Source organism: Anomaloglossus baeobatrachus, chromosome 3, assembly GCF_048569485.1.
Source record: "Anomaloglossus baeobatrachus isolate aAnoBae1 chromosome 3, aAnoBae1.hap1, whole genome shotgun sequence".
In the NCBI taxonomy this organism is placed as follows: domain Eukaryota; kingdom Metazoa; phylum Chordata; class Amphibia; order Anura; family Aromobatidae; genus Anomaloglossus; species Anomaloglossus baeobatrachus.
Window position 1 is genome coordinate 620,594,625 of NC_134355.1, and position 72,089 is coordinate 620,666,713.

Genomic DNA, 72,089 nt, shown 5'->3' on the forward strand with positions numbered 1-72,089 from the left:
CTGGTGATGTATGGTGTACACTGTATATCCGCACGGCTGTATGTATACTGGTGTATATACTGGTGATGCATGGTGTACACTGTATATCCGCACGGCTGTATGTATACTGGTGTATATACTGGTGATGCATGGTGTACACTGTATATCCGCACGGCTGTATGTATACTGGTGTATATACTGGTGATGCATGGTGTACACTGTATATCCGCACGGCTGTATGTATACTGGTGTATATACTGGTGATGCATGGTGTACACTGTATATCCGCACGGCTGTATGTATACTGGTGTATATACTGGTGATGTATGGTGTACACTGTATATCCGCACGGCTGTATGTATACTGGTGTATATACTGGTGATGCATGGTGTACACTGTATATCCGCACGGCTGTATGTATACTGGTGTATGTATACTGGTGATGCATGGTGTACACTGTATATCCGCACGGCTGTATGTATACTGGTGTATATACTGGTGATGCATGGTGTACACTGTATATCCGCACGGCTGTATGTATACTGGTGTATATACTGGTGATGCATGGTGTACACTGTATATCCGCACGGCTGTATGTATACTGGTGTATATACTGGTGATGCATGGTGTACACTGTATATCCGCACGGCTGTATGTATACTGGTGTATATACTGGTGATGCATGGTGTACACTGTATATCCGCACGGCTGTATGTATACTGGTGTATATACTGGTGATGCATGGTGTACACTGTATATCCGCACGGCTGTATGTATACTGGTGTATATACTGGTGATGCATGGTGTACACTGTATATCCGCACGGCTGTATGTATACTGGTGTATGTATACTGGTGATGTATGGTGTACACTGTATATCCGCACGGCTGTATGTATACTGGTGTATATACTGGTGATGCATGGTGTACACTGTATATCCGCACGGCTGTATGTATACTGGTGTATATACTGGTGATGTATGGTGTACACTGTATATCCGCACGGCTGTATGTATACTGGTGTATATACTGGTGATGCATGGTGTACACTGTATATCCGCACGGCTGTATGTATACTGGTGTATATACTGGTGATGCATGGTGTACACTGTATATCCGCACGGCTGTATGTATACTGGTGTATATACTGGTGATGCATGGTGTACACTGTATATCCGCACGGCTGTATGTATACTGGTGTATATACTGGTGATGCATGGTGTACACTGTATATCCGCACGGCTGTATGTATACTGGTGTATATACTGGTGATGTATGGTGTACACTGTATATCCGCACGGCTGTATGTATACTGGTGTATATACTGGTGATGCATGGTGTACACTGTATATCCGCACGGCTGTATGTATACTGGTGTATATACTGGTGATGCATGGTGTACACTGTATATCCGCACGGCTGTATGTATACTGGTGTATATACTGGTGATGTATGGTGTACACTGTATATCCGCACGGCTGTATGTATACTGGTGTATATACTGGTGATGCATGGTGTACACTGTATATCCGCACGGCTGTATGTATACTGGTGTATATACTGGTGATGCATGGTGTACACTGTATATCCGCACGGCTGTATGTATACTGGTGTATATACTGGTGATGCATGGTGTACACTGTATATCCGCACGGCTGTATGTATACTGGTGTATATACTGGTGATGTATGGTGTACACTGTATATCCGCACGGCTGTATGTATACTGGTGTATATACTGGTGATGCATGGTGTACACTGTATATCCGCACGGCTGTATGTATACTGGTGTATATACTGGTGATGCATGGTGTACACTGTATATCCGCACGGCTGTATGTATACTGGTGTATATACTGGTGATGCATGGTGTACACTGTATATCCGCACGGCTGTATGTATACTGGTGTATATACTGGTGATGTATGGTGTACACTGTATATCCGCACGGCTGTATGTATACTGGTGTATATACTGGTGATGCATGGTGTACACTGTATATCCGCACGGCTGTATGTATACTGGTGTATATACTGGTGATGCATGGTGTACACTGTATATCCGCACGGCTGTATGTATACTGGTGTATATACTGGTGATGCATGGTGTACACTGTATATCCGCACGGCTGTATGTATACTGGTGTATATACTGGTGATGCATGGTGTACACTGTATATCCGCACGGCTGTATGTATACTGGTGTATGTATACTGGTGATGTATGGTGTACACTGTATATCCGCACGGCTGTATGTATACTGGTGTATATACTGGTGATGCATGGTGTACACTGTATATCCGCACGGCTGTATGTATACTGGTGTATATACTGGTGATGTATGGTGTACACTGTATATCCGCACGGCTGTATGTATACTGGTGTATATACTGGTGATGCATGGTGTACACTGTATATCCGCACGGCTGTATGTATACTGGTGTATATACTGGTGATGCATGGTGTACACTGTATATCCGCACGGCTGTATGTATACTGGTGTATATACTGGTGATGTATCGTGTACACTGTATATCCGCACGGCTGTATGTATACTGGTGTATATACTGGTGATGCATGGTGTACACTGTATATCCACACGGCTGTATGTATACTGGTGTATATACTGGTGATGTCATGGTGTACACTGTATATCCGCACTGGCTGTATGTATACTGGTGTATATACTGGTGATGCATGGTGTACACTGTATATCCGCACGGCTGTATGTATACTGGTGTATATACTGGTGATGCATGGTGTACACTGTATATCCACACGGCTGTATGTATACTGGTGTATATACTGGTGATGCATGGTGTACACTGTATATCCGCACGGCTGTATGTATACTGGTGTATATACTGGTGATGCATGGTGTACACTGTATATCCACACGGCTGTATGTATACTGGTGTATATACTGGTGATGCATGGTGTACACTGTATATCCGCACGGCTGTATGTATACTGGTGTATATACTGGTGATGCATGGTGTACACTGTATATCCGCACGGCTGTATGTATACTGGTGTATATACTGGTGATGCATGGTGTACACTGTACATCCGCACGGCTGTATGTATACTGGTGTATATACTGGTGATGCATGGTGTACACTGTATATCCGCATGGCTGTATGTATACTGGTGTATATACTGGTGATGTATGGTGTACACTGTATATCCGCACGGCTGTATGTATACTGGTGTATATACTGGTGATGCATGGTGTACACTGTATATCCGCACGGCTGTATGTATACTGGTGTATATACTGGTGATGCATGGTGTACACTGTATATCCGCACGGCTGTATGTATACTGGTGTATATACTGGTGATGCATGGTGTACACTGTATATCCGCACGGCTGTATGTATACTGGTGTATATACTGGTGATGCATGGTGTACACTGTATATCCGCACGGCTGTATGTATACTGGTGTATATACTGGTGATGCATGGTGTACACTGTATATCCGCACGGCTGTATGTATAGCTGGTGTATATACTGGTGATGTATGGTGTACACTGTATATCCGCACGGCTGTATGTATACTGGTGTATATACTGGTGATGCATGGTGTACACTGTATATCCGCACGGCTGTATGTATACTGGTGTATATACTGGTGATGCATGGTGTACACTGTATATCCGCACGGCTGTATGTATACTGGTGTATATACTGGTGATGCATGGTGTACACTGTATATCCGCACGGCTGTATGTATACTGGTGTATATACTGGTGATGTATGGTGTACACTGTATATCCGCACGGCTGTATGTATACTGGTGTATATACTGGTGATGCATGGTGTACACTGTATATCCGCACGGCTGTATGTATACTGGTGTATATACTGGTGATGCATGGTGTACACTGTATATCCGCACGGCTGTATGTATACTGGTGTATGTATACTGGTGATGCATGGTGTACACTGTATATCCGCACGGCTGTATGTATACTGGTGTATATACTGGTGATGCATGGTGTACACTGTATATCCGCACGGCTGTATGTATACTGGTGTATATACTGGTGATGCATGGTGTACACTGTATATCCGCACGGCTGTATGTATACTGGTGTATATACTGGTGATGCATGGTGTACACTGTATATCCGCACGGCTGTATGTATACTGGTGTATATACTGGTGATGCATGGTGTACACTGTATATCCGCACGGCTGTATGTATACTGGTGTATATACTGGTGATGCATGGTGTACACTGTATATCCGCACGGCTGTATGTATACTGGTGTATATACTGGTGATGCATGGTGTACACTGTATATCCGCACGGCTGTATGTATACTGGTGTATGTATACTGGTGATGTATGGTGTACACTGTATATCCGCACGGCTGTATGTATACTGGTGTATATACTGGTGATGCATGGTGTACACTGTATATCCGCACGGCTGTATGTATACTGGTGTATATACTGGTGATGTATGGTGTACACTGTATATCCGCACGGCTGTATGTATACTGGTGTATATACTGGTGATGCATGGTGTACACTGTATATCCGCACGGCTGTATGTATACTGGTGTATATACTGGTGATGCATGGTGTACACTGTATATCCGCACGGCTGTATGTATACTGGTGTATATACTGGTGATGCATGGTGTACACTGTATATCCGCACGGCTGTATGTATACTGGTGTATATACTGGTGATGCATGGTGTACACTGTATATCCGCACGGCTGTATGTATACTGGTGTATATACTGGTGATGTATGGTGTACACTGTATATCCGCACGGCTGTATGTATACTGGTGTATATACTGGTGATGCATGGTGTACACTGTATATCCGCACGGCTGTATGTATACTGGTGTATATACTGGTGATGCATGGTGTACACTGTATATCCGCACGGCTGTATGTATACTGGTGTATATACTGGTGATGCATGGTGTACACTGTATATCCGCACGGCTGTATGTATACTGGTGTATATACTGGTGATGCATGGTGTACACTGTATATCCGCACGGCTGTATGTATACTGGTGTATATACTGGTGATGCATGGTGTACACTGTATATCCGCACGGCTGTATGTATACTGGTGTATATACTGGTGATGCATGGTGTACACTGTATATCCGCACGGCTGTATGTATACTGGTGTATATACTGGTGATGTATGGTGTACACTGTATATCCGCACGGCTGTATGTATACTGGTGTATATACTGGTGATGCATGGTGTACACTGTATATCCGCACGGCTGTATGTATACTGGTGTATATACTGGTGATGCATGGTGTACACTGTATATCCGCACGGCTGTATGTATACTGGTGTATATACTGGTGATGCATGGTGTACACTGTATATCCGCACGGCTGTATGTATACTGGTGTATATACTGGTGATGTATGGTGTACACTGTATATCCGCACGGCTGTATGTATACTGGTGTATATACTGGTGATGCATGGTGTACACTGTATATCCGCACGGCTGTATGTATACTGGTGTATATACTGGTGATGCATGGTGTACACTGTATATCCGCACGGCTGTATGTATACTGGTGTATATACTGGTGATGCATGGTGTACACTGTATATCCGCACGGCTGTATGTATACTGGTGTATATACTGGTGATGCATGGTGTACACTGTATATCCGCACGGCTGTATGTATACTGGTGTATGTATACTGGTGATGTATGGTGTACACTGTATATCCGCACGGCTGTATGTATACTGGTGTATATACTGGTGATGCATGGTGTACACTGTATATCCGCACGGCTGTATGTATACTGGTGTATATACTGGTGATGTATGGTGTACACTGTATATCCGCACGGCTGTATGTATACTGGTGTATATACTGGTGATGCATGGTGTACACTGTATATCCGCACGGCTGTATGTATACTGGTGTATATACTGGTGATGCATGGTGTACACTGTATATCCGCACGGCTGTATGTATACTGGTGTATATACTGGTGATGTATCGTGTACACTGTATATCCGCACGGCTGTATGTATACTGGTGTATATACTGGTGATGCATGGTGTACACTGTATATCCACACGGCTGTATGTATACTGGTGTATATACTGGTGATGTATGGTGTACACTGTATATCCGCATGGCTGTATGTATACTGGTGTATATACTGGTGATGCATGGTGTACACTGTATATCCGCACGGCTGTATGTATACTGGTGTATATACTGGTGATGCATGGTGTACACTGTATATCCACACGGCTGTATGTATACTGGTGTATATACTGGTGATGCATGGTGTACACTGTATATCCGCACGGCTGTATGTATACTGGTGTATATACTGGTGATGCATGGTGTACACTGTATATCCACACGGCTGTATGTATACTGGTGTATATACTGGTGATGCATGGTGTACACTGTATATCCGCACGGCTGTATGTATACTGGTGTATATACTGGTGATGCATGGTGTACACTGTATATCCGCACGGCTGTATGTATACTGGTGTATATACTGGTGATGCATGGTGTACACTGTACATCCGCACGGCTGTATGTATACTGGTGTATATACTGGTGATGCATGGTGTACACTGTATATCCGCATGGCTGTATGTATACTGGTGTATATACTGGTGATGTATGGTGTACACTGTATATCCGCACGGCTGTATGTATACTGGTGTATATACTGGTGATGCATGGTGTACACTGTATATCCGCACGGCTGTATGTATACTGGTGTATATACTGGTGATGCATGGTGTACACTGTATATCCGCACGGCTGTATGTATACTGGTGTATATACTGGTGATGCATGGTGTACACTGTATATCCGCACGGCTGTATGTATACTGGTGTATATACTGGTGATGCATGGTGTACACTGTATATCCGCACGGCTGTATGTATACTGGTGTATATACTGGTGATGCATGGTGTACACTGTATATCCGCACGGCTGTATGTATGCTGGTGTATATACTGGTGATGTATGGTGTACACTGTATATCCGCACGGCTGTATGTATACTGGTGTATATACTGGTGATGCATGGTGTACACTGTATATCCGCACGGCTGTATGTATACTGGTGTATATACTGGTGATGCATGGTGTACACTGTATATCCGCACGGCTGTATGTATACTGGTGTATATACTGGTGATGCATGGTGTACACTGTATATCCGCACGGCTGTATGTATACTGGTGTATATACTGGTGATGCATGGTGTACACTGTATATCCGCACGGCTGTATGTATACTGGTGTATATACTGGTGATGTATGGTGTACACTGTATATCCGCACGGCTGTATGTATACTGGTGTATATACTGGTGATGCATGGTGTACACTGTATATCCGCACGGCTGTATGTATACTGGTGTATATACTGGTGATGCATGGTGTACACTGTATATCCGCACGGCTGTATGTATACTGGTGTATATACTGGTGATGTATGGTGTACACTGTATATCCGCACGGCTGTATGTATACTGGTGTATATACTGGTGATGCATGGTGTACACTGTATATCCGCACGGCTGTATGTATACTGGTGTATATACTGGTGATGCATGGTGTACACTGTATATCCGCACGGCTGTATGTATACTGGTGTATATACTGGTGATGCATGGTGTACACTGTATATCCGCACGGCTGTATGTATACTGGTGTATATACTGGTGATGTATGGTGTACACTGTATATCCGCACGGCTGTATGTATACTGGTGTATATACTGGTGATGCATGGTGTACACTGTATATCCGCACGGCTGTATGTATACTGGTGTATATACTGGTGATGCATGGTGTACACTGTATATCCGCACGGCTGTATGTATACTGGTGTATATACTGGTGATGCATGGTGTACACTGTATATCCGCACGGCTGTATGTATACTGGTGTATATACTGGTGATGTATGGTGTACACTGTATATCCGCACGGCTGTATGTATACTGGTGTATATACTGGTGATGCATGGTGTACACTGTATATCCGCACGGCTGTATGTATACTGGTGTATATACTGGTGATGCATGGTGTACACTGTATATCCGCACGGCTGTATGTATACTGGTGTATATACTGGTGATGCATGGTGTACACTGTATATCCGCACGGCTGTATGTATACTGGTGTATATACTGGTGATGCATGGTGTACACTGTATATCCGCACGGCTGTATGTATACTGGTGTATGTATACTGGTGATGTATGGTGTACACTGTATATCCGCACGGCTGTATGTATACTGGTGTATATACTGGTGATGCATGGTGTACACTGTATATCCGCACGGCTGTATGTATACTGGTGTATATACTGGTGATGCATGGTGTACACTGTATATCCGCACGGCTGTATGTATACTGGTGTATATACTGGTGATGCATGGTGTACACTGTATATCCGCACGGCTGTATGTATACTGGTGTATATACTGGTGATGCATGGTGTACACTGTATATCCGCACGGCTGTATGTATACTGGTGTATATACTGGTGATGTATCGTGTACACTGTATATCCGCACGGCTGTATGTATACTGGTGTATATACTGGTGATGCATGGTGTACACTGTATATCCACACGGCTGTATGTATACTGGTGTATATACTGGTGATGTATGGTGTACACTGTATATCCGCATGGCTGTATGTATACTGGTGTATATACTGGTGATGCATGGTGTACACTGTATATCCGCACGGCTGTATGTATACTGGTGTATATACTGGTGATGCATGGTGTACACTGTATATCCACACGGCTGTATGTATACTGGTGTATATACTGGTGATGCATGGTGTACACTGTATATCCGCACGGCTGTATGTATACTGGTGTATATACTGGTGATGCATGGTGTACACTGTATATCCACACGGCTGTATGTATACTGGTGTATATACTGGTGATGCATGGTGTACACTGTATATCCGCACGGCTGTATGTATACTGGTGTATATACTGGTGATGCATGGTGTACACTGTATATCCGCACGGCTGTATGTATACTGGTGTATATACTGGTGATGCATGGTGTACACTGTACATCCGCACGGCTGTATGTATACTGGTGTATATACTGGTGATGCATGGTGTACACTGTATATCCGCATGGCTGTATGTATACTGGTGTATATACTGGTGATGTATGGTGTACACTGTATATCCGCACGGCTGTATGTATACTGGTGTATATACTGGTGATGCATGGTGTACACTGTATATCCGCACGGCTGTATGTATACTGGTGTATATACTGGTGATGCATGGTGTACACTGTATATCCGCACGGCTGTATGTATACTGGTGTATATACTGGTGATGCATGGTGTACACTGTATATCCGCACGGCTGTATGTATACTGGTGTATATACTGGTGATGCATGGTGTACACTGTATATCCGCACGGCTGTATGTATACTGGTGTATATACTGGTGATGCATGGTGTACACTGTATATCCGCACGGCTGTATGTATGCTGGTGTATATACTGGTGATGTATGGTGTACACTGTATATCCGCACGGCTGTATGTATACTGGTGTATATACTGGTGATGCATGGTGTACACTGTATATCCGCACGGCTGTATGTATACTGGTGTATATACTGGTGATGCATGGTGTACACTGTATATCCGCACGGCTGTATGTATACTGGTGTATATACTGGTGATGCATGGTGTACACTGTATATCCGCACGGCTGTATGTATACTGGTGTATATACTGGTGATGTATGGTGTACACTGTATATCCGCACGGCTGTATGTATACTGGTGTATATACTGGTGATGCATGGTGTACACTGTATATCCGCACGGCTGTATGTATACTGGTGTATATACTGGTGATGCATGGTGTACACTGTATATCCGCACGGCTGTATGTATACTGGTGTATGTATACTGGTGATGCATGGTGTACACTGTATATCCGCACGGCTGTATGTATACTGGTGTATGTATACTGGTGATGTATGGTGTACACTGTATATCCGCACGGCTGTATGTATACTGGTGTATGTATACTGGTGATGCATGGTGTACACTGTATATCCGCACGGCTGTATGTATACTGGTGTATATACTGGTGATGCATGGTGTACACTGTATATCCGCACGGCTGTATGTATACTGGTGTATATACTGGTGATGCATGGTGTACACTGTATATCCGCACGGCTGTATGTATACTGGTGTATATACTGGTGATGCATGGTGTACACTGTATATCCGCACGGCTGTATGTATACTGGTGTATGTATACTGGTGATGCATGGTGTACACTGTATATCCGCACGGCTGTATGTATACTGGTGTATGTATACTGGTGATGTATGGTGTACACTGTATATCCGCACGGCTGTATGTATACTGGTGTATGTATACTGGTGATGCATGGTGTACACTGTATATCCGCACGGCTGTATGTATACTGGTGTATATACTGGTGATGCATGGTGGACACTGTATATCCGCACGGCGGGATTATATCTCCACACAATTATGATTCATGTTTTCTCTTTTGTGTAAAAAGGGCGCACTTTTTTGTAAGACTCGCCGGTCTGTGACAGCTGACTCTGGCTCCACCCCCTCTGGTTAATTGGTTGTCGATTTTTCAGTCGCTCTCGTCCAATCAGCTTTCAGCGCCGGTAACTCCTGATTGGCTTCAGAATTCCTGGCGCCAAATGCAAACTGAGTATAAATGCGCAGCGCCCGGACTCCGGCGCTCATCTTCCCCTACATTGTACACGCATCCTCCGCCGCCTCCCGCCATCTGCCGCCTCCCGCCATCTGCCGCCTCCCGCCATCTGCCGCCTCCCGCCATCTGCCGCCTCCCGCCATCTGCCGCCTCCCGCCATCTGCCGCCTCCCGCCATCTGCCGCCTCCCGCCATCTGCCGCCTCCCGCCATCTGCCGCCTCCCGCCATCTGCCGCCTCCCGCCATCTGCCGCCTCCCGCCATCAGCATGCTGTCCTCCCGGAAACCATTCTCCGCTGTCAACGAGAACGTGTCCCCAATGAAGCACCTGTCACTGGGTGACAAGGAGAACACGGTGAGTCCGCGCTCCCGGCTCCGTGCGCGCTCCCTGGTGTGTCCGACGGATCTTAACTGTGTTCTTCTTATTGTAGCCTCCATCTCTAAGCAACACCCGGGTCCTGGCCAGTAAGACCGCCCGCAAGATCTTCCACGACGCCGAGACTGAGCAGGGGGTGAGTGCTGCGGGAGGACAACAGCGCCCAGCAGGGGGTGCTGCACACACTGCAGACTGGAGGTGGTGTGCACCGGGAGGGGGCGCTGTCCTGGCGCCAAAACTGTGGGGCGGCGGCTCCCTGGCCTCCGGACTCCTGTAATGGAGGGGATTATCTGCAGCCCCTACCCTGGTGAATAATCTATAGAATATAGCCAACAGCCCCATCCACCTACCCTTACCCCCCCCTCCCCTCAAAAGTCACATGTCTATTTCCTCTATAGTAAGGGCATGTGCACACCTTGGCAATCTTTCCACTTTTATGCACAATTTATGAAATATTTATTTTTTGCACATTTGAAGCTCTGATCTGCATAATTTCCTGCCAGCAATCTGTGTTCTGGTGGAGAGAAAAGGGGCAAGGGGGGGTGGGGATTTGCACCACCACAGGTGATCATTTGCACGTTAATTAATGCATCTCTTCCAGCACATGACACTTTCCTCCTATTTGAACAGGTCAAAAACACAGAATTGACATTTTGTATAGTGCAGTTTTGTGCACATTCATTTTAAGCTGCCCCCAATGTGGTCACCAGTTTTATATCCCATAATCTGCTGTCCCTTAGATTCTGGTGATGTGTAGTCCCATTGCACCTAATCACTGTGGTTTTGTTGTAAGTCTGAATGTCTTTTGTGGTCAGAGTTAGGTTAATTTCACACTTTTTTTTTTTTTTTTTTTTTTTTTTTTTTCCATCAGGCACAATCCGGGGAAAAAGGATCCGGCACCGGATCCGTTTTATCCCCATTGATTTGTATTAGCACCGGATTGTGCCTGATGGCCTTGCGTTGCATCCGGCTTTTGCCGGATCCGTCATAATTGCCTAAAGCGGCGGCTGGAGTATCTCTTGTAACGTGTGTGTTTTTTTTTTTTTTTTTTTTTTTTTTTTGTCCGGCAAAAAAAACTTCATCGCGTCGAATCCGGCGCGATACGGCATGTTTTACAATGGAAGCCTATAGACGCCGGATCCGGCGTAATGCGGTAAACTCATGCGGCCTCTGGATCCATTTTTGTAAACGGAGCATGCTCTAATGTATTGAGAAAAACGGATCCAGCAAAAAAAAAAAAAAACGGACGAAAAGGATGCAAAAACTGATATGCCGTATCCATTTTTTGACGGATCAGGTATATTGGAACCGTCAAAGGATCAGGCACATCAGTTTTTGCGTATTCTGCGCCAGATCCGTTGCATCAGGCACACACCTGATGCCAAAAACTTATGTGCGAAATTAGCCTTACAGGGGGCCAATCACCAGGATTTTCCTCTATAATCTAAAGCCAGTGCCAGTATAGCACTATCAGGCTGATTTTATACATACCTTTTTAGGCTCAGATGTTTTAGGTTTTGAAATCCAAGAAAGTAAAGTTTATAACATAATCAGCTTGAGTGACAGCAGCTGAGGATCTAAAAATCACGGGCTTGTAATCCACAGGTTGGGGACCCCTGATGTGGAGGCGAAGAGCCTCACTCCAGTGACTTCAATTATTCTTTTACAACTGCTGCACAAAGTGATCAGTGCTGCAGATGTAGCAGAGCTCAGAATGCTGAGCTGTGTATAACCCACCCACACCACTGATTGGTAGCTTCCTGTGCACATTGTTATATCAATGGTCTGTAACCTTTTTGACGATGAGAGCCACATCCAGCTCCTGCCCTCCTCACAGTAATACCCAGAGCCCCCGTTATTTGTATGACCGCCAAAGTGTTTCCACAGAAATCAGTCAGTATCTGAAGATCCAGGGGTTCCCACATTCAGTATTCTGGCATCAAGCACTCCTACCACATTGCTCTTCTGTGTGGGATTATCCATATAATTCCCCATATGGAGACCTGCACTTCACAGCTGGGTACTAGACCTGCTAATGCACCAGGCTGGCAGTCAACTGCGAAACACACATCATGGGCCCACCATCCACAGCTTGGGGACCCCTGTGTCATATTCTGACAAATAGGGTTGCATCAATAAAGTGCAATAGAGACCCAAATTATATGTTAAATACTTATTATAATGTAGGTACAGTGGCACCGCTCTCCTGATACATGGTCTATTAATCACTTGCATTGGCACTTGCTGGTGTGCATCTCATTTTTACTTATAGAGCAGGAAATATCTTGTTATAGTATCATAATTCTCATGTAACTGTATTGCACACTTGATTACTATGATATATATTTATTAGATACCTCCTATAGCACAGGAGTGTGGTGCCACCTAGTGGCTAATTGTTACTCCTGTATAGATTTTTATTTTTTTTTTATTTTTTTTTTAATAGGGTTAGGTAGGTAGGTCTCTTACACTTTATTGATGTAGGTCTATTTGGTCAGATGGTGCTTGACCATTAAAGGGAACCTGTCAGGTGCAATGTGCACCCAGAACCACGATCAGTTCTGGGTTTATATTGCTATTCCCTGCCTAATTGTCCCCTCTCTAGCATAGATAAAGGGATCTTTAGAAAAAGTATTTCTCAGGCCTTTTGTGCACGCTGTGAGCAGTGACAGATATGCAGTACGTGGTTTTGGTAGCGTCTCAATCTGTGGAGGTCACTCAAAAGCTGTTTAGTGTCGTTGACCACCAAACCCAACACCTTTTTAAAGGGAACCTGTCATCAGATTTTTTACCTATTAAACTAAAAATCACCTTCTGCAGCTCCTGGGCTGCATTTTATGAAGGTGCACCTTGGCCCAGACTCTCCTTCCAGACCCCAAAAATAACTTTATAAAACTTGGCCCTTAGGTATGCTAATTACCTTGGTTGGCCAGATGGGCGTGCTCATTTTCTGCCTCTGTCCCCCCTCCTGCCGCTGATCGCAGTCTTCCTTCCTTGATTGACGGGATGACGCCTCAGTCATCTTCTTCGTCGCATTTTTAAATCTCGTGCCTGTGCAGTTAGGTTGGCTCGCGCAGTTTGCTCTGCCATATCGTGGGCAGAGCAGAATACATAGCTGCCCTAGCTCGCGCCAGGGAGCTAAATGCGCAGGCGCGAGATTATGGGAGGGTATGAGCATGGTGCTGGTAAGGTCATTCACAGCGGCGACGTCACCAGCGCCATGCTCGTACCCGCCCATAATCTCGCGCCTGCACGTGTTTAGCTCCCTGGCGCGAGCTAGGGCAGCTGTGTTTTCTGCTCTGGCCGCGATATGGCAGAGCGAACTGCGCGAGCCAACCTAACTGCACAGGCACGAGATTTAAAGAAATCAATGTCTGAGGAGACCTGACTAGTATCTCGGGAGTTAACTCCACAGCCTGGCATACAAGAACTGGGCCAGGCTCTGGTGGTTGCACTCCTTTTGTCAACAAGCTGTACATTGTGTAAGATAAAAGCTCTTACAGCAGCAGATAAATGAAAGCAAATCATTGCATGCACCCGAGGTGTCATATTCCGAAACTGTTGAAGTCTGAGACTGGACTGCATTAGTGGGGGTTTTGGTTTTTTTTTTTTTTGTTTTTTTTAAACCAGAGTCACACAGATCATATTTTATAAGCTCCTTGTCTCGGTAAGTCTAAAGAATTTAACATCATTTTGTCATCTTATAGGTGAAAGCTAAACAGCAGCGCGTTGAAGATGAACCGCTCTTGAGGGAGAACCCCAATAGATTTGTCATCTTCCCAATCAAGTACCACGACATCTGGCAAATGTACAAGAAAGCGGAAGCTTCCTTCTGGACGGCTGAGGAGGTGAGCTTACATAAAACTGAATGGGTTCTCCACTACTGTGCGATAACCCCGTCCTTTCCTGTCCATACGTCTATGATCTATTTTACTGAAATCTGATCCTTTTTGTAGGTGGATCTGTCTAAAGATCTCCAGCACTGGGAGTCCTTGAAGGATGAAGAGAGGTTCTTCATTTCTCATGTGTTGGCCTTCTTTGCTGCCAGTGATGGCATTGTAAATGAGAACTTGGTAAGTGCATAACTAAGAAACCTTTTTAACCTCTTACGGTCATATGATGAGATGGTATGTCATTTGCTGGCTCCCTCATTTTGATCTGAGCTCAAATACTGAGCCTGCATCTTTCCTGGCAGGTGATGACTGTTATTGTATTTTTCAGACTATAAGACACAATTTTTTTTTTTTTTTTTTTCCCCCCTCCAAATGTTGGGGGGGGGGGGGGGTCCGTCTTATAGTCTGAATGTGGCTGCGGGGAATGAGGGTGCTGCAGTGGCTTGGGTCATCGGGGGCATGAGCAGGCTCTAACAGCCTGCCGTGACCGCGTGGGCCCGCTCATTTCATATGCACACCCATCATCCTGCCCATCACTCGGTGCTGAAGCCGGCGCTGACAGGTGGACGGGGAGTGTGCGCATAGAAAAGAGCCGGCCTGCGTGATCACCCCTGGCAACTACAGCCTGGAGTGATGTGTGGCTGTATTCACTGCTCCCCCGCGCATCATCAGCGTGGGGGACAGTGAAAAAGTTTACTCACCCGTCACTGTTGTCTGCAGCATCGCAATCTCCTCCTGTCTGCCAGCCAGCTGGTCAGTGTAGAGAACGGTGAGCACAGCGATGTCGTCATGGTGCGGACCGCTAGTCTCCACACAGGTCAGCAGACAGGAGGATGAGCGATGCTGCAGACAACTGTGACTGCTCCACACTCCAGCGGTGCTGCTGCTGGCTCAGACAGGAGGAGCGATTTTGTGTGTGTGTGTGTGTGTGTGTGTGTGTGTGTGTGTGTGTGTGTGTGTGTGTCTAGCAAGATGAGGGCATATACCAGGATGGGGATCATATAGATGGCAGGAGGGTCATTACCAGGATGGGGTACCTTAGTAGAGAATTTGGGGACATTACCCCCATAAGTGTCAGCAGCAGATCCTCGCCCCATAACAGTGTCATGACGACTTTTTTTTTTTTTTTTTTTTGCTTAAAATTTTATTTTCCTCCTCTAAAACTAGGGTGCATCTTAGTCCGAAAAATACGGTACCCGGCAGTCATATGCCTTAAACAGCCACGTGTGGTGTGGAGCTCTGCCCACGACGGTTAACCTGTTAAATGCTACTGTCCTCTCCTCTGAAGGCATAATTTACAGCAAGCCCGCGTGGGGCATGTCATTCGTGACATGATCACTGGGCTCCGATGGGTTGCCATGATGGCAAGGGGTCTGAAGACCCACATGCCTATCCTTACTGTATTCTTCAAATGGCAGCCACAGGCTGGCTCTTATTAGAACAGCCGTCCACTTCGCAGTACACTACATAACATGTACGCTTGAATGACAAAATTCAACTCTCACAAAAAACCCTTATACATCTATATGGACAAAAAAAAGAAAAGTTGTGCACTTGGAAGGGGGAAGAAATAGTAAATTGGCCATGGCAGGAATGGGGTTTATATAGGGTGTTACTCTAATATAAATCTTGCGTAAACTAATTAATAAAACCTTACAACAAGGCTCAAATACTCAGCTAGCTCAGTGGCAAATTGTCAGACAACTGGAGTCAAGAAGACTTTGCTGAACCGGGTAAGGTCTAATGTGTAACATGTCACTTTGCCTTTCAGGTTGAAAGGTTCAGTCAAGAAGTTCAAGTAACTGAGGCTCGGTGTTTCTACGGCTTCCAAATTGCAATGGAGAACATTCATTCAGAGATGTACAGTCTCCTCATTGACACCTACATCAAGGATTCAAAAGAAAGGTAAGCGTTGAAATAGGTGGATAATCACCCAACTTGTCCAATATGCGTATAAGAACGGGTCCCGTGTCTAGTCCATAGAGGTGGTGCAACCAGTGAACATATTCAGTCTTCATATACAGCTGCACTCTAAGGCATCTACAAATGTATATTGAACATGAACGCAAAGGATCAGGACAGATGAAGACCATAATCTTACACAATGTCACAGGCTATACCCCATAATCAATATTTACTGGACATAAAGGAGAAGGGAGGGCTAAAGTAGTCAGATCCAAAAAAGACTCAGTTAAGAGTAAAAAGACCTCATTTCAAAAGATTAGAAAGTTTGACAATATAGCAAGAGGTAACATACAATTAGGCAATTCATTAATTTTGATATACAAATCGGGTAAAGTCCCTAGTAACTTTACTGCACAGGAAACCTCATCATATGAGTGATCAACCCCAGGACTTAATGGTAATCCAAGATTACATACACTTGGTTAAAGTATCAATTTACAAATCATTGGAGACCTAAAACGACTAAGGATAAACAAATAGAAAAAGGACTAATGTTATATAATCGTGGATCACGGTGTAAGAGGCTCTAAATTTAATCAGTATAAGGACACAAATTACCCATAGATGGCTATAATGATCCCATCTAAACACAAACGTTCATAATGCATAATAATAAACCACCGTATAGTCATCCAAAATACAGGTAATTTCCCATTTTATATGCCAACCAGGTAACGCTCACCCATGCTAAGTAACCACGCAGTAAAACGTGCCCCGCCATGCACGTTTCGTGGTCTTCGGGGGGCTGTGATGTGTCAACAATGTATATTAAAGTGTCTGCACATTTCATTAACTGAATTGCAGAGAGTTTCTGTTCAACGCCATTGAAACTTTGCCCTGTGTGAAAAAGAAGGCTGACTGGGCCATGCGCTGGATTGGTGACAAGCAGTCCACTTATGGAGAACGTGTTGTGGCCTTCGCTGCGGTGGAAGGAATATTCTTCTCTGGATCATTTGCTGCAATCTTCTGGCTGAAGAAACGTGGCCTGATGCCCGGTCTGACCTTCTCCAATGAACTTATCAGCCGCGATGAGGTGGGTAATGTTCTAATTTCCCCCATGAGATCTGTTTTGTTACTCTGCTGAGCTGGCTAACATGTGCTGTATCTGCTCCTACAGGGTCTCCACACAGACTTTGCTTGTCTTATGTTCAAACATTTGGTCCACAAACCATCAGAAGATCGGGTCCGGGAGCTGATTGTTGATGCTGTCCAGATAGAACAGGTGTGTATGGCATTTGCAACAGGGCTGGTGTACAAGAACTAGATAATTTATAATGTAAAGTGGTATTTGCGTTAGCCAAATCCACACTGGTACTTTCTACCAGGCTACTAAGTAGGTGGCATGAGGCAACCTCAATATGTATGGAGGTCTCCTGATTCCCAGGGGAAGAGAGTAGGATGTGACCTTTTCAAGGGCTGATTATATTATAATATTTCAGTGCAAAAATGAGCTATAGCAGCTCCTGGAGAATGATCTCTGTCAAGCTTTCATGCGTCTGGAAGAGATGTCTGCCAAATTATCCTTTAGCTGATTGGTATATAATACATGGGGTCCTTACAAAAAGCGTGACACTATCATGCACGTGAACAAAGTCTCTATATTTTAGTTTGTCATTTTTGTTTTGAAACCTCATCAAAGCTCTTAAGTTGGCCAGCAAAAAGCCACAAAATCGCCTTGTGTGATCTGAAGGATCCTCATGAAGAATCTGTCCTGGCAAATTTATAATTCTGCATGGTTTTGTATATGTAGGTTTATAATTTTCCATTTGGACATATTAATCATGGTCACAAGTATTTTATTTATGCATGTTGTAAGACTATATTAAACTGATACAGGCAAAATATATCTTTGGGCCTGATGAAGAGACCTGAGTAGTCTCGAAAGCTTGCTATTACCATCTTTTCAGTTAGCCATTAAAAGGTATCAACCACTGAGGACTTCAGTTCTTTTAAACAATTTTTTTTATATTAAACTGTTCATTTCTGATATTCACTCTTCATATTCCCCTTACTACATCATGTTTCTTGACCCCCTTCACAACCTAGGATGTAATGACTCATGAAAGGGTGATCTCCCCCGGCTGCTCTGGTGAGCTAGTGGTGATCCCTGCACATGTCTGCTGATATGAACAGCAGACATGTGTGCCTCGCAGGTGAATATGCGATTCACCCGCGCCTGTTGACCCCTTAAAGTGCGCTGTCAAAATGTGATAGTGTGATTTAAATCACACTAATGGGGAACGCACCTTTCCCCACCGCCATCGGAGGTCCCATGACTCGATCACGGGGAGCCAATGGTAGCACAGGGTTATGTGGTGATTCCTGTTGCTATTATGTTAGTCGACAGAGCAGCAGCCGTAACAGCATTTTAGCTGGTCAGAGCGATGCTGCGCTAATCAGGAGAAATGAGTGATCAGACTGCTTGTCCTTAGAGCCCCATAGGGGGACTAGTAAAATAAGCGTGTTAAATTAAAAAAGAAAAAATCCTAAGTTCAACTCACACACCCCTCCCCATATCCCCCCCCCCCCCATTCGCTCCATTGATAATTTAAAGGGTTAAACAAAATACACATTTGGTATCGTTGTGACTAGAAATGCCCGATCTATGAAAAATATTAAATCAATTAATTTGATCTTATGTGAGTTTTTATTGTGGAACAGGTAAAATATCTTTGTACCGTGTTAGCCAGTAGAGATAAAAAATTATTTGAAAGAACTGAAGTCCTCAGTGGTTGATACCATCTTTTCAGTTAGCCGTTAAAAAGGTTAATAACAGCAAGCTTTCGAGACTACTCAGGTCTCTTCTTCAGGCTTTATTGTGTAAAGCCTTTAATGTGAGGGGGGGGGGGGGGAGAGTATAGCCGGTGTTTCAGTAAAACACTTGCGTTTATATTACACCTTTTTACCTGGTGCCACAGCATGGAGTCAAATTAACATTTGCACCTCCTTTTTCCTTTTCAGGAATTCTTGACTGATGCGCTGCCTGTGAAGCTCATTGGCATGAATGGGGATCTGATGAAGCAGTACATTGAGTTTGTGGCCGATCGCCTCATGCTGGAGCTCGGATTTGGCAAAGTAAGTGCAAGTCTGTCGACTGAACTGCTCCTGCAAACACCTGAATTTTGCAGAAGTGCTATTTGTAGCCGTCGTACCCATGATATTCTATGTGTCTGTTTTTCAGTTTTGTGCTAATCTACTTCACATTTCAGATCTTCAAGGCAGAAAATCCTTTTGACTTCATGGAGAATATCTCCCTGGAAGGGAAAACTAACTTCTTTGAGAAGAAAGTTGGAGAATACCAGAAGATGGGAGTGATGGCAAAAGCGGCAGACAATAAATTCACTCTAGATGCTGATTTCTAAATGGACTAAACTCTATCCGTGCAGTAAGATGAGGGCATTTAACTCGGGCTTGTCCTAATCTGCCACTAGCAGAGCTGGCGCCTGTTACAGTGACTATAAGCTCAGATTGTTTCATGTGGCGGAACATATATAAATCTGGATTTCTCACATGCTAGTTTACAGAAGTCGGCGTGTGTGATTAAGAAAACACTCATGGGTACAATAGGTTGTACAGCTTGGTGTATGTATTATAAAGGGTGCTGTGTACTCTGCAGGGGAAGAGCAGCTGCATAACAGTAACTTTTTAGTGTAAATGTGGGTTTTTATGTATTTTAGGTTGAACCTGGCACTTTAAATTAAAGATTTCTTTTACAAAAAATGTGTTTTCATATCTGATCAGTTCACATGTACATCTCCAGCTTTGAACATGGCTCCATCTGTGCAATTAACCCTTTGAAGACTGCCAGTACACACTAAAACTGTTTTCGGTAAAGGGAAGGTGTCTTGAAATAGCAAGTATTCAACACCAGTAGGTATTAAAGTGGAACTCTTACATGTATAGTTAATGTGAGAATAGCAACATGTGTAAATTAAAACTTAACTTTTAATTGGGTTATATTAAGAAAACAGTATAAAGTGCAAATAGTGATGCACACACCAATTTAAAACCTGAAAATGATGAGGCCAATCAAGAAATAAAGCACCATCACTTTCATATCGTAACACAGGTAAACAAAAGGGCAGTCTACCCTATATATCAATACCCATCCAAATATCGTCAGCTATAGGGACACTGGGTAAATATGGCCTACAATAAAGAGGCTTGCAGGCAACCCAGGATACTACATAGCAATTGGCGACATTAGAGCAAGAACTAGCTGCCAAGTAATAAAAACACAACCTATATATTAACAGGCAAAAGGACACCTCAATAGATGTATATAATGTAAAATGGGGTATCCACTAGTTCAGGGGTCGGGAACCTATGGCTCGCGAGCCAGATATGGCTCTTTTGATGGCCGTATCTGGCTCGCAGACAGGGCTCCTACCTGTCTATGGGAAGGATCAGGGCCGGCGCCAGCACCCGGCTACTCAGGGGGGCCCGGTGGCCGCGCTGTCACCGCCCCCCGCCGAGGATCGAGCTTTCAATTGCATCGGCATCGCAGGTGCCGATACAATTGAGAGCAATGATGAAGGAGTGAGCGGCGCGCTCTCTCTCTTATTCTCCCCGCTGTGACTGTCGGCGTTCTTCTGATAGCTCTGCAGCGAGCGCGGTGACGTCATCACTGCGCGCCTGCTGAGAGGTCAGCGAGCGACAGCAATGGACGATGCGCCGAGGAGACCGGATCAGCGGGGGGACGAGAAGTGAGCCGCCCCTCTACTGACACTGGGCTCCCCTGACTCACAGGCCGGCCACTACACAGCGGCACTAGTACACATAGGGGCCCGGCAGCCGCTCTGCGTCTATGTGTAGTGCCGCTGTGTAGTGGCCGAACTGTGAGTCAGGGGAGCCCAGTGTCAGTAGAGGGGCCCCTGACCTGGAGAGGCCACCAGCCATGTCTGACCTGCAGGAGTGCTAGTCCTGACCTGCACAGCAGACGGAATCTCCATCCTGCAGGACCTGCGATGACGTCACGCCCATGTGACTGTGTGGGAGGAGACACAGGATGCCGGGCAGAAAGCAAGAGAACTGAATCCTGAAGGAGATTTGGACACATGACTGGTAATAAGAAAAGAGGGGACATGAGGGTGAGGGGGGCTGCAGGGTGAGGGGCATATGAGGGCTGCAGACTGACAGAAGCATGTGAATGGGTGCAGAGTGTTTGAGAGGGGTAAGTTGGGGTACAGGCAGGGTGAGATATGTAAGCAGGGTGTGTGCGATATGGGGGTGTATTGTGTGTGATATGGGGGGTGCAGGCTGTATGGGAAGCAGGGTATGTGACATATGGGGGTGTAGTGTGTGAGATCTGGGGGGTGCAGGCTGTATGGGGAGCAGTGTGTGTGTGTGTGTGTGTGTGTGTGTGTGTGTGTGTGTGTGGGATATGGGAGGTGCAGGCTGTATGGGAAGCAGTGTGTGTGTGTGATATGGGGGGTGCAGGCTGTATGGGAAGCAGGGTATGTGACATATGGGGGTGTAGTGTGAGATCTGGGGGGGTGCAGGCTGTATGGGAAGCAGTGTGTGTGTGGGATATGGGGGGTGCAGGCTGTATGGGGAGCAGTGTGTGTGTGTGTGTGTGTGTGAGATCTGGGGGGTGCAGGCTGTATGGGAAGCAGGGTGTGTGTGTGTGGGATATGGGGGGTGCAGGCCGTATGGGGAGCAGTGTGTGTGTGTGTGTGTGTGTGTGTGTGATATGGGGGGTGCAGGCTGTATGGGAAGCAGGGTGTGAGAGATATGGGGGTGTAGGCTGTATGGGAAGCAGGGTGTGTGAGATATGGGGGTGTAGTGTGTGTGATATGGGGGTGCAGGCTGTATGGGGAGCAGGGTATGCGATATATGGGGGTGTAGTGTGTGGGATATGGGGGGTGCAGGCTGTATGGGGAGCAGTGTGTGTGTGTGTGATATGGGGGGGTGCAGGCTGTATGGGAAGCAGGGTATGTGACATATGGGGGTGTAGTGTGTGAGATCTGGGGGGTGCAGGCTGTATGGGAAGCAGTGTGTGTGTGTGGGATATGGGGGGGTGCAGGCTGTATGGGGAGCAGTGTGTGTGTGTGTGTGTGTGATATGGGGGTGCAGGCTGTATGGGAAGCAGGGTGTGAGAGATATGGGGGTGTAGGCTGTATGGAAAGCAGGGTGTGTGAGATATGGGGGTGTAGTGTGTGTGATATGGGGGTGCAGGCTGTATGGGGAGCAGGGTATGCGACATATGGGGGTGTAGTGTGTGGGATATGGGGGGTGCAGGCTGTATGGGGAGCAGTGTGTGTGTGTGATATGGGGGGTGCAGGCTGTATGGGGAGCAGTGTGTGTGTGTGATATGGGGGGGGTGCAGGCTGTATGGGAAGCAGGGTATGTGACATATGGGGGTGTAGTGAGATCTGGGGGGTGCAGGCTGTATGGGAAGCAGTGTGTGTGTGTGGGATATGGGGGGTGCAGGCTGTATGGGGAGCAGTGTGTGTGTGTGTGATATGGGGGGTGCAGGCTGTATGGGGAGCAGTGTGTGTGTGTGATATGGGGGGGTGCAGGCTGTATGGGAAGCAGGGTATGTGACATATGGGGGTGTAGTGTGTGAGATCTGGGGGGTGCAGGCTGTATGGGAAGCAGTGTGTGTGTGTGGGATATGGGGGGTGCAGGCTGTATGGGGAGCAGTGTGTGTGTGTGTGATATGGGGGGTGCAGGCTGTATGGGAAGCAGGGTGTCTGGGCCACTGACAGATACAATTGCTCCAGCGGTCACTTAGTACACAAAGGAGTGTTCCTCTCTGCTGCACTAAGCCACCGCTGGACCTAAACAATAATTCGCTGTAAAATAATAAAATAGATAATTGACATAACTGACAATGCGTTGTGTGACATGTCCAATATTCCAGCTTCTTTCTTCTGCGAATGCCTCAAAGCTGGCATTCTCTCAACATCAGGTGGGAAGAATGCCAGCTTCCAGTCATGCGCAGGAAAAAGAAGCCAGACTGCTGGACTGATGTCATGCATCGCAAGTTCACAATGTAAGTTATTTATTTGATTTTTTTACTGCTAATTACCATTGTTTCAGTCCAGTTGTGGCTTTATACAGCAGGGAGGAGCATTCCTTGCTGTACTAAGTGAACATTGGAGCGATTGATCTGTCAATGGCCCTTTAAACATATTGTACGGCTCTCGCGGAATTATATTTCAAAATATGTGGCGTTTACGGCTCTCTTAGCCAAAAAGGTTCCTGACCCCTGCACTAGTTGGTGACTCTAGTGGATCCAATATAAACAAAGAAGAAATCTGTCTGTAGATAGGCTATAGGCAACAGTTGCTATATAGTGTAATAGACACAAAAGAAAAAGGAGTGATCTCACCCAATTCCTATGTCCTGTTCAGGGGTCAGATTTCTCCTGTGTTACCGAAATCCATGTCAAGTTGACGGAAGAAGTGACTTGGTCGCTAGCCCTGTCAGAGCACAACCTTGTATGGCCTGGTATCCTGTATTGCTCTAATGTCGCCAATTGCTATGTAGTATCCTTGGTTGCCTGCAAGCCTCTTTTATTGTAGGCCATATTTACCCAGTGTCCCTATAGCTGACGATATCTAGATGGGTATTGATATATAGGGTAGACTGCCCTTTTGTTTACCTGTGTTACGATATGAAAGTGATGGTGCTTTATTCCTTGATTGGCCTCATCATTTTCAGGTTTTAAATTGGTGTGTGGATCACTATTTGCACTTTATACTGTTTTCTTAATATAACCCAATTAAAAGTTAAGTTTTAAAGGGAAGGTGTCGTCAAATTTTTTTTTCTTTTTCAATAACTGAAGAAAATTAATGTTTTTGTTAATGTTTTTTAATTGAGAAATCTAAAAAAAATTAAAATTTTCCACTCTTAAACACTAGGGGGAGCAGCTGCTGAAATCCTACTGTAGAACTAATTCACATTACAGCTGCAGTAAAGTGTGTGTGTGTGTGTGTGTGTGTCTGTGTGTCACACCCCCCTCACAATCTGGGTGTTTCCAAAAGAAGAGAATTAAGTTTAGGATCACAGTGCGGAGCAGTTTTGTTGGTGACCAGAGTGATCCTAATATGCCTAAAGTGTCACAAAGGACAGCTGGCATAGTACTCCACTGTTAACCTATGCCCCGCTGGCTGTCTGTCTCCCTCCCTATGCCCCTCTGTACCTCACGCCCCCATATACTGTGCTGCTGGCCAGGATTGGAGGTCCGATTTGCAGCCTGAGCAGCACTGCACTACAGATGTCATGCCGCGATCACCGCTTCTAGCTGCATACTCAGAAGAGAAGGGAGTGGGGGGGGTGACCGGCAGAGTGGGGGAGCAGCTATGATCAGTTACGTTGCAATCACCGCTGGCCAGCACCAGTACTTAACCCCAACCATCCTGGTGGGTGACTGGGAAAGTGGAGCATACAGCATACGCAATGTTCTCCACAAAGATGGCGCCGATCTCCTCTCTCAGCTGTGATCTGGACAGCCCAGTGGGCGTGTCCAGATGAGGTGCTGTTTCTGTATTAAATAGAGTCTAACCACTGTCTTCTATGCCAGAGGTTCCCAACGCCAGTCCTCAAGGCACACCAACAGTGCATGTTTTCAGGATTTCTTTAGCATTGCATGGGTGTTGGATTCAGCACCTTTTCAGGTGATTAAATTATCACATGTGCAATAATAAGGAAATCCTGAAAACATGCACTGTTGGTGTGCCTTGAGGACTGGAGTTGGGAACCTCTGTTCTATGCCCTGGTGGCTGCCATAAAGGAGGTGAGTAACTTGTTAATCACAGCAAATCCAAGATGGCAGCCCCCCCGTGCTCCAGTAAAACTAGAATTAAATAAACCAGTTTTTTTTTTTTTTTTTTTTTTATAAGCCACTCCAGCCCACTAGTTGACCAGGTGGGAGGGGCAGACTGGAGAGTAGTCAGTTGAGTGACTATTGTGAGTGACTATAGTGACTAGTACAGTAGTGACTGTAGAGGTGTGAAGGTGGATGTGAAGTGATGGTCTGTCGCGGGTTAATGGTGACCTGGTACCTAGGAGACGTGGTTGCTGGTGGAGTACTCACGGAACTACACACCGACAGGGTACAGGACCCTAGGACAGGAAAGCGCTCTAGGCCGACCTGTTAACACCTGCACAGCAAGGGGACCATCAAGGATCTTGCAGACCCTAAGAATCTGAAGACTCAGTAGCAAAGGGAGAACCGGGGACAGGACCAAAGACTCCAACCCCACAGGGTTCACACTGCCAGGCGGACAGAAGTGGACAAACCACAAAACGGGGACCCACTTACCAGAGACAGGTGCAGGTACCAGAGAACCAAACTGGCACGACTGGGACCTGGAGGCCAACATCTACCAGCAGTGAGTAAACCAGTTGCACTGAACACCTGTGTGGACTCCCTTCTTCTGACACCCACCGCACCATACACCCGCTGGGGCAATACCCTACTTGCGGAGGGGCTACCATACTAGCTGCCAATACCATCAGCCCCAGTAGAGACCTTCTGCAGCGGCGGCTCCCTACACTTAGCTGCAACACTGCAAGTAATGTCACGTATAAACTTTATTCAACAATCCCCTGTAAATATCCCCATTACAAAAAGGGCCCAGAGCACGGAGCCGGGTAACGGACACCACCGTAACTTCCCCAAGACTTATACTGCCCTGAACAGAGTACCCCCATATCCCTGGGTGCAACACATGTCACTACTTTTGTGCGTTATGGATGCTTTTCCCTGTCTATGGTAAAGCAAGCATCAATTCTGCATCCAAAATGCAGTGTTTTGAAACGCACATGCAGTGACAAAACACTGCAGAATATTTGTGAAGGCAGAACGCAACGTGCGCACATAGCCTTGCAACAAAAACTGGAAAGAGCAGCTAAATGTCCCACTGCCTAAACTGCAATAAGTGGCCACGTGTGGCATTACTGTAGTTTAGTGAGCACACAATTTGTGAGTGTGTGTCTCCAGGAACACAAGCAGGGCACAATTTATTATAGCTCCATTTATTCCATACATTTTTAGGATCAACCTCATTGCTAGGTGTAAAGGATAGGGGAGGTTAGCAGGGAGTGAAGTTATAGGGGTGACCGTGGAAAGAAACCGGAACATTGTTACAGTGACTATGAATCTAGTTACCTACAGTTCCCTTCTGGTTCAGTTCTGGTCTAATCATTATTGTACACTTATATTGTGCACTTAGAGGGAATCTGTCACCAGGTTTTTGCCATTTAATCTGAGAGCAGCATAATGTAGGGGCAGAGATCCTGATTCCAGCCATGTCACTTACTGGGCTGCTTGTTGCAGTTTTGATCTACTGCTGATAAAATCTATATTAATCATTAGAGGACTACTTGGTGTGCTGCAGGTAGTCCAGCAGATTCATGAGCGCTGTATAACTGCTCGCGGTTCTGGGTGCATATTGGACCTGACGGGTTCACTTTTAAGGATTTAAAAAATTAAAAGTTTGAAAATTGCAAAAATATTACAAAATTTCACCAATATTCTGACAGTTTCACAAATGCCAAAAATATTGATGTACATTTACCACTAACAAAGTACAAATGTGTCACAAAAATCAATCTCAGACTCAGTGGGATTTATTAAAATGTTCCACCGTTAGTACCCGATAACTGCTGTGAATTCCAAAAGTTGGGTTGGTCAAAATGGTGAAAATTGGCTCCATTACTAAGGGGATAAAGATAATAATTTACATGCACCATATTTACTGTTCTTGCACTTGGCTAGAAGACTCATACAAATATACAGTGTGTCCACCGCCATTAACTTGAAAACGGCAGCAGCTATAGGCATAGAGGTAGTGTCTAGGTATAGTAAAATAGCCATGCGCTACGCAATGAAACCTATACCTATAGCGCCACCTGGTGGAAAACTGGAGTTAGCATTTTTATCTCTAAAACAGAACGAGATACAGAAAAAAAGTGAATTACAAAGTTGTAGGGCATCATCAATTCAATACGAATCTACACCTTGCATACAGAAATGCTATGATTACAATGTGTAAAACTCACAAGGCTGCGGACGTGAAGCGATACCTAATGGAGACCTTCCTACAAGTCATTGGGTATGGTGGCTGCGTGGAGTGGCCTCCACGTTCACCTGACCTGACCCCATTGGACTTCTTTCTGTGAGGTCACATCAAACAGCAGGTGTATGTGACCCCTCCACCAACATTACAGGACCTACGACGACGTATCACAGATGCTTGTGCAAACGTGTCACCTACCATATTGCACAATGTGCAGCAAGATACAGTATGCTGTCCAGAGTCCAGATGTGCATTGCAGCGAACGCTGGCCACTTTGAGCATCATAGTTAAATGAGCGCCATATGCGTGACCAGCATTCAATGTTTTGGGGGTTTCATATCCTAGCATTTCTGTATGCAAGGTGTCGATTCGTATTGAATTGATGATGCCCTACAATTTTTAAATTCACTTTTTTTCCTCTATCACGTTCCGCTTTCAAGATAAAAAATGCTAACTCCGTTGTTTTCCACCAGGTGGCGCTATAGGTGGTTTCATTGTGTAGCGCATGGCTACTTTACTATACCTAGACACCACTTCTATGCCTATAGCTGCCGCCGTTCTCAAGTTAATGGCGGTGGACACACTGTATAAGCTTAAAGTGATGCAGTCAGTATCTTGAAAACGGACCGCTCTGCTAATTCTGAGTATTTATGACTGGTTGTCCAGTATGATTACATGCCATGATGCACGGACTACTATGGAGACCCACAGACTCTGCAATGGAGGCAGACTACAAATTATGGATGAGAAGTTGTGGTAGCACAGTGACCTGTACGTAATTGTTGTCTTGCTGGAACCCTTCTCAATGACCGTTCTGGACACTATGGGACAAAGCAACGCCCTCCCCAGAGACAATACATATATACTGTACATACTTAACCTAATGCAAAGTGTAACAAGTATGGTAACTTTTGTGCCATTGCAAAAAAAAAACCAAAAACCTCAAACCAATGGTGGTATCAATAATGGCCACCAGGGGGCAAAATTGTCAAACTACTGAATTCCTTGTTTGCATGGTCCCATATAAAATATACATGGACAGTGACTGAATCTTCATGATTCGACCTTTGGATGTCGCTATTTTTTATTTAAAATGAAACAACTGAGATGCAATTGAAGTTTAGATTTTCAGGTTTAATTAAAGGGGTTGAACAAAAATATCCTATGAAACGTTGAGGAATTGCAACCATTTTTCTACAAAGCCTCCTCATTTCAGGGGCTTAAAAGTAATTGGACAAATTTACTTTACCATCAATAAAATGTTCATTTTTAATTCTTTGTAGAGAATCCTTTGCAGGCGATGACTGCTTGAAGTCTGGAATACATGGATGTCACTAAAGATTGGGTGTCCTCCTTTGTGATGCTTTGCCGGGCCTTAGCTGCAGTTTATTTCAGTTGTTCCTTGTTTGTGGGTCTTTCTGCCTTACGTTTTGTCTTAAAGGACTATTACCATCTCCAAGATCCTATCCCAATATGTTCTAGGTGTAGTAATAATTATATAAAATACCTCCAAGTAGAAATGTAGTATAGTTCTCCTGATATAGCCATGTCTCTTACCTCATGTGCAGGGCATTGCAGCTTAGGTATCCATGGTTACGACCATGAGCAGCTAACTGTCACTATATGGCTGTGTCCACGGGACTCTGTACCCGCGGATTTTGCAGTGGAAAACCTGCGGATTTATCTGGATTTTCTCGATAAATCCGCAGGTTTTAGCAAGTACAGACACTCCCCATGTTACTCTATGGGACATGGAGAGTGTCTGTGTCCATGCTGCGGTATGTGCGGCTGCTGAATATGCTGCGGATCTCCCGCAGCCGCACATAACTGCATGTCACTTATTCCTGTGGAATTCCCGGCCGTCCACTATGGAGATAGAGGCCGGGACCTCCGCAGGTAAGTCGCACGAATGTCCACAGATATTTCAGCTCTGTATAGCTGCGGATTCCAGGGATCAGCTGCGGGAAACCTGTGGACGTACCTGTGGATATACAATGTCCTGTGGGCACATAACCTATAAGTGGACGTAACCATGGACACCTAAGCTGAAATGCCCTGCACATGAGGTAGGAGACATGGCTATATCAGGAGAACTATACTACATTTCTACTTGGAAGTATTTGCTATTGTAACACTCACTGCTGACAAGCGGCAATGGACCCATTGGACCACAGGGGGAACCCAGACTTACACTTTAAAGGGAGGGGCTTAACGAAGCGCCCACGATGAGGCAGTATACCAGGTGCCACTCTCAAGGCTGTAGCTGGGACTGTGGCAGCTGAACGGTGCAGGGAGACAGCAGGATAGGTGGACACAGTCATAGTCAGAACAGACACTGGCAGAACAAACAGGGCTGGCAGGGCAGAAACAGGACAGGTACTGGCAGAAAAAACAGAGTAGAAAGAGGAAGCACCATCTGGATGGGGAACTTCTGGCACGGGTCATTATGGGAAAAGCCAGGGAACGCACTGCACGTGGACGGCAATGAAAAAACCCAGAGGGGAGCAAGCCAAGGACCACAGGATTTCCATGCAGGGAAATGGCATTGTGGCGCCCCTGACCTGGTCAGGCACCCCAGAGTACTGCACTCATGCTGGGACAGTGCTTCCAGGTAATTCCAAAGGCCAAATGAGGTGTGTACACACAGACACATAGCAACCAGGTCTCCCACATAATTAGAAGGGACCCTTGGGTAGCCTCTGAAGAGGTTAGCTTTCAATTCTCAGCAAAGGGTGCAGTGGAGGGTCTGGAAGCTAGTTTGCAGTGGCAGACAGGAAAGAGGATTAGCAAGCCAGTCTGGAGCAGTGTACAGACGTTGCTGAAGGAAGCAGACGTACAGCCACGCTAGTCAGACCCTGCAGGTGTGGTAGCTGTTAGCGGGGGAGTACAGTGACCAGAAAGTCAATCTGAAAGACACCTGAAGAGAGGCAGTCGAGTACGGGGACTGCTGGTGACTAAGCACGCACAGGGAACAGGTTCCTAGAGCGGACATCCATTTACTGATCTGCTAAACCTGCCGGTGAGGGGACTAGAGGTTCCTCACCAAAGATACAGAGTTCGAGCCTCAGCAGCAACAGGGGGACTCATAAGGAGATAGGGCCAGAAGCCATCTCACCTGGTCCACGCTGCCGGCAAATGGGCCAGAAAGGGGAGGAAAGGCAGTAACGACTTTCCTGGATGAATCCTACGATACTGCAAGTCAGGGGTTATCCGAAACAAAAGGAGTGGTAGGAAGGCGAGTTAACGGCTACCCTCAGTTCGGCCTGAAGAAGTTCCTGGTTCCACCTGGTATAATCTCAGCACCACCCGGGTATCTCACCAACCATCTAAAAGTGAGTAAACAAGTTGAAAGACTTTCTGAATTGCGACTGAGTTATTCTGCGACCTGTTGTTCAACAAACACCCGAGTCCCTGGGGCCAGCCTCACTCACGGGAGGCCACACCACCAGACTGCAGACACCATCAGCCCCAGACGCTCGTTAAACCTGCAGTGGTGGTCACCCATAACCCTGACCGCGAACCGTGAGTGGCGTCTCGACTCCCATGTAAATAAATCTGACATACCTGTTGCCAGCGGTAATCAAGTGGAGCGCCTGTGGCATCCCTGAAGGTGGAGTGAAGTCCCTGAGGCGACCGCTGCAGCTGGGTGACACATTTCTGGCGTCACGAACAGGATCGGGGACTAGACCTGATTAGACAGGTGACAGTGCGCCTTAGAGGTCCGATCAGAAAATTTGAACCGCCGCTATTTTTGTTGCTGTTAAAAGCGCGCAAATTAAGAAGCTGCAGCCTGCGCAGAAGGAAAGTAACCGCCCACGAAGAAGTGTGGCTGACCCAGAATACCCAGAGTGCTCTGACAGAGTGAAGGAGGGAAGATGGACGCTGAGAGTGCTAATGCCCCCGGCCAGGGCGACGCAGCCCAAGCGATGCCTGGCCCCGGTGTGGTGAACGCAGCAGAGCCTAGTTCTGGTGTGGCGGTTGCAGCTGCTTCGGCCGAAGTCTCCCCGATTATGCCGATCTCCTTACCGTACGTCCCTGGGGCGACCTGGCTGCCCCAGTATGCTGGTAAAGCAGACACCCTGACCGGATTCAAGAAGAAGATCAGCACCCTGCTGGACATGTACGCAATGACCGGTAAGCAGAGGGCCGCCGTGGTGCTGGGACAACTGACTGGAGCAGCAGAATTAGAGGCTGAGGCATGGACCAGTGATGATCGGAGCTCTGTAGAAACCATTTTTGCCAAATTGAAAGCTGGCTTTGAGAACCGCACAGAGGCAGAGCTGAGAATGGGCTTCTATAACTGCCGCCAGAAGCCCCAAGATAGCATAAGGGACTATGCCCTCAGGCTGCAAGCCGCCCTGCGGGCTCTCAAGCTCGTGGACCCTGTCAGTGATCAGGAAGGAAACCAGACGATGACAGAACAGTTCTTACAGGGCCTGCACTCCCCTGAGGATAGAAAACAGATGAGGCTGTGGTCCCTGGAACACAGTGATGTGGACTTTGCCATTCTGAAAGACAGGGCCGTGAAAGCACTTCAACCCCCACTGATGCAGACCCCTCAAACCAGTATGGTCTACCAGCACCCCGACTGTTAGAGCAGAATCCTCCTCACAGGCCCTGGTAGCTGCAAAAGGACCCACCACCCCAGCCGGAGTCACAGATGCACCTGCGAGGACAGGGTAACAGCTCAGTAAGGACGTTGCCCGGATCCTGAGAGCGTTGCAACTTCCACCAGAATCCAAAGCCCCTCAGAGGATCCTGCTAGCTGACAGCCCAGAGGACGTCCCCTGGACGCGGGGGAGAAGAGATCCCTCATCCCGAGGGAGGAGCAGCGATCTCTATGACTCGTCCGGACAACCCATGTGCTGCCGTTGCCAGGAAGCAGGCCACTATGCGAGGGCCTGTTCTTTAAACGGGTCAAACCTGGGGCCAAGGGCCAGTCCTCAGGAATAAGAAAACCAGGCCCAGCTGACTGCCGTGACCAGCATGTGGGTAGACGACCGGTCCTGTCCATCACCATTGACGGGATCCCAACCTTGGCATTATTGGACATCGGTTCCCAGATAACGACAATCCCGTATTTCCTTTATCGCAGGTTTTGGTCGGACGAAGATCTCCAACGACCGGACCCTGACCTTACCATCTATGCAGCTAATGGAAAACCTATAGACCAGGTTGGGGTCAAAGAGGTAACCATAAAGGTGGGAAGGCAGGAAATGAAGGGACAAGGACTGATTGTTGTCGATAGTGATGCAAGGTAAAGAAACCCACAAATGATTTTAGGCACAAATGTCATAGAAAATTGCCTAGGAGAAGTGTTGTTGCTTCACCAGATTGCTGAAGGTGTTGAGGGCGGACAACGGAGAGCCTTGCAAAAAGAGATCCGAGTCATCCTGAGGAAGCAACAGGTAAACCAGATTGGCGTTTAAATTGGTAATGTACGGGTGATGGATGCTAACCCCATTGTGATACCCCCACGGAGTGAAATGATGATGTGGTGTAGAGCAGCGGTAGGTCTCAGAGGATGGGATTACCAGGCTGTAGTAGAACCCACTTATTCAGAACACTGGCCCACAGTCTTGACAGCCAGGGGGGTAGTTGACGTACACAAGGGAAGGGTATCCGTATGAGTGCGTATACTGCGAGGAGGAGGAAGCCAGACTACCAAGATACGCTACCATTGCCAAACTGTTTACTTGCCCAAATGATGCTATATAACCTGTACAACCTGTTGTGTCCCCTGACACAAGCTGACTCAAAAGAGAACAAGACCTCCCAAAAACAGTTAGAGGACTGGTGCCAACAACTCCATGTGGGAACTGACTCTACCCCCACCTATCAGAAACACGGGCTTCACCGGGTCGTGCAGGAATACGAGCAGGTCTTTAGTAAGAATCTACTAGACTTTGGTAGAATCAGAGGGTTGCAACATCACATACCCACAGGCAGTCATCCTCCCATTAAGGAAAGACATAGGCCTATACCACCAGCCCATTACCAGCGCACGAAGGACATGCTGAAGGACATGAAAGAGGCAGGAGTCATTAGGGACAGTTGCAGCCCTTGGGCAGCTCCCCTGGTCCTGGTGAAAAAGAAGGATGGCACAATGAGGATGTGTGTGGACTAGAGACGGATAAACCAGATAACACACAAGGATGCCTACCCTTTGCCATGGATAGAGGAATCCCTCGCTGCCTTAAAAGCTTCTAACTACTTTTCTACCCTAGATCTCACTAGTGGCTACTGGCAAGTATCTGTAGCAGTGGAAGATCGGGAGAAGACGGCCTTCACCACCCCCTGGGCCTCTGTGAGTTCAACAGCATGCCATTTGGACTTTGCAACGCCCCCGGGACCTTCCAGAGGTTGATGGAGTGCTGCCTGGGGCACCTCAACTTTGAAACTGTCCTGCTCTACCTGGATGACGTCATCATGTACTCCAAGACCTATGCGGACCACCTGAAACACCTGGCTGAAGTCTTTGAAGCACTATCTCGATATGGGATGAAGCTGAAGCCAAAGGTCCAATACTTAGGTCATGTGGTCAGTGCGTAAGGAGTAGCACCAGACCCAGAGAAGATCACAGTCATCCAGAAATGGCCCACACCCACCACCGTCCGGGAGGTACGTCAGTTCCTTGGCCTGGTAGGCTACTACAGAAGGTTCATCAAGGGCTATACGAAGATGGCAGCGCCTTTGCAAGAGCTCCTTGTAGGCCAAGCAAAGAAGGGAAAGACCTACGGCCCACCGTTTAACTGGGGAGAAGCCAAAGAACACTCCTTCAGACAAATGAAAGGGGCCTTGATGGGTGAAGAGATTCTAGCCTTCCCTGATTACAGCCTACCCTTTGTGCTGTACACCGATGCCAGCAATGTGGGGCTGGGAGCAGTGCTTTCCCAGGTGCAGAAGAGCAAGGAACGTGTGATCGCTTACGCCAACAGGAAGCTCCAGCCTACTGAAAGGAACCCAGAAAATTATAGCTCATTAAAGTTAGAATTCCTGGCCAAGGTCTGGGCTATCACAGAGCGATTCAAGCACTACCTGGCAGCCACCAAATTCACCGTCTTCACGGACAACAACCCCCTGACCCACTTGGATACTGCTAAATTGGGTGCCATGGAGCAACATTGGATAGCCCGACTAGCAAATATGATTTTACTGTCAAGTATCGAGCCGGTTGCAAGAATGGCAACGCAGATGCTCTGTCAAGGATACCTCACCTAGCAGATGAAGGTGAAGATGTAGATGACATTGAAGAGTTTGAGCTGCCAGCGTTCCATCACCCTGGGGTCAACCAGTGCCAGCAGTCACACACCAGCCACCAAGAAGTGGTCCTGAATCCGCTACCTCACTACAACTGGAAGGAGACTCAGGAGAATGATCCAGCGGTCGGCTTGGTGAAGAAGCTGATCACTCAACCTGGTGCCAGCCTTGATTCTAAAGCCCCGCCTGAAGCACAGCACTTGTGGAGAGAGAGGGGTCGATTATTTATCTACCAAAACAAACTCTACAGGAGCATCATTGACCCGAAGACGCATGAGGTGTGGCAAGTGATTGTACCACAGAAGGATACACGGATGGTGCTGGAAGCCTATCACAATGGCGCAGGCCACTTTGGCTAGAAGAAACTGGAGGCACTACTTAAAGAAAGATTCTACTGGGTGGGCATGTGATCTGCCCTGGAGAAGTGGTGTAGAGACTGCGGTCCATGCACTCTCAGAAGAAAAGACCATCACAGTCAGAGAGCACCGCTCCAGCCGATGCAAACCAAGCAACCCTTGGAAATAGTGGCCCTGGACCATATGAAGTTGGCGCCCAGCAGACAAGGCTACACCTATGCCCTCACCATGGTTGATCATTACTCCAGGTTCCTAGTGGTAGTACCAGTCAAGGACTTGACAGGCCAGACTGCAGCCAGAGCTTTCCAAGCCCATTTCTGTAGGCCACATGGCTATACAGACCAAGTGCTCACTGACCAAGGCCCAGCCTTTGAAGCTGAGGTGTTCAAGGAGTTTTGTAACCTTTATGTCTGCAAGAAGATCCGTACCACATCTTACCATCCACAAACCAATGGCATGAGCGAGAAGATGAATCACATTGTTCTACACCTCCTGAAAACTCTACCACTGGAAGAAAGATGCCGGTGGCCAGAGAAGCTACCTGACCTGGTGGACATGTACTGTATAACAACGTCCCCGTGAGTTCCACGAACTGCACACTGGCATATCTGATGAGGGCCAGACCTGGAGGACTGCCAGTGGATCTGGAAATGGGAATTGAGACCCAGGAAGACCCTCTACAAGGTGCCGATTGGGATTCCACCCGCCAGGCCCAGTACAAGAAAGTACAAGAGTGTGTAGAACGAAGCTTGACCCAGCAGCGAAAGAGACAAGAAAAAGCCTACAATCAAAATGCACCTGCTGCTCCTTTGATACCTGGAGAAGTGGTTCTCAAGAGAAAGAGAAGAAATCACAAACTCGACAATCACTGGGAAGCAGAACCCTACACCGTGTTACCATTAACACCTAGTCGTGAGAAGACATACCTCATCAGTAGTGATGAGCGAGTACTAAAAAGCTCGGGTGCTCGAAGCTCGGGCCGAGCCTCCCAAGATACTCGTGTACTCGGCCCGAGCAACGAGCCCAATGTTATCCTATGGGAGACCCGAGTATTTTTGTGAAATGACCTCCCGGCAGCATGGAGAAACCCTAAAAATGTCACAAAAGTCTCAGAAGAGTGCTCAAATGACATGGCAACAGCATGGGGAAGACCCCTTGAAGCATTTATCACTCAAAAGTCACAGCTGTGAACAATTTTGTCCGCGTTTTACGCCATTTTTACGGACTCACCAGAAAACCTTCCAAAATGACCCCAAAATGATTTTTCATGGCGGAAATGTTAAGGGCACATACCCAATAGTGAGATAGAGCTGGTGTATGTTACTTTTTGAGATCAATACATGAAAGATTTTACGTGAAAAAAACATTGTGTGGCACTCCGATGTCCCTGAGAAGAGACGTACATGAAGGCCTCTTGAGTCTAATGTGCCCATTTTGAGGAAGTGAGTCTTTGTAGTATTTTCCTTTGCCAGGGCAGTCCTAAATTGTGAGGTTCACCAATGCCCCTGCATACAGACGTGCATGAGGGCCTCAAAACATTAAGTGTCCATTGTCAGGAAGTGGGTGTATTATAGTATAGCCCTTAGGCAGGGCAGCCAAAAATTGGGAGGCTCCACATTGTCCCTGGGTAGAGACGTGCATGATGGCCTTTAAACCTGAAGTGCCCATTGTAAGGAAGTGGGTCTATTTCAGTATAGCCCTTTGCCAGGGCAGCCAAAAATTGGGAGGCTCCACATTGTCCCTGGGTAGAGACGTGCATGAGGGCCTCAAAACATTAAGTGTCCATTGTCAGGAAGTGGGTGTATTATAGTATAGCCCTTAGGCAGGGCAGCCAAAAATTGGGAGGCTCCACATTGTCCCTGGGTAGAGACGTGCATGATGGCCTTTAAACCTGAAGTGCCCATTGTAAGGAAGTGGGTCTATTTCAGTATAGCCCTTTGCCAGGGCAGCCAAAAATTGGGAGGCTCCACATTGTCCCTGGGTAGAGACGTGCATGATGGCCTTTAAACCTGAAGTGCCCATTGTAACGAAGTGGGTCTATTTCAGTATAGCCCTTTGCCAGGGCAGCCAAAAATTGGGAGGCTCCACATTGTCCCTGGGTAGAGACGTGCATGAGGGCCTCAAAACATTAAGTGTCCATTTTAAGGAAGTGGGTGTATTTCAGTATAGCCCTTAGGCAGGGCAGCCAAAAATTGGGAGGCTCCACATTGTCCCTGGATAGAGACGTGCATGATGGCCTTTAAACCTGAAGTGCCCATTGTAAGGAAGTGGGTCTATTTCAGTATAGCCCTTTGCCAGGGCAGCCAAAAATTGGGAGGCTCCACATTGTCCCTGGGTAGAGACGTGCATGAGGGCCTCAAAACATTAAGTGTCCATTGTCAGGAAGTGGGTGTATTATAGTATAGCCCTTAGGCAGGGCAGCCAAAAATTGGGAGGCTCCACATTGTCCCTGGGTAGAGACGTGCATGATGGCCTTTAAACCTGAAGTGCCCATTGTAAGGAAGTGGGTCTATTTCAGTATAGCCCTTTGCCAGGGCAGCCAAAAATTGGGAGGCTCCACATTGTCCCTGGGTAGAGACGTGCATGATGGCCTTTAAACCTGAAGTGCCCATTGTAACGAAGTGGGTCTATTTCAGTATAGCCCTTTGCCAGGGCAGCCAAAAATTGGGAGGCTCCACATTGTCCCTGGGTAGAGACGTGCATGAGGGCCTCAAAACATTAAGTGTCCATTTTAAGGAAGTGGGTGTATTTCAGTATAGCCCTTAGGCAGGGCAGCCAAAAATTGGGAGGCTCCACATTGTCCCTGGATAGAGACGTGCATGATGGCCTTTAAACCTGAAGTGCCCATTGTAAGGAAGTGGGTCTATTTCAGTATAGCCCTTTGCCAGGGCAGCCAAAAATTGGGAGGCTCCACATTGTCCCTGGGTAGAGACGTGCATGAGGGCCTCAAAACATTAAGTGTCCATTGTCAGGAAGTGGGTGTATTATAGTATAGCCCTTAGGCAGGGCAGCCAAAAATTGGGAGGCTACACGTTGTCCCTGCGTAGAGACGTGCATGAGGGCCTCAAAACATTGTTCCCATTGCAAAGGAGCGGGTCTCCTGTCGTTGTAATGTCCATTCTGCAAAGAATGGGCGAAAAAATTTACCACTGGGGGTATACCTGAAACAAAGACCTAACTATTGTAACGGTCATCATGATGGCGCATGAGGAGAAGGAGGAGCAGTCCAGCGATTATCCAAAGTCGAGAAGTGTACCCATGGGTGAGTGGAGGTACATGGCAAACTTTAAATTCCGCTCTCATTTGCTGGTGGTGTGGTGAAGTCTGGCCCAATCCAACCCTTGTTCATCTTTATCAGAGTCAGCCTGTCAGCATTTTCAGTTGACAGGCGGGTGCGTTTATCTGTAATGATTCCACCTGCGGCACTAAAAACACGCTCTGACAAAACGCTAGCAGCAGGGCAGGCCAGGACTTCCAAGGCGTAGAGAGCCAATTCATGCCACGTGTCCAGCTTGGATACCCAATAATTGTAAGGCACAGAGGAATGTCGGAGTACAGTTGTTCGATCTGCAAGGTACTCCTTCAGCATCTGGGCAAACTTAGGATTTCTTGTGGCACTACCCCGCACCTCAGGGGCTGTGGTACGTGAGGGGCTGAGAAAACTGTCCCACATCTTAAAGACTGTTCCCCTACCTCTGGCGGATTGGACTTGTGCCTCTCTCGGCTGTACGCCTCGGTTGTCCACTGATTCCTGACCTATGCCGCTAGCGTTTTGTGAGGGGAATGCTTTGCCTACTTCCGTGAGTATGGCCTTCCGAAACTGCTGCATTTTGGTTGACCTCTCCTCCACGGGAATAAGAGACAAAAAGTTCTCCTTGTAGCGTGGGTCTAACAGTGTTACCAACCAGTAATGATTGTCGGCCAAGATGTTCTTAACGCGAGGGTCACGAGACAGGCAGCTTACCATAAAGTCAGCCATGTGCGCCAGACTCTTAACAGCCAGGACTTCAGTAGCCTGACCAACAAGATGACTGAACATGCTGTCCTCCTCCTCCTCCTCCTCCTCCTCCTCCTCCTCCTCATCTACCCTGTCCTCTGGCCAGCCACGCTGAATCGAGGATATGACTGGTGTGCATGTCATATCCTCAATTTGGCCGGAGAGTTGCTCCATGTCTTCATCCTCCTCCTCGTCATAGTCCTCCACTGCACGTTGTGATGAGACGAGGCTGGGCTGTGTGTTATCACCCACACCCACTACTGTTTCTTGCTGCAACTCATCGCGCTCCGCCTGCAATGCATCATGTTTGTTTTTCAGCAGGGACCGTTTTAGAAGGCAGAGTAGCGGTATGGTGACGCTAATAATGGCGTCATCACCACTCACCATCTTGGTGGAGTCCTCAAAGTTTTGGAGGATGGTACATAGGTCTGACATCCATCTCCACTCCTCAGGTGTTATGTGTGGAGTTTGACCCATTTCCCGACGGCTTAGGTGATGCAGGTACTCAACAACTGCCCTCTTCTGCTCACATATCCTGACCAACATGTGCAGAGTTGAATTCCAACGCGTGGGGACATCACACACCAGTCTGTGAGCCGGAAGATGCAAACGGCGCTGAAAGCCGGCAAGGCCGGCTGAAGCAGTAGGTGACTTTCGAAAATGTGCAGACAGGCGGCGAACTTTTACCAGCAGATCAGACAGCTCTGGGTATGACTTTATAAACCGCTGAACCACGAGGTTGAGCACATGGGCCACGCATGGAACATGTGTCAGCTGGCCTCGCCTCAAAGCCGCCACCAGGTTCCGGCCATTGTCACAAACGACCTTTCCTGGCTTTAGGTTCAGAGGTGTGAGCCAGTGATCTGCCTGCTGTTTCAGAGCTGTCCACAGCTCTTCTGCATTGTGGGGTTTGTCACCTATGCAGATTAGCTTCAGCACAGCCTGTTGCCGCTTCGCCGAGGCAGTGCTGCAGTGCTTCCAGCTTGTGACTGGTGTGGAGGGCACAGTGGATGAGGATGCGCAGGAGGAGGAGGAGGCTGAAGAGCATGACATTCCGGAGCTGTAGAGTGTGGGTGAAACACTGACTGAGGTAGGGCCTGCAAACCTTGGTGTGGGAAGGACGTGTTGCGTCCCTCGCTCAGACTGGGTCCCAGCTTCCACAATATTAACCCAGTGTGCCGTCAACGAGATGTAGCGGCCTTGCCCACAAGCACTTGTCCACGTGTCTGTGGTTAGGTGGACCTTGGGTGAAACAGCGTTGTTCAGGGCACGTGTGATGTTTTGTGACACGTGGTTATGCAACGCGGGGACGGCACACCGGGAGAAATAGTGGCGGCTGGGGACCGAGTAACGTGGGACAGCTGCCGCCATCAGGTCACGGAATGCTTCTGTCTCCACCAGCCTAAAAGGCAACATTTCCAGCGCAAGCAGTCGCGAAATGTTAGCATTTAGAACTGTGGCATGTGGGGTGTTGGCAGTGTATTTGCGCCTGCGTTCAAAGGTTTGCTGAATGGATAACTGAACGCTGCGCTGGGACAAGGACGTGCTTGATGATGGTGTTCTTTCTGCGTAGGCAACTGTAGGTGCAGGAGTGGAGGAGGCTTGTTCGCAGGCAGCATGGACAGAGGATTGGCTCGCATGCACAACCAGCGAAGACGTAGCAGTGACATCAGCAAGCACTGCTCCTCGACTCTGTTGTACTTCCCACAAAGTCGGGTGCTTGGCTGACATGTGCCTGATCATGCTGGTGGTGGTCAGGCTGCTAGTTTTGGTACCCCTGCTGATGCTGGCACGGCAGGTGTTGCAAATGGCCTTTTTTGAATCATCTGGATCCAACTTAAAAAACTGCCAGACTCGTGAAGACCTAACATTTGGACAGGCACCTTGTGTCGTCGTGTTGTTCCGGGGAACGGTTGCCTGACTTCTGCCTGGGGCCACCACCCTGCTTCTTACTGCCTGTTGTGATGCTACGCCTCCCTCCCCCTGTGCACTGCTGTCCTCGCTCTGCATATCCTCCTGCCAGGTTGGGTCAGTTACTGGATCATCCACCACGTCGTCTTCCTCTTCCGCACCCTGCTCCTCCTCCTGACTTGCTGACAATTGTGTCTCATCATCGTCCACCACTTGTTGAGACACGTTGCCAACTTCGTGAGAACGTGGCTGCTCAAATATTTGGCCATCTGTACAGACGATCTCCTCATGACCCACTTCAATATGAGCTGGCGAGAGGCCAGAATGTGTGAATGGAAACGTGAACAGCTCTTCCGAGTGTCCAAGTGTGGGATCATTAATGTCCGAGGAGGACGTGTACTCAGCCTGGTGGTAGGAAGGAGGATCAGGTTCAGAAATGTGCGGTGCAGTATCACGGCTACTGACACTTGACCGTGTGGAAGACAGAGTGTTTGTGGTGGTGCCAATCTGACTGGAAGCATTATCCGCTATCCAACTAACAACCTGTTGACACTGGTCTTGGTTCAAGAGCGGTGTACTGCTGCGGTCCCCAAGAATTTGGGACAGGACGTGCGAGCGACTAGATGTGGCCCTTTGTTGTGGCGAAATTAGAGCTTGCCCACGACCTCGGCCTCTGCCTGCACCACCATCACGTCCACTTCCTTGTTCCTTGCCAATGCCCTTGCGCATTTTGCAATGCTGTGCACTGCTGACGTGTATATTCACTACTTGTGCGTTATATCAAAGTTTCTGGAAATTGCACACAAGTGCACCTGTACGCTGCCACCGACAGGCACACACGTTCGGTTTTAAAAACCAAGCACGGACGCAATAATAACCTAACACAGGTTTTAGGAGCAAAAATTAAGAACTCTGACACTATCAGCCACTGCTGACTGATGTGTATTATACACTACACTTGTGCGTTATATAATAGTTTGGTAAACGCACACCAGTGCACCTGTACGCTGCCACCAACAGGCACACACGTGCGGTTTTAAAAACCAAGCACGGACGCAATAATAACCTAACACAGGTTTTAGGAGCAAAAATTAAGAACTCTGACACTATCAGCCACTGCTGACTGACGTGTATTATACACTACACTTGTGCGTTATATAATAGTTTGGTAAACGCACACCAGTGCACCTGTACGCTGCCACCAACAGGCACACACGTGCGGTTTTAAAAACCAAGCACGGACGCAATAATAACCTAACACAGGTTTTAGGAGCAAAAATTAAGAACTCTGACACTATCAGCCACTGCTGACTGACGTGTATTATACACTACACTTGTGCGTTATATAATAGTTTGGTAAACGCACACCAGTGCACCTGTACGCTGCCACCAACAGGCACACACGTGCGGTTTTAAAAACCAAGCACGGACGCAATAATAACCTAACACAGGTTTTAGGAGCAAAAATTAAGAACTCTGACACTATCAGCCACTGCTGACTGACGTGTATTATACACTACACTTGTGCGTTATATAATAGTTTGGTAAACGCACACCAGTGCACCTGTACGCTGCCACCAACAGGCACACACGTGCGGTTTTAAAAACCAAGCACGGACGCAATAATAACCTAACACAGGTTTTAGGAGCAAAAATTAAGAACTCTGACACTATCAGCCACTGCTGACTGACGTGTATTATACACTACACTTGTGCGTTATATAATAGTTTGGTAAACGCACACCAGTGCACCTGTACGCTGCCACCAACAGGCACACACGTGCGGTTTTAAAAACCAAGCACGGACGCAATAATAACCTAACACAGGTTTTAGGAGCAAAAATTAAGAACTCTGACACTATCAGCCACTGCTGACTGACGTGTATTATACACTACACTTGTGCGTTATATAATAGTTTGGTAAACGCACACCAGTGCACCTGTACGCTGCCACCAACAGGCACACACGTGCGGTTTTAAAAACCAAGCACGGACGCAATAATAACCTACTAACAGGTTTTTTTGGGGAGCGACAATTACAGTACAGACAAGTCAGACACTATCTGGACTGTTTTACACTGTGTACACCAGCCCCAGATATGAAGGCTGGTATACGGTCACCACTACCCTGCCTGCCTGCCTGCCTGTATACTGCTACAATAGTCCTGACAAGGACTCTTTTGGTCACTAGCCTGTATTCAGACCTGGCTATACCCTGCCTGTATATAGCAACAATAGTCCTGAGAAGGACTCTGCTACTGTACTCCGACCTGGCTATACCCTGCCTGCCTGTATACAACTAGAATAGTCCTGAGAAGGACTTTTGGTCACACTGTTTGCAGCCCTGCAACTGAAAAAGCTATAAAGGGCCGCAAAGCTTTCCCTGAATCAGCGACACTCTCCCTACACTCACTGTCAGAATAGCTGTGAGCAGAGCACAGCGCGCCGGCCGATATAAAGGCTCGGTGACGCTGTGCAGGCCGGCCAATCACTGCAATTCCACAACTAACAGGGCTGTGGCATTGCAGTGGTCTGCCAGCCAATCCCTGCATGAGGGCTGGCTCTCAAAAGAGCGCCAACATGCAGAAATGAAGACCACGAGTAAAGCACGAGTATCGCGAGATTACTCGGTCCCCGCCGAGCAGCCCGAGTACAGTGATACTCGTGCGAGTACCGAGTAGTGACAAGCATGCTCGCTCATCACTACTCATCAGCAAAGATGGAGGAAAGACGACAGCTGTGCTTTCCAGAGACCACCTTAAGAGATGCCCTGAAAAGCTAAGAATTCCTGAGGAAGTCCCCAACTCTTCGCTAGTCGAAGAAAAGAGAGAGAAGATGATCCATACTGTGCTTGGAGATTTTCCTGCAAGTTGGCCTCAATACAATGGAGCCGTAGTAATTCCAGTAATCACCTTCCCTCAACCCAGAGAAGAAGTTAGAAGACAAGAAGAACCTGTTCAGAATCTAGAAGAGCCAAGTGAAGCTGAATCAGAAGACCATGCACTGGTATCAGCACCCAGTACACCCATCATTCGCATTGAGACAAATACACCGGGTGGGAGGACACAACCTCAGACAGATGACAGCATAGTACTGCTTAGATCAACCTGCAGCAACTTTGGTCATCCCCCATTATGGTATAGAGAAAGTATAGTTTAGTTTAAAGTGTCTAACAAGAGTAGTTTAAAATGTTTAACATGTTTTTAAAGTTAAGTAATGTTTAAGTGAAATGTGCCCACAAGAACTTTTGTGTGAACTGCTTGCGTATTGTTTTAGCACCAGGTTCCTTGCACTTTAAAAATGGACCATAGGTTATGAACTGGCTATAGCCACAAACTCTCGCATTGTAAAAAGTTACCCCAGTGGTACCAACCTCAGAGCACGCCTGTTTATGGGGCCTGGCTCTGCACCACCAGCGAGCACGCCTGTTTATGGGGCCTGGCTCTGGACCACCAAGGAGCACGCCTGTTTATGGTGCCTGGCTCTGCACAAGGGAGCACGCCTGTTTATGGGGCCTGCTCTCCAACACAAGGAAGCTGGTACGCCTGTTTATGGGGCCTACCCTACACCACCCTCCTCACGAGAGGAAGATTGGAGGAAAGGTGTGTGATAGAGCTGGCCCAGACCTGGTCACCAAAGGGACCGGTGACCTACCTCCTGGAAGTTGCTGGGTGGGTTCAGGACTTGTGGGTGGTGGTGGAATGGTACCTGGTATGTTGTCAATGTAAATAACCTCCCCTGTGTGGGAAAAGTTGTATTTACCCTTTTGTTTCTTGTCTCTTTGCAGCCCGAGGATGTGCTGATGATAACTAAGGGGGAATGTGGCACCCCTGACCTGGTCAGGCACCACAGAGTACTAGACCCATGCTGGGACAGTGCTTCCAGGTAATTCCAAAGGCCAAATGAGGTGTGTACACACAGACACATAGCAACCAGGTCTCCCACGCCATTAGAAGGGACCCTTGGGTAGCCTCTGAAGAGGTTATCTTTCAATTCTCAGCAAAGGGTGCATTGGAGGGGCTGGAAGCTAGGTTGCAGTGGCAGACAGGAAAGAGGAGGAGCAAGCCAGTCTGTGAGCAGAGTGTACAGAAGTTGCTGAAGGAAGCAGACGTACAGCCACGCTAGTCAGACCCTGCAGGTGTGGTAGCTGTTAGCGGGGGAGTACAGTGACCAGAAAGTCAGTCTGAAAGACACCTGAAGAGAGGCAGTCGAGTACGGGGACTGCTGGTGACTATGCACGCACAGGGAACAGGTTCCTAGAGCGGATATCCATCTACTGATCTGCTAAACCTTCCGGTGAGGGGACTAGAGGTTCCTCACCAAAGATACAGAGTTCGAGCCTCAGCAGCAACAGGGGGACCCATAAGGAGATAGGGCCAGAAGTCATCTCACCTGGTCCACGCTGCTGGCAAATGGGCCAGAAAGGGGAGGAAAGGCAGTAGCGACTTCCCTGGATGAATCCCACGATACTGCAAGTCAGGGGTTATCCGAAAGAAAAGGAGTGGTAGGAAGGCGAGTTAATGGCTACCCTCAGTTCGGCCTGAAGGAGTTCCTGGTTCCACCTGGTATAATCTCAGCATCGCCCAGGTATCTCACCCACCATCTAAAAGTGAGTAAACAAGTTGAAAGACTTTCTGGATTGTGACTGAGTTATTCTGCGACCTGTTGTTCCATACACCCAAGTCCCTGGGGCCAGCCTCACTCACAGGAGGCCACACCACCAGACTGCAAACACCATCAGCCCCAGACACTCGTTAAACCTGCAGTGGCGGTCACCCATAACCCTGACCGCGAACCGTGAGTGGCGAGATGACTCCCATGTAAATAAATTTGACATACCTGTTGCCAGCGGTAATCAAGTGGAGCCCCTGTGGCATCCCCGAAGGTGGAGTGAAGTCCCTCAGGCGACCGCTGCAGGTGGGCGACACAGCATCAGCGCACTAGGGAAGCTGGTGCTACTGCTATTATTATTATGCCTACTACATATTGGGGATGGGAATACCCCTTTAAGCATGTGAAATGAAGCTCGATGGGGTTGAGGTCTGGTGATTACTTGGCCACTGCACAATATTCCACTTCTTTGCCTCCTCCCAGGTTACTTTTGCAGTATGTTTTGGGTTATTGTTCATCTGTACGGTGAAGTGCCATCCAATCAACCTTGCTGCATTTAGTGGAGTCTGATCAGAAAGTATCACCCTGTACACTTCAGAATTCATACGGCTGCTTCTGTCTTCAGTGACATCATCAATAACCACTAGTGACCCAGGGCCATTGGAAGCCATGCATGTCCGGCAATCCTACTGCCTCCCCATGTGTTACAGAGGATGTGATGTGCTCTGGATCATGAGCCATTCCATGCCTTCGCCAGACTTTCTTCTTCCCATCATTCTGGTACAAGTTGATCTTAGTTTCACCTGTACACAAAATGCTTTTCCAGAACAGGGCTTTTTTTGGCGTTTTTTTGGCAAAGTCTAATACGCTTATTTTTTTAGGCTGATTAATGGTTTGTAGCTTGTACTGAACCCTCTATATTTGCTCTCATGAAGTCTCCTCTTTATGATAGACTTAGCTATAGACACACCTACTACCTGGAGAGTGTTCTCCACTTGGGTGGATGTTATGAAGGGAAATCACAGGGCAAAAGTGAACGTTCATAGGATTAATGTAAGTCTCTTGTGGTCCGGATTGTCTTCTATGTGTATCAATTACCATGAATCGGACTCCAAGGACCCTGATGAGTACCAATCTACACAATCAGATGGGTGAGAGTGTTCCATCTGTTTAATGTATATGGTCTATTAGCTAGAGATACGAGCCTGGCACCGATAAGTCTGGCACCGAAGGGATGTCATGATAGCCGGGCGTCAGCTGATGAGCCCCATGCCTGTCATCAGGATCCTCCTGTGAACGCTGGCTGGGAGCCGCATTTGTGGCGCCCCTGACCTGGTCAGGCACCACTGAGTACTGCACCCATGCTGGGGACAGTACAAAACAGGTAATCCAGAAGGCTGACCGAGGTGTGTGACTACACAGGCGCATAGTGATCAGGTCTCACACATTTACCTTTGAGAGGACCCCTGGGGATCCCAGGAGGGGGCGAAGCCTCCATCTCCACTCGAGGGGTGTGGTAGAGAGCCTGGTTGCTAGGTGACGTAGGCAAGAACAGGAGAGGAGGGAAGAGTGAGCCGAGGACAGTTGAGTGGTGAAGTTCAGGGAGGGCAGAAGCAGACCCTGTAGCTCTACACAATTCTGACAACGTACGCGCAGTGACTACCGACGGGGGAGAACGGTCACCTGGTAGTGCTGCCCGAAATCCACCCACGACTAAAGAGAGAGCAACGGAGTGGAGAGTAAGGAGACTGCCAGGGAGATACCAGGCCCAAACGGGTAACAGGTCCCAGTGCAGGGATAGATCCACTTGTCCTTTGCCAAACCTGCATGAGGGGGCACTTTACACCCCCAAGACAACACCACAGAGTCCGCAGCCACGTAGCCAAAGTGAGGGCCCATAGCTCACAGGAGGCAAGCAGCCGGAGTGACCTGGTCCAGGCTACAAGCAAACGGGCCAAAAAAAAGGGGAGAGAGGCACCAGCAACTTCCCTGGGCGACCCCAGCAGGGCTTCAAGCAGGGGTTACCCCAAAACACAACGGGCTAAGGAAGGCGAGTTGGTAGCCACCCTCACCAGTCAGCCTGAAGGACACCTGGTTCCAGCCTGGTTCATCCCAGCTACGCCCGGGTTACTCACCCTGCCACCATCAGTGAGTAAAACCCCTGAAAGACATCCTGCTTGTGCGTGTGAGTCATTCTGCGACTTGTAGTTCCACACACCTACACGGGACCTTGGGGCATGCCTCACTCTCAGGAGGCTATTACAACTGACTGCACCTACTATCAGCCCCAGGCACCCTTAACCTGCAGTGGCGGTCTCCACTGACCGCAATTCTGAGAGTGGCGTCACGACAATCAAAATAGAGGATTTCCTACCTGTGACAAGATCCAGCCGCGTGGAGTCCCTGAAGGTAATGCACCGCTGCACCGACACCGAACCTCGGGGCCCCACACATCCATAGTAGAATGTGATTCTCACTATACATAGTGGTGCTGATACCCTGCTCTGTATGGCACAGGGGATCAGCCGATCGCAGCTTAGTCTCCTAAGGGGACTATTGAAAACAGTATATACAGTAAAAAAAAAAAGAAAAAAACACATTCAAATCACCTCCCTTTTGCCCCGTTAAAAATAATACAATAAAAAAATACATATATTTGGTATCGCTGCGTTCCTAGATGTCAAATCTATCAAAATATAAAATAGATGAATCTGATCGGTTAAAGACGTAACAAGAAACAAATCAAAACGCCATTAATACTCTTTTTGGTCACCGCAACATTGCAATAAAATACAATAAAAGGCAATCAAAGCATCATATCTACCCCAAAGCAGGATCACTAAAACATCAGTTCAGGGAGCAAAAAATATGCCCTAACACAGACCTATATCCTGAAAAATGAGAACGTTACGGGTCTCGGAAAATGGTGACATAAGCAAAAAAAAATTTTCTTCAAATCTCCTAATTTTCTTTACATCCTCCCCTCTACATAGAATCTCATCTGCACCAACTGATTTTACCCAGGATCTGGGAATCAGTTCTGGATGATAAAGACGCAGATTTCGCTGATAAGATATATTACAATGTTTCTTATTTTCATGTGTATTTATTTATGAAATTAAAATGCAAAGCATGGTTACTCTTAGTATAGAGATGATTCTATATCAAGTGAGAGATGAGAGAATCAATTTAAACTGAATCAAATTAGTGGCAAATTTCCATAAAAACACATACTCCATACTCAATTATTTGGAGATTTGATTTTAACCGGCCCCCATTTTGCTCAACTACGCAGATGTTAAATATATATATATATATACACACACACACACACACACACACACACACACACACACACACACACACACACACACACACACACACACACACACACACACACACACCCAGCTCTCCTCGGCCTTTACCATACCTGTCCCAATCCCAAGCTATATCTTATCACTACTCTAGTGGTAAAGCTGTGATCAAAGTACTGAGGGGAAGCTAAGGTACAATTTTGTTATTTTGTTGTTGTTTTTTACATGTTTCTTTACTCCTTGTTTCCATATGTTTTACTTTTATAGTATTGCTGCCTTTAGTCTGAATCTATGATGTGCACAATCCTATAAGGAAAACCATAGCATGAACAGGTGTGTCCAAACTTTTCACTGGTCCTACATGGGAGGTTATTAACACATTGCAATTGGAGAAATTAAAGGGAACCAATCACCAGGATTTTCCTATATAACCTATAGCCAGTGCTATACTGGCACTATCAGGCTGATTCTATACATACCTTTAGTTGTCAGCTTGGATGTTTAGGTTTTAAAACACAAGCAAGTAAAGTTTGTAAAATGAGCAGCTTTTTGAATGACAGCAGCTGCCGGTCAGCTGATAGCTGGGGTGAATTTTGATAGTGATTCCCGCCCCCGTCTGTCCATGCTCACTGTTATTTATGCTAATTCTATTATAGAATTGTTTTACTATTTGAGTAGAAGGGGCTGTGCTGATGTCATACCCATGTGACCAGAAGGGGCAGGGCCTCAGCCAACATAGCTGATACCAAGAAGCAACATTATTTTTCTGTTGGCTGAGGCACAGCTCCTTCTGATCACATGGGTATGACATCAGCACAGGTCCTTCAAGTCAAATAGTAAAACAATTCTATAATAGAATTAGCAGAAATAAAAGAGGGAGGTACAACAGACAGGGGGTGGGAAACACTATGATATTATCTGATACCTCAGATATTATCTGATGCTCAGCTGATGTCATTCAAAAAGCTGTTCATTTTACAAACTTTACTTGCTTGTGTTTCAAAACCTACACATCCTAGCTGACAACTAAAGGTATGTATAGAATGAGCATGATAATGGCAGTATAGCACTGGCTTTAGGTTATATAGGAAAATCCTGGTGATTGGTGCGCTTTAAAGGAAAATTCACCATTCCTTTATAAATCCCCTCCTCCATGCAGCAGAATGTGACTTTTATACAAATGTTTATTCGATTATGGTAAATATCTCTTTGTAAATTAGCCGGTGTAATTACACTTCTCTGTTGCGGAGCGACTGGTTTAATTTCATGTTTACATAGTATTGTAATGATGTTCTGAAATATCACATAAATGTCATCAATCAGCTGCATCCATGGGACATCACTGCCGCCCTTCTCTTTAATGATATGTTAATGTAAACATGTTATAGTATATTAAATTGGAATTTTAATAAGGTGCGAAATTTATCTTTATAATGACAGGAAATCTGCCAGACCAAGACAATTAGGGGCACTTTGCACGTTGCGACATTGCTAGCATCAGCTAGCGATGCCGAGCGTGATAGTACCCGCCTCCTTCGCACATGCGATATCTTGTGATAGCTGCCATACCGAACATTAACGCTACGGCATCTTCACACACACTTACCTGCCCTGCGACGTCGCTCTGGCCGGCGACCCGCCTCCTTCCTAAGGGGGCGTGTCGTGCGGTGTCACAGCGACGTCACATGGCAGGCGGCCAATAAAAGCAGAGGGGCGGAGATGAGCGGGATGTAAACATGCCGCCCACCTCCTTCCTTCCGCATAGCCGGTGGAGGCAGGTAAGGAGATGTTCCTCGCTCCTGTGGCTTCACACACAGTGATGTGTGCTGCCGCAGGAACGAGGAACAACATCGTATCTCCTATTGGTGCGACATTATGAAAATGACCGACGCTACACAGATCACCGATTTTCGACGCTTTTGCGATCGTTTATCGGAGCATCAAGGCTTTACACGTTGCGACGTCATTACCGGCGGTGGATGTGCATCAATTTCGATTTGACCCCGACGATATCGCAGTAGCGATGTCGCAGCGTGCAAAGTACCCCTTAGGTCCCACTCACACTTGCGCTATTTTGACGTAAACGGAATCCGTCACTAATGTAGTACAGTTCATTTATTTACAGTGGAAGCACGACATCATGTGGACACAAGCGGGTACTGCATGACACACACGCGCGCCATAGTAATGCGCTTCCACTGTAAATAAATGAACTGTACTACATTAGTGACGGATTCCGTTTGCGTCAAAATAGCGCAAGTGTGAAACTAGCGAGTCAAGTACAGTACAATAATGAGATATTTTCCTTTTTTTCTTGGATGTATGTGTCAGCGATACAAAAGCAGGTTTCACAGGGATTTCTAACCTGAACCAGAAAATATTTCTTTGATACGCCATCCTCTGCTTAACATCAGTGGGGTCCAGCTGCATGACCCCTATTAATCACAAGAACAAAGTGCTGTGCAGGCAGTGAGCAAAAAAGCGACAACTCAGCCCCAATCCAGAGTAATGCAAAGTTTCAGCACCTGCACAGAGCCCAAAGGAGAATGTCAGGGGACGGGGGGAGAACCAACAATTTTGAAAATCTTTATGATTCACGTTTTCTTAGTTTAGAAAATAAAGATAAACAATAGAAATCACAAATAGACTAAAATGTAATCTATGCTGGGCACATCTAGTAAAGTAAATATGCATAGCACATGGAAGACATTCATCAGGTGCAATAAACCCACAAATAATTCAAAGAAGACAAGTTCATAATCATTTAGAAACAACAATACTAATAATGTTGTAAGTCAGGAAGAGTTTATAAATCAATATTTTGTGGAATAACCATGATTTTTAGTCACAGCTTTCATGCGTCTTGGCTGCTTTCCACCAGTCTATCACACTGCTTTTGGGTGATCTTATGCCACTCCTGGTGCAAAAATGTAAGCAGTTCTTTGTTTGATGGCTTGTGACTATCCATCTTCCAATAAAATGTATACTTTATTTCTAGATCAATTAAAAAGGTTATATTCATGCAGCCAGAGACACACAATGTGCATATAGTGTTAGATACACCGGATGGAAAGTGTAAGGCGGGCTTTGCACGCTGCGACATCGGTAACAATATGTTACTGATGCTGCAGCGATAGTCCCGCCCCCGTCACACGTGCAATAACTAGTGAAAGCTGCCGTAGCGATTATTATCGCTACGGCAGTTTCACACGCACATACCTGCCGTGCGACGTCCCTCTGGCCGGCGACCCGCCTCCTTCCTAAGGGGGCGGGTCGTGCGGCGTCACAGTGACGTCACACGGCAGGCGGCCAATTGAAGTGGACGGGCGGAGATGAGCAGGATGTAAACATCCCGCCCACCTCCGTCCTTCTCATTGCAGCCGGCGGCAGGTAAGGTGAAGTTCCTCGCTCCTGCGGCTTTACACACAGCGATGTGTGCTGCCGCAGGAACGAGGAACAACATCGCACCTGTCGCTGCACCGGCATTATGGAAATGTCGGAGGCTGCAGCGATGATACGATAACGACGCTTTTGCGCTCGTTCATCGTATCAAAAAGGATTTGCACGTTGCGATATCGACTGCGACGCCGGATGTGCGTCACTTTCGATTTGACCCCATCGACATCGCACGTGCAATGTCGCAACGTGCAAAGCCGCCCTAAGGGTAATTGTATCTAGCGGCCGTGCAGATCAAGGGTATATAAACCTAATAAATTCAGATGCTGGACCCTAGGGGATATGACTCACCCTTGATTGGTCCCTGCCTAGCAATGGTGCTTTAAGCACCCTAACTTTCTTGGTGCCCCCATTCCACGGCAGCTGTCCCTATTGTATCCCTTACTAACTTGGAGATAACCATCACCAAATTTACCAGAATAAAGTGCTAAGTACAAACCACATATACACATACAACAGACACAAATTAATAGAGCAGTTGCTACCCAAAGAGTCAACTGCAATAAATATTTACATTAGGTGACACCTTAGAGTTACCCAGGACTGGTATCACCAGTAATTCACTGGCTATGAATTACTGGTGATACCAGTCCTGGGTAAGGGGTACTTCACACACAGCGAGATCGCTACTGAGATCGCTGCTGAGTCACGTTTTTTGTGACCTCATTAGCGATCTCGCTGTGTGTGACACTGAGCAGTGATCTGGCCCCTGCTGTGAGATCGCTGCTCGTTACACACAGCCCTGGTTCGTTTTTTTATTGTTGCTCTCCCGCTGATAAGCACACATCGCTGTGTGTGACAGCGAGAGAGCAACAATCCTGAATGTGCAGGGAGCAGGAGCCGGCGTCTGACAGCCTGCGGTAAGCTGTAACCAAGGTAAACATCGGGTAACCAAGGTGGTTACCCGATATTTACTTTCGTTACCAGCCTCCGCAGCTCTCACGCTGCCAGTGCCGGCTCCTGCTCCCTGCACACGCTAAGTTAAGCGGTGTGAGCTGGTAACTAAGGTAAACATCGGGTAACCATACCCGATGTTTACCTTAGTTACCAGTGTCCGCAGCTTCCAGACGCCGGCTCCGTGCAAGCGCAGCGTCGCTTGCACGTCGCTGCTGGCTGGGGGCTGGTCACTGGTCACTGGTGAGATCTGCCTGTTTGACAGCTCACCAGCGACCATGTAGCGATGCAGCAGCGATCCTGATAAGGTCAGATCGCTGGTCGGATCGCTGCTGCATCGCTAAAGTGTGAAGGTACCCTTACTCTAAGGTGTTACCTAGTGTAAATATTTATTGCAGTTGACTTTTTGGGTAGCAACGACTCTACTAATTTGTGTCTGTTGTATGTGTATATGTGGTTTGCACTTAGCACTTTATTCTGGTAAATTTGGTGATGGTTATCTTCAAGTTAGTAAGGGATATGTGAAGCCCCACAGGTGTTGTGTTGGTGCATTACCTTCAGGGACTCCATGTGGGATGGTCTGGTCACAGGTAGGGAACCTTCTCTTTAGGATTTTCGTGACGTCACTCTCGGTATTGCGGTCAGGGAACCGCCACTGCAGGTTAAGGGACACCTGGAGTTGTCGGTAGGTGCAGTTAGATGGTGTGGCACCCCGAGAGTAGGGCTGGCCCCAGGGCCCATTTTGAGTGGGTGAAACCACAAGGCGCAGAATGACTCAAACACAGTCCAAGCAGTCTTTCAGGGTTTTTACTCACAGTTGATGGTAGGGTGAGTAACTCGGGCGTAGCTGGGATGAACCAGGCTGGAACCAGGTATCCTTCCGGCTGGCTGATGAGGGTGACTACCAACTCGCCTTCCTAGCCCTGTGTGTTTTGGAGTGACCCCTACTTGAAGCCCTGCTGGGGTCGCCCAGGGAAGTTGCTAATGCCTCTCTCCCCTTTTTTTGGCCCGTTTGCTTGTAGCCTGGACCAGGTCACTCCGGCTGCTTGCCTCCTGTGAACTATGGGCCATCTCTTCGCTATGTGGCTCCACCTCTGTGTGTGGTGGTGAGGGCATGAAGTACCCCCACCTGCAGGTTGAGCAGGATAACTGAATGGTCCCCTACTCTGAGAACCTGCACTCATACGGGCCTGGTACCTCCCTGGCAGTCCCCTTACTCTGCCACCTCTTTGCTCTCTCTAGCCTTGGGTGGATTTCGGGTAGCACTACCAGGTGACCGATCTCCCCCGTCGGTAGTCACTGCGTGTACGTTGTCTGACTAGTGGCAGCCTCAGGTCTCCTCTTTGCGTCTGCTCTCCCTGAGCTCCACTTCAGACTGGCTCACTACTCCCTCCCCTCTGTGCTTGCCTACGCCACCTAGCAACCAGGGTCTCTACCACACCCCTTGAGTGGACATGGAGGCTACGCCCCCTCCTGGATTCCCCAGGGGTCCCTATCAAAGGTAGATGTGTGAGACCTGATTACTATGCGCCTGTGTAGTCACACCTCGGTCAGCCTTCTGGTTTACCTGTGTTGCACTGCCCCCAGCATGGGTGCAGTACTCAGTGGTGCCTGACCAGGTCAGGGGCGCCACAGGTACAATAGGGGCAGCCACCATGGAATGGGGGCACCAAGAAAGTTAGGGGGCTTAAAGCCCCATTGCAAGGCAGGTACCAATTAAGGGTGAGTCATATCCCCTAGGGTCCAGCATCTAAATCTATTAGGTTTATATACCCTTGATCTGCACGGCCCCTAGATACAATTACCCTTACACTTTCCATCCGGTGTATCTAACACTATATGCACATCGTGTGTCTCTTGCTGCATGAATATAACCTTTTTAATAAATATAGAAATAAAGTATACATTTTTATTAGTAGTTTTTTTTGTTTGGTTTAATAGTTGATACCCCTGATACTATATCCTTGGTCTTTTGACTATCCATCTTCCTCTTGATTACATTCAAGAGGTTTTCAATGGGGTTCAGGTCTGGAGATTGGGCTAGTCATGACAGGGTTATGATGTGATGGTCCTAAATCCACACATTGATTGACCTAGCTGTGTGGCATGGTGCATTGTCCTGCTGGAAAAACCAGTCCTCAGAGTGGGAATATTGCCTGAGCAGAAGGAAGCAACTGTTTTTCCAGGATAACCTTGTATGCGGCTTGATTCATACATCCTTTGCAAAGTTTAATCTGCCCAGTTCCAGCCTTGCTGAAGCATCCCCAGATCATCACCGATCCTCCACCAAATTTCACAGTGGGTGCAAGACACTGTGGCTTGTACCCCTCTCCAGGTCTTGGTCTAAACATTAGATGACCAGGTGTTGGGCAAAGCTGAAAGTTAGACTCATCAGATAAGATTACTTTACTCTAGAAATTGGGCAGATTAAACTTTGCGAAACACTAGGTGCTCTAAGATCACTGTCTATCTTATTGTCACAATGGGACTGCAGGATAGCAAGACACTATGGGTTCATGTTCTGTTCCTCAAGCTGTAGGGGTCCTATTCTCTCCCTGTTCCCAAGATTACCCTTGATGGTGGGAACACCTGGGTTTCGTACTTTTCTGTGCTTCTAAACTATACTAATATCATTTCCACACCACTTGGGGAAATAAGGAAAAGAAGCGAGAAGGTTAACACAGACAAGACTTACAGGGGTAAAGAGAAACACAGTCTCTCCAAACTCACACAGGAATACCACAAGGGAACAAAAGGAAAAAAGCCAGTAAGTCAAATAAACTACACTTAGCAGCAATAAGGAAGGAAAGGACACAACAACCCCAGAAGCAAACATCTGTTACATTTGAAAGACTTCAGCTCTCCAAACTAGGACAGACAAGTTATAGCTGGCACTACCTGAAGGGTGCCTCCAGCCTATATAGGAGTAGAGCAGATATGATTGGTTCTCTCACAGCATTTGACTAAAGAAGTTAAATATCCAATGACAGCAGAGTATTAACTCTTGCTAACCTGCCGGATAGCAACTAGCCTTTGTGTCTATACCTGTATCTCCCTGTGCTGATCACAAACATCAGTGAAGTTCACAAATAGTGTGCAAGCATCTGAAGATTCCTCAGACCCCAATGACGCCATGATAGTTGGCGATACTTGAGAAAACCGCCTTGTGATACTTTTCTATTGGAGACTTTGTTTTGGGAACTGCGTCATAAACTAAGTACCTTACCCCACAGCCGTGGTGACATTATACAGGGCTGGATGGGCTTTCAGGCTGAATTCTGTTATCACTTTACTAACTGATAGCATTATATTTTGATAAGTATATGATTTCCATTATGATATGATATTACTTATGAATATAAGCTTATGGGATTTTTTGATTGCCATCATGGCCTAAAATCAGGGGCGTAACTACTGCGGTCACAGAGGTCGCGACTGCGACTGGGCCCGGCAGCTTAGGGGCCTGCTCTGCAGATCAGCAAGCAGCTCCTTTCTGTGAGAGGAGCTGCGCTGATCTGGTGCAGACCACGCGGCCGCTACATGACACGGTGCCATCCAAGAGCTCTATCTTCACACGCGCTGACTCCCGGCGCCATCATTTGAAACTGGGACCGGGGACACACTGGACACCTGCCGCACAGCCACCCACCTACCCACACAGAGTGGCAGCCAGCAGGCAGAGAAGCAGCTGGCCTCCAGGACAGAGAGGCAGCTGACACCGACAGGCACCCGGCTACCCACACGCAGCCACAGGCACTCGGCTGCCCGCACGCAGCCACAGGCACCCGGCCGCCCGAATGCACCCTGTCGCCGCACAGACAGCCCCCCCGGTAAGCTATATTTGGATTTTAAGACGCACCCCTCATTTTCCTCTCAAATTTTTGGGAGGAAAAGTGCATCTTATAATCCAAAAAATAGGGTAAGTTTGTGACTGCCATGATCCCACTGACCTGGAGAAACTGTTAAGAAGGAACCTCAAAATTCAGTTCTGGAATTGTGTTTTGTTTTTTTTTCCATTTCACCCCATTTTGAATTTTTTCTTACTTTTTTCTGTACATTACATGGTAAATTGAATGATGTCATTCAAAATGGAAACTCGTCTGGCAAAAAACAGGCTATTTTAATAGTAAAATAAAAAGTGTTATGCCTCTTGGAATTAAGGGAGGAAAAAAATAAAAGCAGCACCCTGATCTGGATTTTAGGAGAAGGTCCCGTGCAGACGGCACCCGTCTATGACATGGGGGAGTAGACGAAGTGGGAACATGATTGGCATGAACTCTGCTGTCAGATTCTTACAATATATTAATGTGATATAGAAGCAATTCCTGGGGATATTCACCATCCCGCTTTGCAATTATTACCATTTGTGCAGACTTTGCATTTCTGTTCCCCACAGTGGCACACAGAGACATACACAGCGGAAAGTGTGGATTCTTGAATCATCAGATGTGAATTATTTAGGAGCTGGCCGAGTGTGAAATAAAAGTTGCCATTTCCTGAAAAGTCAGATATGTGACAATCATTTTATAGCCTATAGTCTTTCAGTGGCGGGATATTGGGAGCAGCTGGTGGTTCTTGATGTGCGGTTTCATACGGGATGAATATGAAAAAAAAAAATGTCAGGATTCCGAATTAATATTTTATTCTCGCTACCTCGCTGGAATCTGCATTTAAATGGGTCGTCCTGTGCAGTTGTGAGACACAATAGCCCGGCTGAAATGGCTTTCTCTGCTGGAAGCCTTATTTTGCCTTGCCTTACCTTTCATAAGGAAGTCATGGGAATAAGAAGTGACGGATAAATATCAATGACACAGTGGGAAAAAATTACTTTCCCTTATTTATTTCCTGTGTTTGAGGGTTTTTTCTCTCTCCAAAAAGTAGATATTCATGACATATTGTACAAAGTTCCAAATTCTCTCAGATATAAGTAAATATCCTTATGGTGGTGACCTGCCCATCACTACAATCAACTTGAGATACAGAAAAACCTTAAAGGGGTTGTCCATTACTGGGACAACCTCTTCTGATTCCACATGTGTCCACCAGGTAAAATAATAAAGCATATACTCCCCGTACCGGCACCCTTCCAGCGGTGTCCAGGATTATGATGCTGTGGCTCATATTTGGTTGTGATATCATGTGAGCCCCACAGTCAATTAGCATTGGCTTTCTTCTCCCCGTCTTTGGAACAAATGAGTTAATCAACAGGAAGTGAGCGCTGAAGCTACACTCACTTCCTGTTGATTGTTCGTTTGGTCCAAAGGCGGGAAGAAGGCAACTGGTGTTGATTGGACACGGGGCTCGTGTGACGTCACAACACCATGTGGGCCACGGCACCGCAAGCCATAGCACCTTTGAAAGGGCGCCGGTATAGGAGGTGAGTATAGGCTTTATTATTTTACCTGGGGGAAATATATGAAATTAGAAGGTCTTGTCCTAGTAGTGGACAACTCATTTGTGCATAACCATTTTAGTTATCCCCTATTCCCTATGCTTGGTTTTCTCTGGCAGCACAAAGCTTGCACACCTCTTCTCTATTCATGGGTGCCTGGGATACAAAGTCCAATTTCAGAGCTCAGGATCTTGGGGGGATTCCATTACTTGGTACCCCATTGATCAGTCATTTACATATATAATTTCACTCAGCTTCTACTGACCTACATGCATATTGTAGGGATTCAGCTCTGGTAAGCAGTGGCAGGGATGCAGTAAAGAGGCAAAAAGGGGTTACAGTCCAAAAAGGGTCAGTGTTTTATTCACATGTGACGCCCCTGCGGTAATCAGGTGTCACAAAAATAAGGTAACAATTAAGTTAACAGCCCAAGTCCAAAATAACTGTGCCAGTCACTATACACACATATTAGCACACCATTTACATTTACACTCGCTGTACCCGGATGGGAGCCTCACCTAACCAGATGACAGGGCTGGGCACTGTTAGATAACAGGCAGCCAACTGGAAGGAAGACACCAGACCTGGGGGAGGAGAAAGTGACCTGGGAAGTGTTAGGCCCGTTTCACACATCCGGCTTTTCTCCACTTTGTCGGATCTGGCACGCTCCCGTACAGTGTATACAGTACAATGGCCGCGCAACAAGCTCCGGTCACATACTGTCATGTGACGGAGCATGTGACCAGGAAGTTGCAGCGCGGCATTTGTAATGTATACACTGTACGGAAGCGCGCCGGATCCGATAACCTGGAGAAAAGCCGGATGTGTGAAACCAGCTTTAGTGAGCAGTCAGTCTGGAGTAGACAGTGAAAGAGGAAGGGTGTCAAGACAGACCAGAGACTCTTGAGACACAGAAAGGAAAGTGAGGAGTAAGAAAGTCGCCGGAGTGGTAGTAAAAGAGACTGCAAAGACCTGAGTAGTAAGAACAGCCACTCAGAGGAGGAAAGTAGCTGCAGAACGAGAGAGCAAGCTCCAAGGACAGAGAGACCCTGTGGGGTGGACATCCAGGGCTCACAGTACTTTGCACGCATAGGTTGCAGATCCCAGAACAGACACGCACTTCAAACCCTCTGTTAACTCTGCCAGGCGGGTGGATTTTCAGGACTCATCTGCCACCACTAACGTCCGAGGCATCAGCAGCAAAGTGGAGACCGGGACATATTCCCTTAAATAGTCCAAGTTACTTGTGGCAGGACCCAGATACCAGGACGACCTCCAAGTGCTCCACGCCAGGGAGGACCCACATACACAGGAGTGCACAGGTGGGGAGTGGCACCAGGTTGGCAGGCAAAGCCATTAGGACACGGGCGCACCTGGAATCCAGTATGTCTCAGGGCGTCGAACCAGTGAGTAAACACCATCAAACTGCTCTCCTTGCCTGGATTGCTTCATTGCTGCGCGCCTCCATGTTAACCGTTCACCTACCCCTGGGGAAAAGCCCTGCTCATGGAGGGCTCCACCATCCAAGCTGCCCCCCATCCATCATCCCTCGTGGGAACCTGCAGCGACGGCCCTATCATACCTGGCCACAAACTGCGAGTGACGTAGTCGCAGTTATTTTACTTTTATTTTTATTTTTCATTTAAAACTGTTTGAGAGTGCCCCTGGGTCTGGGACCCTTCGAGCCATGGACCGCCCGAATCCGAGCAGCTTGGCTGCCCCGGGGCGCGACACACACATGCCGCATAAACATAAATAGTCTTGCTTCAGAGGAGGTAACGCAAAAAGGAAAGAAAGTCCAGCTTGGCATTCAGCTCAGAAAAAAGTGCAGCACATACCAGTCCACATAGAAATAGGTTCCCCAACAAAAGTGTCCTTCAGCTCTCCAACCCTACCACCCACACACTGAGACGTTCTGGCTGCCTTTTTATGTTGTGCTATTCTGGCGCCCCTGACCTGGTCAGGCACCACTGAGTACTGCACTCATGCTGGGTGAGTACAAACAGGTAATCCCAAAGGCTGTGTAGGGTGTGTACGTGTGGCGCCCTGGACTAGCCAGGTCGTCACAAGTACTACAACACACACCCCCACCCTGAGACAGGCACGTCAGCCAGACACAAAATCCTTGTTGCCTCCCTCCAGGGGCTGATGTCCACACCAGGTGGGGTGGAGCCAGGCAGTTGGCCCCACCCACTGAGGAGTTCACAGTCCTGGAGGCGGGAAAAGGAAGTGAGATCAGTTAGGGAAGTCCAAGTGAAAGGAGGGAAGTAGTAGTGGAGGAGTAAACTGACGGTGTCCGGGTGTGTGGCCCGGGCACTAAGAGCAAGGTTGGCAGACGGTGGTGGCCGTCTGCAGGAGAGGCAGATCAACGTGGAACCGTAGGACCGGGGAAGGGCGGTGGCCCGCCGGTACCGAACCGGGGAGCGAAGTGAAGCCAGCACACTCAGGCAGGGCCTACGGACCCCGACCAGGCTTGGAGTCGTCATTAGAGGTCAAATCCGTCAGTGACCGGAAGCCCAGGGGTTTCCTAACAGCCAAGACCCGATTGAAGGCAACCGTCCGACCAGCAAAAGGAAATACAGCTACCGCCATAGCTAGAGTTCCAAGGGCCAGAGCCTGCGGGCAAAAGGGCTCCTCCGGCACATATACACGCTAAGGAGCGGGTTACCGGTGGCAATCCATCGGGACCGAACATACACAAAGGTGCAGGGAAAGGCAGCCACCACCAACCATCCGGGAGAAGTCACAGCAGCCGGCTGCGGGACCCGTCCATCCAGCCGTTTGGTTTACCAGAGACTTTGTGTACATTTGTGACTGAGTGAGTATAACCGTGCCGTCCGGCACCGCACTGTGCAGCCCAGGCGACCCTGCACCTTGCCAACCCTGCCTCCCCGTCACCTCACCGGACCCCGGGACCACCAACCCCCTACCCACAGAGGGGGGAAACAACATCCCAGCTGCTCCCTACCATCGCTCCCGGAATCCCCGTCACCAGCAGCGATGGTGTCCAACCTCACCACAACCCGTGGGTGGCGTCACGGACCAAATCCCCAAACCAAACTACCCCCCTTTCATTCACGGGCGAAGAACGCCACTCGAGTCCCCGGATCCGGCCCACCGCTCGAGCCACCGAGCAGCCATCGCAGCAGCGCCAGACCCGAGCGTTAACGAGCGCAGCGCAGCGGCGTCCTTCCCCGCCTGCGACATACGCACAGGCAAACTTTAACTAGGTCACACACACATTAGAGGGGAGCACTGTGCAGACCTAGGAGGGGGCGTGGCCTCCACATCTCAGTTAGTGTGTTGCTGTAGTGAAGCTGGAAGAAGGAGTTTGTGCAGTGGCAGTCAGAGGAGTAGGAGTGGAGCAGCCGAGTCTGAAGTGTAGGGCAGAGAGCGGAACACTGTCAGACCCTGCACGTGTAGTGGCTGCTGGCAGGGGAGTACATTACCACCCAGTCAGTCTGAAAAACACCCGAAGAAAGAGAGCAGTAAGGAGTTGAGTACGAGGACTCCCGGTAATGATGCACGCATGGGGCACAGGTCCCCAGAGCCAGACATCCATTCAGTGGTCTGCTAAATCCTGCAGGTGGTGGGACTAGAGGTTCCACACCAACCATCACAGAGCCCGAGCATCAACAGCAACGAGGGAACTCATAAGGAGGATCGAGCCTGGAGCCATATTTTCCTTGGTCCACGCTGTCAGCAAACGGGTCAGTAAGGGGAGAAAAGGCAGCTGCGACTTCCCTGGATGAATCCCACGGTACTTTATGTCAGGGGTTGTCCGAAACAAAAGTGCTAGGAAGGCGAGTCAGCACTCTCCCCTATATCAGCCTGAAGGATACCTTGTTCTCCCTGGTTCATCCCAGCATCGCCCGGGTTGCCTCACTCTACCAGCAAAAAGTGAGTAAACAGCTTGAAAGACACTTTGGACTGAGACTGCTTATTCCTGCGACCTGTGGTTCTACACACATACACCCGAGCCCCTGGGGCCTGCCTCACTCTCGGGAGGCCACGCCATGCAAAGACCACTAGTCCCAGGCGCTTGTTAAACAGCAGTGGCGGTCCCCTATCACCCTGACCGCAAAACCGAGAGTGGCGTCACGACTCCTATGAAAGTGAACCTGACATACCTGTTGCCAGAAAGGTCTGTCGCGGGCGGAGGAGGGGACGCTGCGCTCTCCCACTGCTCGGGTCCGGCCGCTGCTGCTGCTGCGGCTGCCGCTGCTCGGCGGTGGCTCGAGCGGTGGGCCGGATCCCGGGGACTCGAGCGGCGCTCCTCGCCCGTGAGTGAAAAGGGGTTGGGATTGATTGGATGGTGGGGATTTGGTTATTGTCCGTGACGCCACCCACGGTTGTGGTGAGATTGGTGACACCACCGCTGCTCTGGACGGGGATCCCGGGAGCAATGACAGGGAGCAGCTTGGTTGTTAGTTCTCCCCTCCGTGGGTAGGGGGTTGGTTGTTCCGGGGCCCGGTGATGGGATAGGGATGGATGGCAGGTGGATTACAGGGCCTGGTGAGGTGCAGGGTCGCGGGGGCAGTGCTGTGCCGCACGGCACGGTGGTACTCACTCAGCCAATGATGAGAACACAGTTCTCGGTAAAACACACGGCTGGATGGACGGGTCCCACAGACGGCTGCGGTGTTGTTTCTCCCGGCAGGTTGATGGTGACTGCCTTTCCCTGCACCTATGTACAGTAGATGGTTCCAATGGGTTCCCACCGGTAACCCGCTCCCCAGCTTGGATATGGGCTGGAGGAGCCCCTTTTGCCCGAAGGCTCTGGCCCTGGGAAACGGTTGCCTTGGCGGTGGCGGTGTCTCCCTCTCTTGGTTGGACTGTTGCCTTCTGTCGGGACTTGGCTGTTGGGAAACCCAGGAGGTTCCCTTCACTAACGAATTCGGCAAATTCTCGGCGACTCCTAGCCTTGCCGGGGTCCGTAAACCCCTGCCAGATGGTGCTGGCTTCTCCTTGCGTACTGGTCTGGTACCGCCGGGCCACCGCCCGTCCACGGTCCTTACGGTAGACTCCGATAGGCCACTACTGCAGACGGTCACCACCGTCTGCCAACCTTGCTGTACCGCCCGGGCCACACACCCGGACGCTGTCAGTTAGTTGCTCCACTACTACTTTCCTTCCTCTCACTTTCACCTCCAAAACTAATCTGTCTGCTTTTCCCGCCTCCAGGACTGTGTACTCCTCGGTGGGCGGGGCCAACCGCCTGGCCCACCCCCTGGTGTGAACATCAGCCCCTGGAGGAAGGCAACAAGGATTTTGTGTCTGACTTTGATGTGCCTGACCGGGAGTGTGGGGTGTTGTGGGTGTTGTGCTCTGTGGCCCCTGGCTTGTCCAGGGCGCCACAGGTCGCTACAGAGAAGTCTCCTCAATGTCCCGCAGGCGACCGCTGCGGCGCTGTGGTGTGCGACACACTATTACGCACATGTGTCACCTCAGAACCTGACCTAGTAGAGAAGATGCAGGCCAGGATTAACCTCTTCACTGCTGCTCACTAGTGCACAGAGCACATGCTAGGAGGCCATAGCTCCCATTAATCACCATACCCTTTACTGCGTCACACCATATAGACCTTTGGAGGGTTGATTCTACTGACAGATTCCCTTTAACAAGTTTTGGTTTTCTGTGACTTCTATCCCATTTGCATTAGAAAATGTCTGATACCTGTGATGGTGTAGACATCCATCCATTGTCCCTTGTTCAATGCCCGCTTGTCATGTGTATATTCAATATGTCTCCGAGTCTTATTTTTTGTTTGGATTTTCCTTGTTCATATCTTTTCATTTGCAGAGCACTATAATCAATGTTCAGCTTTGTATTCCGTCTCCATCTTGTAGTGTGTACTATTACCTGAAGGCTCTCTAGTCCCTGATTGCTGTTTCTTAAATATGGCAGACAAGATCAGTCATCATCACTCCCCTTTCCATAATGATAGAGACACATACATTTCTCTAAGAGTAGTTGGAAAAAGAGTTGAATGTTACCTGCCGCGAGTCGCTTCAATCTGTGATGATTAAAGCCTAAAAGAGCTTTTCACATTATCACTATTCACAAATAAACTCTCAACAAACTGAAATGATGAAATGTACATTATACGGACAGAATGCTGATGTCAATGCTCGATTTTTGCTGGATGATCAATGCAGGAGCAATTAATATCTAGTTTACCCTGCAATAACAGCTCATTGGTAGTGTAAGAGGGTGTCCAATGCCCTGCCGCCCCTGTAGAGTGTTATAGAATGTTATGATAAATTAGTGTATTAGTAAAATATGATAGTAATGTACTGTATGTAATGTGTTTCCCCTGTGTAATTTGGCCGGCCATTTCCAGGTGTCACTGGGTCCCTGGTCCCTCAGTGCTAAGGAATGTAGAGGGAGTGACAGGATAGCATGGGTTAAAAGGGGGAGGATACTTCCCAGTACAGGGGAGATATAGGAAAAGAGGCTCCCTGGTAGAAGTCAGATAGGGAGTAGTGAAAAGAAGAGAGAAAGGACCTGCAGGGTCAGATGTAGTAGAGTGGAGTCGGGTGGTGTGGAGGATTCAGGCACAGAGAGAAGACAGATGAAAGAATGAGTAAAGGAGACTGAAGTGGAGTGTGAGCCCTCTCACGTAATGAGTGTAATTCCAATAAAGAGGGAGAAAAGTAGGAGAGTGTCTCTTTCTTAGGTCGGCAGCTGTGTCACTAGTGTGACACCCCTGGACTATACAGGTCATCATAGGGTACTGCACACTATTTATCCTTAGTGCAGGACTCAACCTCCCATGGTTCTGGGTTCCCAACCTACAGTGCTGCCTCCATCAGCATCCAAATCCCAACCACACCTCACACCACACCCTGCCAGACACACCAGTGGGTTGCTGATCTGGAATAGGGCCATCCACCTAGGGGTCAGGCAGATTGGTGGGAGGGGGAAGTTAGTGAGGGAGGAAGTGGAGAGCAGAGCTGACAGGCAGAAGAGTAGTAGCTCCCAAAGGGTGAGGAGCTGGGAGCTCCCGGGGTAGTTACAGGTTTGGTCGCAGACGGTGGTCTGGGCCGGAGGAATCGGAGACTCGGTCGCAGGGTATTGAGGCTGAGTGCCTGGACCCGGTCTTGGAGAACGGGAGGCATCTGAGTCTAATAACCGGTCTGGGACCCTAGGTCGTGGAGTAGCTTCAAGCAAGCCGGCAATTAATCTGCGGAGGATAATGACTTTATGGACTGTCCCCACGAAGCTCAGAGATCAGGGGCACTAGCGCAAGATGCCCACTGAAATCCCAAGCCTGAGCCCTTGAGAGCACAGCTCCACTACAAAGAGTAGGGAGTGGGGCCCGGACAGCTTTGTGCCAACGGGCCACAAGAACACTTCAAATTTGTGCACAGAGGCAGGCTCCAGACCATCAGGCAGTACTGTAGGGGACGGATACCCGGACGGGCTCCCCCAAGAGGGCAGCGGCATCTAGAGACTTGGTTTACCTTGTTGTCAGAGTCTGCTTTTTATCACTGACCCTGTCTGAGTGAGTACATGGTCATCCCCTGCTACCGCCTGGCCCTGTGCTCCTTTGCACACCACCATCCAGAGTCCCAGGGTCTCCCCTACCCATGGAGGGAAACGTCTTCTGGCTTCCCTACTCCATCTCCCCGGTACTCCCAACACTGGCAGCGGCGGTACTCCCCTTACCGCACACCACGGGTGGTGTCTCAAACTATTATCCCCTGTAAATAGCCCCCTTTACATTTGAGTTGCCGCAAGTCCCAGGGTCCGGATCCCTCGAGCCACAGCAATCCCGGATCCGAACGGTTCAACCGCTGCAGGGGCGGCACACTAGCACAGCGGGAGCACCATCAGAAGGAGTCCTTCCGTTGTTAAAGAGCCGAGCCGTCAGACTAGTCATCATGCTTAATGATTGGTTCAGGAAGGAAAGGATAAATCGCTCCTTAGCTGAAGAATCGGGTTCTGTAAAGAAAGAAATGCCCGTAAAAGAACATGGTGTAAGAATTGCCTTATAGAAATGGAAGCTGTATGCGGAAAGATGTTACAGTAAAGTTGTTACGGTTTTAACCGGTGGTGGAATTGTTACTGAAAGTGCGGCGTGTGATGCTAGATGCAGTGAACGGGATCCAGAGAAGCTGGATGAAGACCCAGATGAGCAGCTGCAGGTAGAGACCACCTCCACACCCACCTCATACACCCCCTGCCCCCTCGTGTCTGTATTGTGCTTGGGCGGGTTGAGGATTACAACCCTCGTAAATGGTATGTTCTCTAAATTGGTTATAGTTAGCAGTGGGGTATGTGCCGCCCCCGCGCCAGCAGCCGGCGCTGCTCGGATTCGGGCCTTGAGGGGTGGTGGCTCGAGGGTCTCCGGACCCGGGGGTCTCGCGGACACGCCGAATAAATGGGGGGATGTAGATTTACAGGCTAGGCCGTAGTAAGTTCGTGACGCCACCCACGGTGTGTGGTGAGGTGGGACACCACCGCTGCTGTTATGGGGCACCTGGGGAAGATGTTGTGCAGCAAGTTGTTAACCCCTCCGTGGGCAGGGATGGTGGCCCCGGGACCCGGTGGCTCGGTGCAGGGGATGGCGACCGCAGGGGGTGCTGGTGTACTCACTGTTAGTAAAACACACAAGTCTCTGGTAAACCAAGGTGATGATGGCCGGTGCCGCGGCCGGTTGTGTTCAGCATCCCCCACTCGGCTGGTGGTCTCTATCCTCCTACTGCACTGCTTTGTGTAAGGTGGACTTTCCTAGTGTGAAACTCAGGAGTCCGCTCCCGGCTGGATATGGCCTCAGGAGCTGTGCCCGCAGATGCTGGCCCATGGGATCTATGGGCCCTGGGGTTAACCTCTTATCCCTAATCGGTGGGCTGTTGTCTTCTATGAGGGACTTTGGGTGGGACAGGACCTCTAGTCCTGGCCTCAATCGGTTAATTAACCAGTCCGCTTGATTCCGGTTTCTGGCTTCAGGGTCCGAGTACCCCCCTTTGTGCTACGGTTTCCGGGTCGGTTCCCTGTGTCGGTACCGGCGGGCTCCAACCCTGTCCCGGTCCACCTCGGTTCCACCGAGCCATCTTCCTGTCTCCTGCTGACGGAGACCACGGCCTGCCTCCTAGCCAGTGGCACCAAGGCTCCAACCCTGGTACCGTTCAACTTGAACCTGACTGCTGGAGCTACACCTAGCTCCAGCCCACACTTCTCTTCAAACTGAACTCTAAGCTTCACTGACTTGATCTGCTTGTTTTCCCGCCTCTGGCTGTTTAGACCCCTGGGTGGACGTGTTCCAACCACCTGGTCACGCCCATTGGTGTGGTGTGTCTGTCTGTCCCTAAGGGGGGTGACTAGGGTTTTCTGGCTGGCTGTGTGTTTCCTAATGAGGGAACGGTGTAATGCGGGGGCCTAACTGTGACTACCTGGTTTTGCCAGGGCGTCACAGGTACAGCAGGGATCTGTGCTGGAACCAATTCTTTTTAATCTCTTTTTTAATGAGCTTGTGGATGGGATTAACAAAAAAAGTGTCAGTTTTTGCTGATGACACCAAACTATGTAGGATATTAAAAACTGACCTTGATAGTACAATATTACAAAACCATCTGGATAAGATTTCTGAATGGGTAGACACATGGCAAAAGAGATTTAATGTTGATAAATGTAGAGTAATGCACTTAGGATGGAGTAATCCTATAGCTGTATACACATTAAATGAAAGTAAACTCGGGACTACAGAACAGGAGAAGGACTTGGGTATACTGGCTACAAGTAAGCTGAGCAGCAGCACTCAATGTCAGGCAGCAGCTTCAAAAGCAAACAAGATTTTAGAGTGTATAAAAAGCGAGATTAGATCCCGTGGTCCCAACGTATTGTTAAGCGGGCTTAACACGCTGCAACATCGCTAGCCGATGCTAGCGATGTCGAGCATGATAGCACCCGCCCTCATCGTATGGCCGATATGTGGTGATCGCTGCCGTAGCGAACATTATCGCTACGGCAGCGTCACATGCACATACCTGCTCTGCGACGTCGCTGTGACGTGCGAACCGCCTCCTTTTTAAGGGGGCGGTTCATTCGGCGTCACAGTGACGTCACCAAGTGGCCGCCCAATTAAAGCGGAGGGGCGGAGATGAGCGGAATGAACATCCCGCCCACCTCCTTCCTTCCTCATTGCTGGCGGGATGCAGGTAAGGAGAGGTTCCTCGTCCCTGCGGTGTCACACGTAGTGATGTGTGCTGCCGCAGGAATAGGGAACAACATCGTTACTGCAGCAGCAACGATAATTGGGAATAGGGGGGGGATGTCACCGATTAGCGATTTTGAACGTTTTTGCAATGATTCAAAATCGCTAATAGGTGTCACACGCAAGAACATCGCTAACGCGGCCGGATGTGCGTCACAAAATCCGTGACCCCAACGAGATCGCTTTAGCGATGTCGCAGCGTGTAAAGACACCCTTACTCCTCTATAAATCACTTGTAAGGCCCCATCTAGAATATGGGATCCAGTTTTGGGCCCCACATTTTAAAAAGGATATTCAGAAGTTAGGCGGGCTTTACATGCTGCGACATCGCTAGTGTGGCGCCCTGGACAAGCCAGGACGTCACAGGTACTACACCAACACACCCCACACCCTGGTCAGGCACACCTAAGTCAAACAAAATCCTTGTTGCTTCCCTCCAGGGGCTGATGTCCACACCAGGCGGTGGGCAGGCGGTGGTCCCACCCACCGAGGAGTTCACAGTCCTGGAGGCGGGAAAAGAGATCAGATAGTTTGCAGTGGAGTTGAGTTGTGGAAGTGAAGTGGCAGTTGAGGAGTCTGAAGTTGGTCCGGGTGTGTGGCCCGGACGGAACAGCAAGGTTGGCAGACGGTGGTGATCGTCTGCAGGAGAGGCCTATTGGAGTTAGCCGTAAGGACCGTGGACGGGCGGTGGCCCGGCGGTACCAGACCGGTACGCAAAGAGAAGCCAGCACCATCCGGCAGGGGCTTACGGACCCCGACAAGGCTAGGAGTCGCCGTGCAATTTGTCAAATCCGTTAGCGAAGGGAACCTCCTTGGTTTCCCAGCAGCCAAGTCCCGATAGAAGGCAACAGTCCAACCGTTAGAGGGAAACACAGTCACCGCCAAGGCTAAAGTTCCCAGGGCCAAAGCCTGCGGGCAAAAAGGGGCTCCTTCAGCGCAAATCCAAGCTGGGGAGCTGGTTACCGGTGGGAACCCATTGGAACCATACACACTACACAGGTGCAGGGAAAGGCAGTCACCATCAACCTGCCGGGAGGAGAAACACCGCAGCCGTCTGTGGGACGCGTCCATCCAGCCGTTTGTTTTACCGGAGACTTTGTGTACATCATTGGCTGAGTGAGTACCACCGTGCCGTGCGGCACAGCGCTGCCCCCGCAACCCTGCACCTTGCCAGGCCTCGTAACCCGCCTGCCATCCAAACTTACCCCCTCACCGAGCCCCGGGACAACCAACACCCCTACCCACGGAGGGGAGAACCAACATCCAAGCTGCTCCCTGTCATCGCTCCCGGGATCCCCGTCCAGAGCAGCGGTGGTGTCACCAAACTCACCACAACCGTGGGTGGCGTCACGGACAATATCAAATCCCCACAATCAATTCCCCCCCTTTCACTCATGGGCGAGGAACGCCGCTCGAGTCCCCGGGATCCGGCCCACCGCTCGAGCCACCACCGAGCAGCAGCAGCAGCCGGACCCGAGCAGTGGGAGAGCGCAGCGTCTCCTCCTCCACCAGCGACAACGTGGCGTCACGAACAGGATCTTACCTCTCTGCCGTTTGGTAGAGGTGCGCCTTGTGACCGCCGGAGGTGTCCGGCCGAAAAATTTGAGAAGCCGCCATCTTGGGCGCGAAAAATTCCCGCTCGAGCATCTCCTCGAGCAGAGGAGGCGCGAAGGCCAAAAACCCCGCCCCTGTAGAGGAGGGACCGGAAAGAGACTAAGGGGGACTGATGTAGCCGGCGGCTATAAAAGCAGGGACGCCAGGACCCTGCGGCCATCTTGTTGCTGGTTCCTGGAAGAGGCCGCCAGAGCCATATTTATGCCGTCCCGTAGCACCGTAGCCCCCACGCCTGGAACCGCGGCGTGGGTGGAGATCCGGACCGCTCAGCTCCAACAACGGCTGCAGGTCAAAATGCAGCTCCTCCTGGAGGAATGAGAGGCCGACATGGCGGAGGTTGTGGCGACCGTGCGGAGACGCGAGGAAGAGGTAGTTTCGGAAGGGAGGGTTAGTGACCCACGCCCCTGTGCCCCTAGTGAGTCGGTCATCGCGGCCGAGGGACCCGGTCCACACCCGCTCGCCCAGCTACCTCCCCCGCTACCCGTATTGGTGACCCCGATGATATATCGGTAGCGATATCGCAACATGTAAAGCACCCCTTAGAGTCAGTTCAAAGGTGGGCAACTAGATTATTGCAAGGAATGGAAGTGCAATTCTAGATTTTTTTTTATTTTTTTTCTTATTTACTATGTGATAAAACTGAACTGCATTTATGATTCCCCAGGTCAGTACAAGTTCATAGACACCAAACATGTAAAGTTTTACTTTTATCTAAACGGTGACTTTTTTTTAGAATTTTGTCCCCATTTTCCGAGACCAGTAGCGTTCTTATTTTCGGGATCTTAGGATCAGTGACGAATTATTTTTGCGTCTAGAGCTGGTCTTTTTAATTACACCATTTTTGGGTAGATGTGATGTTTTGATTGCCTGTTATTGCATTGTAGTGCAATGTTACGGTGACCACAAATAAAAAATTCTGGTGTTTGGATTTTTTTTCACTACTCTCTTTACCGATCAGATTAACTGATGCTGATAGATCTGTCATTTCTGAACTTGGCGATACCTAATATATATATATATATCATTGTTTTATTTTCAATGGTGTAAAAGTGAGGTGATTTGAACTTTTAGGGGTT

The 72,089-nt window shown here is 48.3% G+C and overlaps 1 protein-coding gene across 1 annotated transcript; it reads left to right on the forward strand.

Annotated features, from left to right (window-relative positions):
- The first annotated feature begins 10,752 nt into the window (after window positions 1–10,752).
- RRM2 (ribonucleotide reductase regulatory subunit M2) lies at window positions 10,753–20,667 on the forward strand. Its single transcript, XM_075338763.1, has 9 exons — window positions 10,753–11,080; window positions 11,157–11,237; window positions 14,809–14,949; window positions 15,058–15,174; window positions 16,766–16,899; window positions 17,764–17,992; window positions 18,077–18,181; window positions 19,921–20,034; window positions 20,169–20,667. Exons 1-9 carry the CDS (start codon window positions 10,994–10,996, stop codon window positions 20,319–20,321), a joined length of 1,161 nt encoding a protein of 386 aa, XP_075194878.1. The 5' UTR covers window positions 10,753–10,993; the 3' UTR covers window positions 20,322–20,667.
- Window positions 20,668–72,089: the final 51,422 nt, after the last annotated feature.

Bases quoted from the DNA above. Each gene is read 5' to 3' on its own strand.
- RRM2 (XM_075338763.1), top strand. From the start codon at position 10,994: ATGCTGTCCTCCCGGAAACCATTCTCCGCTGTCAACGAGAACGTGTCC. The intron at 14,950-15,057 runs GTGAGCTTACAT...TCCTTTTTGTAG, and splicing joins CCTTCTGGACGGCTGAGGAG to GTGGATCTGTCTAAAGATCT. The intron at 18,182-19,920 runs GTGTGTATGGCA...TTTCCTTTTCAG, and splicing joins ATGCTGTCCAGATAGAACAG to GAATTCTTGACTGATGCGCT.